General features: G+C 46.5%; 2 protein-coding genes across 2 annotated transcripts; both read left to right on the top strand.

The window, feature by feature from the left end:
- Window positions 1-25,761: 25,761 nt before the first annotated feature.
- LOC123095844 (probable transcription factor At3g04930) lies at window positions 25,762-27,347 on the top strand. Its single transcript, XM_044517415.1, has one exon. The coding sequence runs from the start codon at window positions 25,907-25,909 to the stop codon at window positions 27,143-27,145; it is 1,239 nt and encodes a 412-aa protein (XP_044373350.1). The 5' UTR covers window positions 25,762-25,906; the 3' UTR covers window positions 27,146-27,347.
- Window positions 27,348-43,492: 16,145 nt separating this feature from the next.
- Window positions 43,493-48,799, top strand: LOC123095843 (myosin-binding protein 3). The gene is made up of 4 exons (XM_044517414.1): window positions 43,493-44,990; window positions 45,897-46,424; window positions 46,540-47,899; window positions 48,184-48,799. Exons 1-3 carry the CDS (start codon window positions 44,174-44,176, stop codon window positions 47,895-47,897), a joined length of 2,703 nt encoding a protein of 900 aa, XP_044373349.1. The 5' UTR covers window positions 43,493-44,173; the 3' UTR covers window positions 47,898-47,899; window positions 48,184-48,799.
- The last annotated feature ends 23,290 nt before the right edge of the window (window positions 48,800-72,089 follow it).

Raw genomic sequence — 72,089 nt, 5'->3', positions numbered from 1 at the left:
AATCCTCGACATCGTGGTTCATCCGATGAGATCATCGTGGAACATGTGGGAGCCAACATGGGTATCCAGATCCCGCTGTTGGTTATTGGCTAGAGAGGTGTCTCGGTCATGTCTGCATGATTCCCGAACCCGTAGGGTCTACACACTTAAGGTTCGATGACGCTAGGGTTATAAGGAAGGTTTGTATGTGATTACCGAATGTTGTTCGGAGTCCTGGATGAGATCCCGGACGTCACGAGGAGTTCCGAAATGGTCCGGAGGTAAAGATTTATATATGGGAAGTCACCATACGCTCACCGGAAATATTCGGGGGTATACCGGTATTGTACCGGGACCACCGGAGGGGTTCCGGGGGTCCACCTGCCCCGGAGGGCCTTATGGGCTGTAGGTGGAAGGGAACCAGCCCTTAGTGGGCTGGGCGCCAACCCCCTAGGGCCCGTGCGCCTAGGGTTTGGGGGAAACCCTAAAGGGGGGCGCCCCCCCCCCCTTGCTTGGGGGGCAAGCCACCTCCCCCTTGGCCGCCGCCCCCCTCTAGATCCCATCTAGAGGGGCCGGCCCCCTTCCCCCTTCTCCCTATAAATAGAGGGGTGAGGGGAGGGCTACAGCACCACATCCAAGGCGCAGCCCCTCCCCTCCCCAACACCTCTCCTCCTCCGCGTGTGCTTGGCGAAGCCCTGCCGGAGAACTGTCACTCCACCACCACCACGCCGTCGTGCTGCTGTTGGAGCCTTCTTCCTCAACCTCTCCCTCCTCCTTGCTGGATCAAGGCATGGGAGACGTCACCGCTCCGTATGTGTGTTGAACGCGGAGGTGCCGTCCGTTCGGCGCTTGGATCATCGGTGATTTGGATCACGACGAGTACGACTCCATCAACCCCGTTCTCTTGAACGCTTCCGCTCGCGATCTACAAGGGTATGTAGATGCACTCCTCCCCTCTCATTGCTAGTAAACTCCATAGATTGATCTTGGTGATGTGTAGAAAATTTTAATTTCTGCTACGATCCCCAACACAAGCCACATTGCTCGAATCAATGATATTTAGCTCATGCCTTAACTCGCGAAATCTTGCTTCATCCAAGGGCTTCGTGAAGATATCTGCAAGGTTATTGATGTGGACCAGATCATGACCAAGGTATCCAAGAGTGAGGTTAATGCTATCACAAATGCTGAACCATTAGAGCATCCAAAGGAAGACAAGGGCAAAACATTATCTTAGTTGGGAAGCTTCCGGTGCCTATTTTGGGAGAAATGACACATCAGATTTCCAGCTGCAACTTCCCACCTAAACCTAAATAATTCTGGAAGTCTCTAGAACTTTATAGAGGCTAGAAAATATGGTCATTGAAGTCAGCTTTCATTCAAAAAAACGGTGCATCATTTGAGGTCTTGAGTCAAAAGTTGTGCAAGTTTCCAAGCAAGCTGTCCAGGAATTTATTACAACGCGAGGCTCAACAAGTTTGCTCCTGCTACAGCTTGGGGCTCACGAATTTACCCTTCATTTTGAGTTGTTTTCACACCTAACTAGTGGGTTCTTCTAGTATAAATACTCCCCAGTTGTTCCATGTGAAGGGGGGATGAGATTTCTGAGTTTATGTTTGTAGACAGCCGGTGAGGTTGTGTTGTGCTGTGAGCACTAGTATCGTTGAGTGTTAGCTCGTGTGTGGATTGGAGGGCTTGTCCTCAATTCATATAGGATCCTTGTGGTTCCCTCTTGTGATTCTTCATAGGTTCACAAGCTTCATGGTTTGGGTTGCATCCTTGTAAACCAAGCTAGTTATCCGCTGCAATTTATCTGAGAGTGTTTCCTCTTGTTTTGCCACTTGAGAGAAACAAAGTTTGTTGAAACAAGTTTCGAGTGAGTTTGTTGCTGCTCCTTGTGAGTTCTTTGGCACCGTGAAAGATCGTTTCCGAGGCGTCCCGTATCATCTTGGCATCAGAGCTTTAGGTTGTTCGCGGTGCTATTTTCTCTCTTGCTGATTTTGTTCTTGCGAAGCTTCCATGGGTTCGAGGAGATCCATCAGTGTTGATGGTGTGCATGGAGGTAGGCACCTCATGGAGGAGGAGCTGCCACTTCCCGTGTACGATCCAAGCTTGCAGCCCGCCTATGTGTTGGCATTGGAGGATACACGAGAATATGTGTTGAACAAGGTGGAGAGGCGCATATCGGCCGTGGAGACCAACCTTGGCCGGAGAATCGACTCCCTCACCGAGGAACTCCGTCGAGATAGGCTTGCTGCACGGGATCGACATCGACAAATCCCTGAACAGCAGGGCCAACGCCACCTTGAGGAGGGGCATGGAGAGCACAACCATGTCTACTCGGGTGATGCTCATAGCTACTACACTGCACCACCTCGGCGTGCTCGCTACGACCAGCGAGGTGCTGCTTGGGCACCACCGTCGCCACCACAAGATGGGCTTGCTGCACGGGGTCGACATCGACAACTCCCCATACAACAGGACCACCATGGTGAGCATTGGAGTGACCACTCCGATGATGCTCGAAACTACTACGAGCCTCGACCACGACGTGTTCATCATGATCATCGCGGAGAAGGCCGAGAAGGCCTTGCCATGGGAGGAAGAGGTCATGGGTGTGCTCATCGTGGCCATGAAGATGATGGGATTGGTAAATTCAAACTTACCATACCATCGTTCAATGGGAAAACCGAGCCCGATGATTATTTGGAGTGGGAGATGCGTGTGGATCAGATTTTTGACAGCCACCGCTATACGGAGGAGAAGAAGGTACGATATGCATCCATTGAGTTTACTGGATATGCTTTGATTTGGTGAAACCAATTGTGTCGTGCTGGAGGTCGTCCGGAGACATGGGTGCAAATGAAAAATATGTTGCGGAGACGGTTTGTTCCTGAACATTTCACAAGAACCTTGTACAATCGACTCCAACGGTTGTCCCAAGGTAATTCTAGTGTTGATGAGTACTATAAAGAGATGGAGATTTTGATGATTAGGACGGCAGTGAATGAGCCAGAGGAGGCCACAATGTCAAGATTCTTTCATGGACTGAATGAAGATGTGCAAGAAAGGATAGAGATGGTTACATATCAAGATTTGCAAGAACTTGTGCATCAAGCTATTCGTGGAGCAGCAGCTAAAGCATCGCCAAAATCGCAGCCAAACCTATACATCAAGCACTTGGAGAGGTTCAGTTCAGCGAGAAGTAGACGGAAGTGTTGCTGCAGATTTTTGCTCACACAACAAGATGACTACAAAAGAAGCTAATGCATCAAAAGTTGAATTTTCCAATACTCCTGCCACTCGCATTAGTAATATTCAGTGCCATACATGCAAGGGTAGAGGTCACTTCAAGAAGGATTGTCCTAATATGAAGAAGGTTTTACTCACAAATGATGGATATGTCACCGATGACTCAAGTGACAAATCTGAATCTGAGAAGATGCAAATTATTGTAGTTTTGAGACCGGAGCACCTCTGAGTTCAGATGGAGGAGATGGTGTTAATCTCATGGTTCGCAAAGTGGCTCATGATGATGCTCCTATTGTTGAGAAGGGCCAGCGAAAAAATGTGTTCCAATCCATTTGCAAGATCAAGGACAAAAACTGCAAGGTGGTCATCGATGGAGGCAGCTACAACAACATCATTAGTAGTGATCTTGTGCATGCTCTTGGGATATCAACATGGAGGCAGCTACAACAACATCATTAGTAGTGATCTTGTGCATGCTCTTGGGATATCAACATGGAGGCAGCCCCAGCCATATTATGTGAAATGGCTGAATGGTGTTGGTAAGCTGAACATTACGCATCGTGCTAGGGTGCAATTTTCAGTGGGAAGTTATGTGGACAAAGTGGTATGTGATGTGGTGCCAATGCAAGCTTGTCATCTTCTTTTTGGAAGACCGTGGCAGTTTTATCATGATGCTACTCACCATGGGAGGTCTAACAAGTATTCTTTCATGCATCAAGGAGTGAACCATGTCTTGGAATCTATGGTGGATCAAGTACTCAAGGTTGAGCAATTCCCACAAGTGAAGAAGCCCAAAAAGAATACCTCAAAACCGAGGACGGTTTTGTTTGAAGGAAGGGAGGATGATGTGGACCAGATCATGACCAAGGCATCCAAGAGTGAGGTTAATGCTAGCACAAATGCTGAACCATTAGAGCATCCAAAGGAAGACAAGGGCAAAACCATTATCTTAGTTGGGAAGCTTCCGGTGCCTATTTTGGGAGAAATGACACATCAGATTTCCAGCTGCAACTTCCCACCTAAACCTAAATAATTTTGGAAGTCTCTAGCACTTTATAGAGGCTGGAAAAGATGGTCATTGAAGTTAGCTTTCATTCAAAAAAATGGTGCATCATTTGAGGTCTTGAGTCAAAAGTTGTGCAAGTTTCCATGCAAGCTGTCCAGGAATTTATTACAGCGCGAGGCTCAACAAGTGTGCTCCTACTACAGCTTGGGGCTCACGAATTTACCCTTCATTTTGAGTTGTTTTCACACCTAACTAGTGGGTGATTCTAGTATAAATACTCCCCAGCTGTTCCATGTGAAGGGGGGATGAGATTTCTGAGTTTATGTTTGTAGACAGCCGGTGAGGTCGTGTTGTGCTGTGAGCACTAGTATCGTTGAGTGTTAGCTCGTGTGTGGATTGGAGGGCCTGTCCTCAATTCATATAGGATCCTTGTGGTTCCCTCTTGTGATTCTTCATAGGTTCACAAGCTTCATGGTTTGGGTTGCATCCTGGTAAACCAAGCTAGTTATCCGCTGCAATTTATCTGAGAGTGTTTCCTCTTGTTCTTGCCACTTGAGAGAAACAAAGTTTGTTGAAACAAGTTTCGAGTGAGTTTGTTGCTGCTCCTTGTGAGTTCTTTGGCACCGTGAAAGATCGTTTCCGAGGCGTCCCATATCAGTTATCATGAGTGTTGACATAGTTGAGCTCGATCTCCCCTCGCCCAATATGACCCCGGATGAAGTGATACCGAATCTCAATATGCTTCGTCTTGAAGTGTTGCACCGGGTTGAGAGAAATCTTGATGGCACTTTCATTGTCACACCAAAGAGGCACTTTGTCACAAATGACACCGTAATCCTATAAAGTTTGCCTCATCCATAGAAGTTGTGCACAACAACTACCGGCGGCCACATACTCCGCTTCGGTGGACGAGAGAGACACACAACTTTGCTTCTTAGAAGACCAACTCACCAAAGAGCAACCAAGGAATTGGCACCCTCCGGAAGTGGACTTCCTATCCACTTTGTCTCCCGCCCAATCAAAGTCCGAATAGCCTACAAGGTTGAAGTTTGCTCCTCTTGGGTACCATAAGCCAAAGTTCGGGGTAGAGCCAAATATCGAAAGATTTGCTTGACCGCTGCTACCTCTTGAGCATGCGTTGGTTTTCCCTTGAAGAGGAAAGGGTGATGCAGCAAAGTAGCATAAGTATTTCCCTCAGTTTTTGAGAACCAAGGTATGAATCCAGTAGGAGACTACACGCAAATCCCTCGTAACTGCACAAACAAATAAGAACCCTGCAACCAACGCGATAAAGGGGTTGTCAATCCCTTCACGGCCACTTGCAAAAGTGAGATCTGATAGAGATAAATAGATAAATATTTTTGGTATTTTTATGGTATAGATTGGAAAGTAAAGATTGCAAAATAAAATAGATCGGAAACTTATATGATGGAAAATAGACCCGGGGGCCATAGGTTTCACTAGTGGCTTCTCTCAGGATAGCAAATTCTACGGTGGGTGAACAAATTACTGTCGAGCAATTGATAGAAAAGTGCATAGTTATGAGAATATCTAGGCATGATCATGTATATGGGCATCACGTCCGTGACAAGTAGACTGAAACGATTCTGCATCTACTACTATTACTCCACACATCGACCGCTATCCAGCATGCATCTAGAGTATTAAGTTCATGAGAACAGGGTAACGCATTAAGTAAGATGACATGATGTAGAGGGATAAACTCAAGCAATATGATATAAACCCCATCTTTTTATCCTCGATGGCAACAATACAATATGTGCCTTGCTGCCCCTGCTATTACTGGGAAAGGACACCGCAAGATTGAACCCAAAGCTAAGCACTTCTCCCATTGCAAGAAAGATCAATCTAGTAGGCCAAACCAAACTGATAATTCGAAGAGACTTGCAAAGATATCAAATCATACATATAAGAATTCAGAGAAGAATCAAATATTGATCATAGATAATCTTGATCATAAACCCACAATTGATCGGATCTCGACAAACACACCGCAAAAATTATTACATCGAATAGACCTCCAAGAGAATCGAGGAGAACTTTGTATTGAGATCCAAAGAGAGAAAAGAAGCCATCTAGCTAATAACTATGGACCCGAGGGTCTGTGGTAAACTACTCACACATCATCGGAGAGGCTATGGTGTTGATGTAGAAGCCCTCTGTGATCGATTCCCCCTCCGGCGGAGCGCCGGAAAAGGCCCCAAGATGGGATCTCACGGGTACAGAAGGTTGCTGCGGCGGAAAAAGTGTTTCGTGGTGCTCCTCGATGTTTTTAGGGTATAAGAGTATATATAGGCGAAGAAAGTAGGTCGGTGGAGCCACGAGGGGCCCACGAGGGTGGGGGCGCGCCTAGCCCCCCCCGGGCGCGCCTCACTACCTCGTGGCCGCCTCATTGCTTCCTTGACGTCCACTCCAAGTCTCCTGGATTGTGTTTGTTCCAAAAACGATCCTCGCGAAGGTTTCATTCTGTTTGGACTCCGTTTGATATTCCTTTTCTGCGAAACACTGAAATAGGCAAAAAAAAAACAATTTGCACTGGGCCTCCGGTTAGTAGGTTAGTCCCAAAAATAATATAAAAGTGCATAATAAAGCCCATTAAACATCCAAAATAGATAATATAATAGCATGGAACAATCAAAAATTATAGATACGTTGGGGACGTATCAAGCATCCCCAAGCTTAATTCCTGCTCGTCCTCGAGTAGGTAAATGATAAAAACAAATTTTTTAATGTGGAATGCTACCTAGCATAATTCTCAATGTAATTTTCTTTATTGTGGCACGAATGTTCAGATCCGAAAGATTGAAGACAAAAGTTTAATATTGACATAAAAATAATAATACTTCAAGCATACTAACAAAGCAATCATGTCTTCTCAAAATAACATGGCCAAAGAAAGTTATCCCTACAAAATCATATAGTCTGGCTATGCTCTATCTTCATCACAGAAAATATTTAAATCATGCAAAATCCCGATGACAAGCCAAGCAATTGTTTCATACTTTTGATGTTCTCAAACTTTTTCAATCTTCACGCAATACATGAGCGTGAGCCATGGACATGGCACTATATGTGGAATAGAATGATGGTTGTGGAGAAGACAAAAAGGAGAAGATAGTCTCACATCAACTAGGCGTACGTATCAACGGGCTATGGAGATGCCCATCAATAGATATCAATGTGAGTAGTAGGGATTGCCATGCAACGGATGCACTAGAGCTATGAAAGTGCGTTATATCGACTAGAGGGGGGTGAATAGGCGATTTTTATGAATTTTTCACTGAGGAATTTGCGGGTGAGAAAATTCCTTAGCGAAGAACTACTTGCAGCGGAATAAGTACTCAAGAGTAAGCATAGCAGAACATAGGCATGGTCATCATGATGAAATGAAGACAAACACAGAGTACAGAAAGCGTAAACACAGGATAGCACAGGATGAAGACAAACACACTGAAGAAATTGAACTGAGGAAATTGACAAAGTCTTATGTCAAAGTCTTCAAACACAGATATGACAAGCACACAACACAGTAACGGGAAATGAAAGAGTTGAGGAAATAGAACCAGTAAGCTTGGTGAAGACAATGATTCGGTAGACCAGTTCCAACTGCTGTCTCAGTTGTACATCTGGTTGGAGCGGCTAGGTATTTAAACCTGAGGACACACAGTCCCGGACACACAGTCCTCACCGTATTCTACTTGAACTAAGGTCACACAGACCTCATCCAATCACTCGTGGTAAGTCTTCAGGTGACTTCCGAACCTTCACAAACTCAGTCACTCGGCGATCCAAAATTCCTCTTGGATGCTCTAGACCATGACGCCTAACCGTCTGGAAGAAGCACAGTCTTCAAAGGTAACAAGCGTCGGATCCACGCAGGATCAATCTCTTCAGTGATGCTCAATCACTTTGGGTTTGTAGGTGTTTGGGTTTGGGTTTTCCTCACTCGATGATTTTCACTCAAAGTCCTCGGAGGATGGGATGCTCTCAAATGACAAGTGTCAGTTTCTCTCAGAGCAGCCAACCAGCTAGTGGTTGTAGGGGGCGGCTATTTATAGCCTAAGGAGCAGCCCGACATGATAAGACATAAATGCCCTTCAATGATATGACCGTTAGGTGGGTAGATATTTTGGGACAGCTGGCGCATAGCACAGCAACGGTCGGAAATTTGAGTATCAAATTCCTCAGGGCTATCATGTTCCTCACTGTGTAGGCAATCCGCACTGGCGAATTCCTAACTCCTCAGTCAGAACAAATTCCTCAGAGACCAGAAGAACTTTGTCTCTGTCACTGAAGAATATGACTGAACTGTATGAGATTTCCAATGGCTTCACTCGAAGGGATTGGTAGGTGTAGGATTTTGAGTTGAGCATCACATGAAAAATTTTCCTTAGTATTTCCTCGACCCCCTTTAACACTACGGTGTTTCCTATGAGTGAAGAAAGAGAAAATGAAACTACGAAAACAAAAGTCTTCACGCTTCATGTTCCTCAAATGAATACCAAGTCTTCAAGGTCACACCAATTTCTTCATTTTCAAAGTCTTCAGAAAGTCTTCAGAAATCCAAAGTCTTCAGTCGAAGAACTTCATTTTTAGGGGTCGACTTTCTCTGTAAATATCAAACTCCTTATAGACTCATAGACCTGTGTACACTCATAAACACATTAGTCCCTTAACCTATAAGTCTTCAATACACCAAAATCACTAAGGGGCACTATATGCACTTACAAGCTATAAGTGTATGAAAGCTCAACAAAAGAAACTAAGTGGGTGTGCATCCAACTTGCTTGCTCACGAAGACCTAGGGCAATTTTGAGGAAGCCCATCATTGGAATATACAAGCCAAGTTCTATAATGTAAAATTCCCACTAGTATATGAAAGTGATAACATAGGAGACTCTCTATCATGAAGATCACGGTGCTACTTTGAAGCACAAGTGTGGTAAAAGGATAGTAACATTGTCCCTTCTCTCTTTTTCTCTCATTTTTTTCTCTTTTTTTGTTTGGGCCTTTCTCTTTTTTTTTATGGACTCTTTTATTTTTTTAGTCCGGAGTCTCATCCCGACTTGTGGGGGAATCATAGTCTCCATCATCCTTTTCTCACTTGGGACAATGCTCTAATAATGATGATCATCATACTTTCATTTACTTACAACTCAAAAATTACAACTCAATACTTAGAACAAAATATGACTCTATGTGAATGCCTCCGGCGGTGTACCGGGATATGCAATGAATCAAGAGTGACATGTATGAAAATCATGAACGGTGGCTTTGCCACAAATACGATGTCAACTACATGATCATGCAAAGCAATATGACAATGATGAAGCGTGTCATAATAAACGAAACGGTGGAAAGTTGCATGGCAATATATCTCGCAATGGCTATGGAAATGCCATAATAGGTAGGTATGGTGGCTGTTTTGAGGAAGGTATATGGTGGGTGTATCATACCGGCAAAAGGTGCGCGATATTAGAAAGGCTAGCAATGGTGGAAGGGTGAGAGTGCGTATAATCCATGGACTCAACATTAGTCATAAAGAACTCACATACTTATTGCAAAAATCTATTAGTTATCGAAACGAAGTATTACGCGCATGATCCTAGGGGGATAGATTGGTAGGAAAAGACCATCGCTCGTCCCCGACCGCCACTCATAAGGAAGACAATAAATAAATAAATCATGCTCCGACTTCATCACATAACGGTTCACCATACGTGCATGCTACGGGAATCACAAACTTTAACACAAGTATTTCTCAAATTAACAACTACTCAACTAGCATGACTCTAATATCACCATCTTCATATCTCAAAACAATCATAAAGAATCAAACTTCTCATAATATTCAATGCACTTTATATGATAGTTTTTATTATACCTATCTTGGATGCTCATCACATTAGGACTAATTTTTTAACCAAAGCAAATTACCATGCTGTTCTAAAAGACTCTCAAAATAATATAAGCGAAGCATGAGAGATCAATAATTTCTATAAAATAAACCACCACCGTGCTCTAAAAGATATAAGCGGAGCACTAGAGCAAAATTATCTAGCTCAAAAGATATAAGTGAAGCACATAGAGTATTCTAATAAATTCCGATTCATGTGTGTCTCTTCAAAAGGTGTGTACAGCAAGGATGATTGTGGTAAACTAAAAAGCAAAGACTCAAATCATACAAGACACTCCAAGCAAAACACATATCATGTGGTGAATAAAAATATTGCATCAAGTAAAGTTACCAATAGATGAAGACGAAAGAGGGGATGCCTTCCGGGGCATCCCCAAGCTTAGGCTTTTGGTTGTCCTTGAATTTTACCTTGGGGTGCCTTGGGCATCCCCAAGCTTACGCTCTTGCCACTCCTTGTTTCAAAATCCATCAAATCTTAACCCAAACACTTGAAAACTTCACAACCCAAAACTCAACAGAAAATCTCATGACCTCTGTTAGCGAAATAAAACAAACCACCACTTTAAGGTACTGTAATGAACTCATTCTTTATTTATATTGGTGTTAAACCTACTGTATTCCAACTTATCTATGGTTCATACCCCCCGATACTAGCCATAGATTTATCAAAATAAGCAAACAACACACGAAAAACAGAATCTGTCAAAAACAGAACAGTCTGTAGTAATCTGTATCAAACGCAAACTTCTGTAACTCAGAAAAATCTACCAAAATAGGACGACCTAAATAATTTGATTATTGATCTACTGCAATTGGAATCAGTATTTCTCACTTTATGGTGATTTTTAACAATTGTTTTCGTGAGCAGAAAGTTTCTGTCTTTTTCAGCAAGATCAAATAATTATCATCCAAGAAGATCCTATAGGTTTTACTTGGCACAAACACTAACTAAAACATAAAACCACATCTAACCAGAGTCTAGATGAATTAATTATTACTAAAAATGAACAAAAAGCAAGGAACAAAAATAAAATTGGGTTGCCTCCAAACAAGCGCTATCGTTTAACGCCCCTAGCTAGGCATAAAAACAAGAATAAATCTAGGTATTGTCATCTTTGGTATGTAAATCATAAGTGGCCCTCATAATAGATTCATAAGGTAATTTAATCTTATTCCTAGGAAAGTGCTCCATGCCCTTCGTTAACAGAAATTGGAATCTAATATTTTCTTCTTTCATATCAATAATTGCACCAATCGTTCTAAGGAAAGGTCTTCCAAGAATAATAGGACATGTAGGGTTGCACTCTATATCAAGAACAATGAAATCTACGGGCACATAATTCCTATTTGCAACAATAACAACATCATTAATCCTTCCCATAGGTTTCTTAATGGTGGAATCCGCAAGATGCAAATTTAAATAACAATCATCAAATTCATGGAAACCTAGCACATCACACAAAGTTTTTGGAATCGTGGAAACACTAGCACCCAAATCACACAAAGCATAGCATTCGTGATCTTTAATCTTAATTCTAATAGTAGGTTCCCACTCATCATAAAGTTTTCTAGGTATAGAAACTTCTAATTCAAGTTTTTCTTCATAGGATTGCATTAAAGCATCAACGATATGTTTAGTAAAGGCTTTATTTTGGCTATAAGCATGAGGAGAATTTAGCACGGATTGCAACAAGGAAACACAATCTATCAAAGAGCAATTATCATAATTAAATGCCTTGAAATCTAAAATAGTGGGTTCATTGCTATGTAAAGTTTTGACCTCTTTAATCCCACTTTTACCAATTTTTGCATCAAGATCTAAAAACTCCGAATCATTGGGACGCCATCTAACTAAAGTTGACTCATCTCCAGTCCCATCATTATCAAGATTCAAATTAGAAAACAAAGATTTAATAGGGGACACATCAATCACTTTTAGATCTTCATCATTATTACCATTTAGCTCTTCCGTTTGGCGGCCTTCTTATTAACTAAGGTGGCTTGCTTATCCGAAATTTGGCCTACTAAATTTTCAAGATGGGCAAACTGAGATTTCAATCCATAAAATTCCTTAGACATATCATCAAGCTCTTTATTCATGTACTCCATAAAACTTTTTGTTCTTTAAGCTCGTTTCTGAAGAAATTATTATGCTCAAATTGCAAAGTCATAAAGCTTCTAACGTTGTTTTCAATTTCTCCCAACCTTCTAAGGTGAGGATCAACGTTTCTAGGCAAGGCCATCAGGGCAAACAGGCACACAAGAAGCAAGCAAAAAGAGGCGAACGAAAAAGGGCAAATAAAACGGCAAGGGTGAAGTGGGGGAGAGGAAAACGAGAGGCAAATGGCAAATAATGTAATGTGAGGGATAAGAGTTTGTGATGGGTACTTTGTATGTCTTAACTTGTGCGTAGATCTCCCCGGCAACGGCGTCAGAAATCCTTCTTGCTACCTCTTGAGCATGCGTTGGTTTTCCCTTGAAGAGGAAAGGGTGATGCAGCAAAGTAGCGTAAGTATGTCCCTTAGTTTTTGAGAACCAAGGTATCAATCCAGTAGGAGACTACACGCAAATCCCTCGTACCTGCACAAACAAATAAGAACCTTGCAATCAACACGATAAAGGGGTTGTCAATCCCTTCACGGCCACTTGAAAAAGTGAGATCTGATAGAGATAAATAGATAAATATTTTTGGTATTTTTATGGTATAGATTGGAAAGTAAAGATTGCAAAATAAAATAGATCGGAAACTTATATGATGGAAAATAGACCCGGGGGCCATAGGTTTCACTAGTGGCTTCTCTCAAGATAGCAAATTCTACGGTGGGTGAACAAAATACTGTCGAACAATTGATAGAAAAGTGCATAGTTATGAGAATATCTAGGCATGATCATGTATATAGGCATCACGTCCGTGACAAGTAGACCGAAACGATTCTGCATCTACTACTATTACTCCACACATCGACCGCTATCCAGCATGCATCTAGAGTATTAAGTTCATGAGAACAGAGTAACGCGTTAAGCAAGATGACATGATGTAGAGGGATAAACTCAAGCAATACGATATAAACCCCATCTTTTTATCCTCGATGGCAACAATACAATACGTGCCTTGCTGCCCCTGCTGTCACTGGGAAAGGACACCGCAAGATTAAACCCAAAGCTAAGCACTTCTCCCATTGCAAGAAAGATCAATCTAGTAGGACAAACCAAACTGATAATTCGAAGAGACTTGTAAAGATATCAAATCATACATATAAGAATTTAGAGAAGAATCAAATATTGTTCATAGATAATCTTGATCATAAACCCACAATTCATCGGATCTCGACAAACACACCGCAAAAAGTATTACATCGAATAGATCTCCAAGAGAATCGAGGAGAACTTTGTATTGAGATCCAAAGAGAGAAAAGAAGCCATCTAGCTAATAACTATGGACCCGAAGGTCTGTGGGAAACTACTAACACATCATCGGAGAGGCTATGGTGTTGATGTAGAAGCCCTCCGTGATCGATTCCCCCTCCGGCGGAGCGCCGGGAAAGGCCCCAAGATGGGAGCTCATGGGTACAGAAGTTTGCGGCAGTCGAAAAGTGTTTCGTGGTGCTCCTCGATGTTTTTAGGGTATAAGAGTATATATAGGCGAAGGAAGTAGGTCGGTGGAGCCACGAGGGGCCCATGAGGGTGGGGGAGCGCCTACCCCCCTGGGCGCCTCGTTGCTTCCTTGACGTCCACTCCAAGTCTCCTGGATTGCGTTTGTTCCAAAAACGATCCTCGCGTAGGTTTCATTCCGTTTGGACTCCGTTTGATATTCCTTTTCTGTGAAACATTGAAATAGGCAAAAAAACAGCAATTTGCACTGGGCCTCCAGTTAGTAGGTTAGTCCGAAAAATAATATAAAAGTGCATAATAAAGCCCATTAAACATCCAAAACAGATAATATAATAGCATGGAACAATCAAACATTATAGATACGTTGGAGACGTATCAACAGCCACAAAGTGGCTTTCCTCAGGTGCGGCTTGAAACCGTGCACAAATTCCCACACTCAACATGATATCCGGTCTAGATGCACAAAGATAAAGCAAGGAGCCAATCATGGAGCGATATACCTTTTGATCCACCGCTTTACCATTGGGATCAATGTAAAGTTGGCATTTTACGGGCATTGGAGTGGAAGCCGGCTTGACATCACTTAGCTTGAATCTCTTGAGCAAGTCTTGAGTGTATTTGGCTTGGTTGATGAAGGTTCCTTCTCTTCTTTGTTTGACTTCGAACCCGAGAAAGAACTTCAACTCTCCCATCATGGACATCTTGAACTTTGAGGTCATGAGAGTGGCAAATTCCTCATCGAAAGCTTTGTTAGGGGAACCAAAGATAATATCATCAACATATAGTTGCCACACAAACAACTCCCCTTTGACCTTCTTAGTAAAAAGAGTGGGGTCAATTTTCCCAATTACAAACCCACGGTCTTGCAACAACTCGGTAAGTTGGTCATACCACGCACGTGGGGCTTGGTTAAGGCCATAGAGTGCCTTATCGAGTTGATACGCATGATCGGGGAAGTAGGGATCCTCGAACCCGGGGGGTTGTTTGACATACATCAACTCATTAATAGGACCATTAAGAAAAGCACTCTTCACATCCATTTGTTGCAACTTAAAGTTATGATGAGAAGCATAAGCAATCAACAAATGAATGGATTCAAGGCGAGCAACAGGAGCAAAGGTTTCGCCATAGTCGATACCCTCGACTTGGGAGTAGCCTTGAGCTACCAACCGAGCCTTGTTGCGAATGATAATCCCGTGAGCATCTTGCTTGTTCTTGAATATCCACTTGGTTCCAATGACATTATGGTTCCCCGTTGGCCTTGGCACCAATCTCCGCACCTTGTTGTGCTCGAAGTTATTGAGTTCTTCATGCATGACATTAAGCCAATCCGGATCCTCGAGCGCCACATAGACCTTTTGGGGTTCAACACAAGAGAAAACGCGTGATGTTCACAATAGTTTGCTAATTGTCTACGAGTGCTTACCCCCTTTCGAATGCTCCCAAGCACATTCGTCATGAGATGACCCTTGGTAGTGAGCTTGGATGCAATCTTAGCGGCACGACGCTCCAATTCCTCCTCTGAAGTGAGTTGAGGAGCGGAAACTTGATCATCTTGAGCGTCGTCTTGAGCTTGTTCTTGATCTTGAGCTTGCTCTTTATCTTGAACTTGCTCGGGGTGAGAACTTGACTTTGGGCATCACTTGGTGGTTCACCACCATCTTGAGGTTGATCTTGCCCTAGGTCTTGTCCAAATGGTGGAGGGCCTTCACTTTGTTCTTCGGAAGCGTGTGGGTCTTGGGTTGGTGATGGTTCCACTTGAGTGGAACATTGTCCTTCTCCTTCGGCCACAAGGGGTTCCTCAATGGGTAGGATATGACCAACACCATTCTTCTTATGGCTTGGGGAAGAATTTCATCACCTACATCACAAGTACCACTTTGCTCCACTTGGGAGCCGTTATTCTCATCAAACTCTACGTTACACGTCTCCTCAATAAGTCTCGTGGACTTATTGAGGACACGGTAAGCATGAGAGTTTGTAGCATAACCAACAAATATGCCCTCATGAGCTCTAGCCTCAAATTTAGACAACCGAACACCTTTCTTGAGAATGAAGCACTTAAACCCGAACACCCGGAAGTACTTGAGGTTGGGCTTGTTACCGGTGAGTATCTCATATGGAGTCTTGTTCAAGCCTTTGCAGAGATAGAGCTGATACGTCTCCGTCGTATCTACTTTTCCAAACACTTTTGCCCTTGTTTTGGACTCTAACTTGCATGATTTGAATGGAACTAACCCGGACTGACGATGTTTTCAGCAGAATTGCCATGGTGTTATTTCTGTGCAGAAATAAAAGTTCTCATAATGACCTGAAACTTCACGGAGATTATTTTTGGGAATAATAAAAAATACTAACGAAAGAATCAAGGCCAGGGGCCCACACCCTGTCCACGAGGGTGGGGGGCGCACCTACCCCCTGGGCGTGCCCCCCTGCCTCGTGGGCCCCCTGGTGCTCCACCGACCTCAACTCCAACTCTATATATTCACGTTCGGGGAGAAAAAATCAGAGAGAAGGATTCATCGCGTTTTACGATACGGAGCCGCCAACAAGCCCTAATCTCTCTCGGGAGGGCTGATCTGGAGTCCGTTCGGGGCTCCGGAGAGGGGAATCCGTCGCCATCGTCATCATCAACCATCCTCCATCACCAATTTCATGATGCTCACCGCCGTGCGCGAGTAATTCCATCGTAGGCTTGCTGGAGGTGATGGGTTGGATGAGATTTATCATGTAATCGAGTTAGTTTTGTTAGGGTTTGATCCCTAGTATCCACTATGTTCTAAGATTGATGTTGCTATGACTTTGCTATGCTTAATGCTTGTCACTAGGGCCCGAGTGCCATGATTTCAGATCTGAACCTATTATGTTTTCATGAATATATGTGAGTTCTTGATCCTATCTTGCAAGTCTATAGTCACCTATTATGTGTTATGATCCGACAACCCCGAAGTGACAATAATCGGGACCACTCCCGGTGATGACCGTAGTTTAAGGAGTTCATGTATTCACTATGTGTTAATGCTTTGGTCCGGTACTCTATTAAAAGGAGGCCTAAATATCCCTTAGTTTCCGCTAGGACCCCGCTGCCACGAGAGGGTAGGACAAAAGATTTCATGCAAGTTCTTTTCCATAAGCACGTATGACTATATTCGGAATACATGCCTACATTACATTGATGAACTGGAGCTAGTACTGTGTCACCCTATGTTATAACTATTGCATGAATAATCGCATCCGGCATAATTATCCATCACCGATCCAATGCCTACGAGCTTTTCACATATTGTTCTCTGCTTATTTACTTTTCCGTTGTTACTGTTACAATCACTACAAAACTATCACTGTTACTTTCGCCACTGTTACTGTTACTTCCATACAACTTTGCTACTAAATACTTTGTTGCAGATACTAAGTTATCCAGGTGTGGTTGAATTGACAACTCAGCTGCTAATACTTGAGAATATTCTTTGGCTCCCCTTGTGTCGAATCAATAAATTTGGGTTGAATACTCTACCCTCGAAAACTGTTGCGATCCCCTATACTTGTGGGTTATCAAGAGCCGATTGGTTGCATGACACGCGGTGTTGATGGCTTCAGCCCAAAAGTTGTATGGAGACTTGAACTCCGCCATCATGGTCCTTGCCGCATCCATCAACGTCTTCTTCCTCTCCGCTACACCATTTTGTTGAGGGATGTATGGTGCGGAATATTGATGCTTGATCCCCTCATCACTAAGAAACTCATCCAAGGTGTAGTTCTTGAACTCGGTGACATTGTCACTCCTTATCGTCAAGATCTTTGCATTGTGTTGGCGTTGAGCTTTATTTGCAAAGTCAATGACGGTTTGTTGGGTCTCACTCTTCCTCTTGAAGAAATATACCCAAGTGTATCTTGAATAATCATCCACAATCACCAAGCAATACTTTCTACCCCCAAGACTATGAAAGGATGGAGGCCCAAAGAGATCCAAGTGAAGGAGCTCCAAAGGCCTCTTCGAGTAGATGATAGTCGTGGGAGGGTGAGCCTTCTCATGTAGCTTTCCTTCGATACAAGCACTGCAAGCACGATCTTTGGCAAAACTAACATTTGTTAGTCCACGGACATGGTCCCCCTTGAGAAGACTTTGCAAAGATCTCATATTGACATGGGCTAAACAGCGATGCCACATCCATCCCACGTCAACTTTAGCCATTAGGCATGTCGCGGTCTTAGTGGGTCGCTCCGAGAACTTAATCACATAGAGACTGTTCTTGACATGCCCAACAAAGGCTACTTTAAGAGTCTTGCTCCACAAGAGGGCCACTATATCAATATCAAAGAAAGTGGCAAAGCCCATGAGTGCAAGTTGACGAACGGAAAGTAAATTGTATGCAAGGGACTCAACAAGCATGACCTTCTCGATCGTGAGATCATGAGAAATGACAACCTTGCCAAGTCCCAATACCTTAGATGACGAGGCATCACCCCACTCGACATTGGTGGGCATAGATGGAATCTTGTGCACGTCCACCACCAAGTCCTTGCTTCCGGTCATATGATTTGTGGCTCCACTATCGAGCAACCATGATCCCCCACCGGAAGCAAACACCTACAAGAGATCAATGCTTGGTTTTAGGTACCCATTTTGTAATGGGTCCTTTGATGTTAGTAACAAGGGTCTTAGGAACCCAAATAGACCATTCAATGTACTCATAAGGAGAACCAACAAATTTGGCATAAACATGCCCATCACTAGCACGGCATAGCACATTAGAAGGATTAAAGTCGCCGGCTTTGTTGGAAGGGGTGGTATTGCCCTTCTTGACACCACCACCCTTCACATTATTCTTCTTCTCCTTAGAGGCACCCTCTCCCTCCTTCACAAAAGTTTGCTTGAGAGGAGGAGGTCTTTTGGCCTTGTCATTCTTCTTCTTGTTCTTGGACTTGGGTGCGAAACCAATTCCCTCCTTGGCCACAACTTCCTTTTGATTGCTCAAAAGGTCGTTGAGGTTCTTCTCACCTTGTATGCAAGACACAATGCCTTTCTCAAGTTGCTCCTTCAAGTTTGCATTCTCCTCCACAAGATGCGCATGCTCACAACATGGGTTAGTAGCATTTGAATTATCAATTAATACCATGTGAGGAAAAGTGGCTTTCTCCTTGGTTAGCTTCACTTGGAGTTGATCATGAGACTCCTTAAGGTTAGCATGAGTACCCTTCAAGGCCTTGTGAGCCTTGTCAAGTATATCAAACTCCTCCTTGAGTCTAGCAAGATCAACTTCAAGTTTGGCCTTCTCGGAATTGAGCACACGAGAGCATGATCAAGATCTTTCTTTAATTTAGCATGATCATCGTTGTGTGACTCCTCAAGAGCCAAACGATGACCACACTCTTCCTCAAGTTCGTTAGAAAGACCCGATATCTCATCGGCATAGTCACGAGTATGCCCTTCCATCTTAGAGATGGTTTCTTCGTGAGCCTCGATCATGTCATTGGCTTCACCAAGTTGTTCCAAGAGAGCAACAAAGTGCTTCTTGGATTTACCCTTGAGCTTACTCATAAAAGACTCAAATTCATTTTCTTCCTCATTAGACCCCTCACTTTCATCAATGCAATCCATCAAGGAAGGATTAGTAATGATGGTAGTTTTGATGTTGGGGGTTACCTTGTTGGTGGCTTTAGCCGTGAGGCACTTGGCGGTGATGTTCTCATTGGGTGAGTCGAAGAGGGACACCCGTGGAGTTGTCGCAATGGCAACGGAGGCCATGGCAACCGACTCACCGTCTTAATCATCATCATCATCCTCATTGTACTCTTCTTGTGCCACCAACCCCTTGGGAGGAGTCTTCTTGGTGAAGTTGTTCTTGTTGGGGAAGGACTTGGCCTTGTCTTTTCGGATGAGCTTGCCACCATTGTCTTCCCTCTTCTCATATGGGCACTCCGCAACAAAATGTCTCACATTGCCACAATTATAGCAAGTCCTCACACGTTGCTTGCCCTTCGCGCCACTTGAGTTGTTCTTGTTGAAGTTGGGCCTTGTGCTCTTCTTGCTCCAAAATTGCCTTGAAGCGAGAGCCATGTGCTCATGATAAGCATATTTTGTATCTTCGGGGTTGCTCTCTTCTTCTTCCTCTTCATCCTCTTCTTCCACACTAGGGCCTTCAAGGCAAGGTTGGGCTTCTTTGCTCTTTGAGAACGCAACACCGCATTGTTGGCGATCTTGTCCAAGATCCTCATCGCCACAAACTCATCCAACACTTCACTTGAGGACAAGGTGTGGAAGTCCGGCCTTTGACAGACGACGGAGGACATGGCCTTGTGGTAAGGCATCATGGCCTTGAGGAACTTGCGCTTGATCAAAATTTTCATCCGTATCCTTGCTCCCATGATCTCGGAGTGAGACCGCGAGAGTGGTTAGTCTCCGATAAAGCTCACGGGGTTCTTCATCTTCATTCATTGCAAACTCATCGGCTTCATCTTGCACCACTTCATAGTTGGAGCGTTGAATGCTTGCGCCTCCCTTGTAAAGAGAAACAACATGATGCCATGCTTCCTTGGCCACGGTGAAAGGTCGTAGATGAGCAATATCTTCGGATGGAATTGCGTCTTGGATGATGAAGAGAGCATTCTCATTGAATTGATGATCTGCGGCTTCTCTAGGGGTGAAGTTGATTGGGTCATGCGGATAGAAACCTTGCTCAATGATTCTCCAGAGATTAGTATTAACATGATTTAAATGACGTTTAAACCGATAGACCCAAGAGTCAAAATCCTCATTTTTCACAATCTTAGGAGGAGAACCCGCATGATTTAAATGAGTGGAGGGAACCGGTCCTCCATAAGTAAGAGGTGGTTCAACATGGGCAAAGATGTCGTTACCATTTTTACCACTAGATGAAGGAGCTTTTTCACTAGTAGCTTCCCCCTTGTCGGAGTTAACATCCCTCACCTTGTTAGCAGGATCACCCACTTTCATTTGTGCAGTGGATAATTTAAGCCCTTCTAAGAACTTGTTAAACATGATTTCAACCTGGAGGTTTCCAATGTGTCCAAAGCCACATTGAATTCCTCACGAGAGACCGCAGTTCCCCCATCGGCCGTAGACGAGACCAGATTCACCCGGAGCGCTCCTCCCCACAGTCTATGGTGTCAACCATACTCTTCGGACAGCAAAATCCTTAATAAAGAGACGAGGCTCTGATACCAATTGAAAGGATCGATATAGTTGACTAGAGGGGGGTGAATAGGCAACTAACAATTTTTAGTTTTTCTTTACCAAATTAAACTTTGCATCAAATTAGGTTGTCTAGATATGCAACTAGGTGAGCAACCTATATGATGCAACAACAACAAGCACACAAGCAAGCTAGGAATACAAGTAAAGGTAAGAGATAACCAAGAGTGGAGCCGGTGGAGACGAGGATGTGTTACCGAAGTTCCTTCCCTTTGAGAGGAAGTACGTCTCCGTTGGAGCGGTGTGGAGGCACAATGCTCCCCAAGAAGCCACTAGGGCCACCGTATTCTCCTCACGCCCTCACACGATGCGAGATGCAGTGATTCCACTATTGGTGCCCTTGGAGGCGGCGACCGAACCTTTACAAACAAGGTTGGGGCAATCTCCACGACTTAATTGGAGGCTCCCAACGACACCACGAAGCTTCACCACAATGGACTATGGCTCCACGGTGACCTCAACCGTCTAGGGTGCTCAAACACCCAAGAGTAACAAGATCCGCAAGGGATTAGTGGGGGGATCAAATTTCTCTTGGTGGAAGTGTAGATCGGGGCCTTCTCAACCAATCCCTAGAAAATCAACAAGTTTGATTGGCTAGGGAGAGAGATCGGGCGAAAATGGAGCTTAAAGAAACAATGGAGCTTGGGGATGGAAGAGGTGGTCGACTCGGAGAAGAAGACCTCTCTTTTATAGTGATAGGACAAATCCAACCGTTATCCACTTACTCAGCCCGCGACTTGTGGTACTACTGTACCAGACACGCGGTACTATCGCAAGGGCCTGATGCGCTGAAGCAAAGAGCGGTAGTACCGCTCCGGCGGTACTACCGCTCCCCTTGCGGTACTACCGCAAGGCAGGATTGGTCTAGGCTGGGAAGGCACGGACATAAAAAAATTACATCCGTGACTACTTCCGCTGAGTTTCGATCTGTGCAAAAATCCGATGCGGTACTACCGCAAACCTGGAGCGGTACTACCGCGTAGGGCGCGGATGTAAAAAATTACATCTGCCCCTACATCCGCTCGTGCTGCTGTGCCCGGCCTGAGGCCAAGGTACTACCGCGCCCGTGGAACGGTACTACCGCAAGGGCCTGCGGTACTACCGCGTCCCTGGCCAGTACTACCGCATGCCCCAGCACAACAACACTAGGAGTCCTTCATTATGCAGAGACACGGAAAACCGGAGGATGCTCCAAAGAGCCAAAGGAAAGGTGGTGCAAAAGGAACAGATGTGTACGTGATGATTTCACCCAAACCTTTCCAAAGCAGACCCCCTCTTAATAGTACGGCTTTCCTACGACTCAAATCCACCGAAAAGAAACGTAGGGAAAACTCCGTCTTCACTAGACTCCGAGGGGCAACGAATCGTCTTGTGCCTAAACATGAGATATCTGAAATGTTCAATGCACACGATTAGTCCGCAAATGCATTGTCATCAATCACCAAAACCACTTAGGGATAAATATGCCCTTACACAATCTATAACACAGACCTTCACCAACAGAATAATATCTTACTAATCTTTCTTATTCCCATAAACACATATAGGTCACCACCATACAATACAAGGGTTGCTCATTTAGACTGGAGGCCGAGGCACACACCTGTACTCAATCAAGGAGACTGTTGGTCCTAGATTACTGCCATGATAGAGAGCTCCTTTAGGTAGCTGAAGAAAACAACCTGAATGGGAATAGAGGCCGAATTAATACAAATGAAGAAGCTCCACCGTACAATTGTTATATTTCACATTGTGGTCATCATGGCAAGTCTCTTCCTCTATATGCAAGTGTAACCGTAGGAAGAAATTTCCTTGCTCATCCTTGTTAGCAGGGAAATACTTAAAATATCAAGAAGGCTGGTAATGTAGTTATATACCACATATACGATAGAGGTCTAATAGTATACAGGACATAGCACAAGGGCAACAGATTTCTTTGCTCAGATGACTAACACAAATTAAATACTCCCTCCGTCCCATAATGTAGGTCAAAAAACGTCTTACATTATGGGACGGAGGGAGTAGAAGATAGCGGAAGGGCAAGAATTTGGAATACATTGAAGGAAATATGCACTAGAGGCAATAATAAAGTATTATATATTTCCTTATATCATGATAAATGTTTATTATTCATGCTAGAATTGTATTAACCGGAAACATAATACATGTGTGAATACATAGACAAACAGAGTGTCACTAGTATGCCTCTACTTGACTAGCTCGTTAATCAAAGATGGTTATGTTTCCTAGCCATAGACATGAGTTGTCATTTGATTAACGGGATCACCTCATTAGGAGAATGACGTGATTGACATGACCCATTCCGTTAGCTTAGCACCCGATCATTTAGTATGTTGCTATTGCTTTCTTCATGACTTATACATGTTCCTATGACTATGAGATTATGCAACTCCCGTTTACCGGAGGAACACTTTGTGTGCTACCAAACGTCACAACGTAAATGGGTGATTATAAAGGTGCTCTACAGGTGTCTCCAAAGGTACTTGTTGGGTTGGCGTATTTCGAGATTAGGATTTGTCACTCCAATTGTCGGAGAGGTATCTCTGGGCCCACTCGGTAATGCACATCACTATAAGCCTTGCAAGCATTGTGACTAATGAGTTAGTTGCGGGATGATGTGTTACGGAACGAGTAAAGAGACTTGCCGGTAACGAGATTGAACTAGGTATCGAGATACCGACGATCAAATCTCGGGCAAGTAACATACCGGTGACAAAGGGAACAACGTATGTTGTTATGCGGTCTGACCGATAAAGATCTTCGTAGAATATGTGGGAGCCAATATGGGCATCCAGGTCCCGCTATTGGTTATTGACCGGAGACGTGTCTCGGTCATGTCTACATAGTTCTCGAACCCGTAGGGTCCGCACGCTTAACGTTACGATGACAGTTTTATTGAGTTTTAATGTACTGAAGGAGTTCGGAGTCCCGGATGAGATCGGGGATATGACGAGGAGTCTCGAAATGGTCGAGACGTAAAAATCGATATATTGGACGACTATATTCAGACTTCGGAAAGGTTCCGAGTGATTCGGCTATTTTTCGGAGTACCGGAGAGTTACGGGAATACGTATTAGGCCTTATTGGGCCATACGGGAAAGAAGGAAAAGGGCCTCAAGGGTGGCCGCACCCCTCCCCTTGGTCTGGTCCGAATTGGAGTAGGGAAGGGGGGCGCCCCCTTCCTTCCTTCTCTTTTTCCCTTCCTCTTTTCCTATTCCATATGGGAGGTGGAATCCTACTAGGACTAGGGAGTCCTAGTAGGACTCCACACTTGGTGCGCCCCCTCCTAGGGCCGGCCTCCTCCTCCCTTGCTCCTTTATATACGGGGGCAGGGGGCACCCCAGAGACACAACAATTGATCCTTGAGATCTCTTAGCCGTGTGCGGTGCCCCCCTCCATCATATTACACCTCGATAATACCGTTGCGGAGCTTAGGCGAAGCCCTGCGTCGGTGGAACATCATCATCGTCACCACGCCGTCGTGCTGACGAAACTCTCCCTCAACACTCGGCTGGATCGGAGTTCGAGGGACGTCATCGAGCTGAACGTGTGTAGAACTCGGAGGTGCCGTACGTTCGGTACTTGATCGGTCGGATTGTGAAGACGTACGACTACATCAACCGCGTTGTGATAACGCTTCCGCTGTCGGTCTACGAGGGTACGTGGACAACACTCTCCCCTCTCGTTGCTATGCATCACCATGATCTTGCGTGTGCGTAGGAAATTTTTTGAAATTACTACGTTCCCCAACAGTGGCATCCGAGCCTGGTTTTATGCGTTGATGCTATGCACGAGTAGAACACAAGTGAGTTGTGGGCGATATAAGTCATACTGCTTACAAGCATGTCATACTTTGGTTCAGCGGTATTGTCAGATGAAGCGGCCCGGACCGACATTACGCGTACGCTTACGCGAGACTGGTTTCACCGTTGCGAGCACTCGTTGCTTAAAGGTGACCGGCGGGTGTCTGTCTCTCTCACTTTAGTTGAACCGAGTGTGGCTACGCCCGGTCCTTGCGAAGGTTAAAACAGCACCAACTTGACAAACTATCGTTGTGGTTTTGATGCGTAGGTAAGAACGGTTCTTGCTAAGCCCGTAGCAGCCACGTAAAACTTGCAACAACAAAGTAGAGGACGTCTAACTTGTTTTTGCAGGGCATGTTGTGATGTGATATGGTCAAGACATGATGTGATATAATTTATTGTATGAGATGATCATGTTTTGTAACCGAGTTATCGGCAACTGGCAGGAGCCATATGGTTGTCGCTTTATTGTATGAGATGCAATCGCCATGTAATAGTTTTACTTTATCATTAAGCGGTAGCGATAGTCGTAAAAGCAATAAGTTGGCGAGACGACAACAATACTACGATGGAGATCAAAGTGTCGCGCCGGTGACGATGGTGATCATGACGGTGCTTCGGAGATGGAGATCACGAGCACGTCAAATGTGCCGGCCCAACTTGGTTGCGCTTCAGCAAAATGTCCTTGTATGATGCACGTGGGCGTAATATAGGGTTTGCCGAGGGTTGGTGGGAGTGACCCTCGGCAAACCCTATATCTAGTTTTTGTTGGGGTCACGAGCAACCCAGCGTCGGCCCACGCGTCGGTGCACATACCCGTGCCCAGCCACCCCCACCGGTCACCACACAAACGCGCACCCAAGCTAAGCCAAGCCAAGCGATCGACCTTTACCCCGTCCCGTCCCGTCTACTACTACTCGTCTAGGTCTAGCCGTCTCCATCCTCGCACCCCCAACCCAATCAATCCATCCACCCCCCGTCCGGCCGCGCCGCGACCCAATCCACCCACCACAGATCGACCCCCCCGCCACGTCTCGCCCCGTGCTCGCCTCGCCTCCCAGAGAGAGGTCGGGGCTCGATCCATGGCCTCGGACCAAACCCTCCCACTCCCACCCCCACCGCTACTCCCGTCCAACCCCAACCAGATCCCCACCCCGACCCCGACCGCACCGCACCCGACCCCGTCCCCGTCCCCGCCCCCCGCCTCCGCCGCGCGGAAGCTCCCCATCAAGCGCCGCTCCCCGCCGCGCCCCTCCTCCTCGCCCTCCTCCTCCTCCGGCCAGAACCAGAACCCGCCCTTCAAGTTCCAGCGCATCTGGTCCGAGTCCGACGAGCTGCGCTTCCTGCAGGGCCTCCTCGGCTGCGGCGCGCAGGGCCTCGTCTTCCCGCGCGACCTCAACGTCTTCTACGACCGCTTCTCCGAGTCCATGCCGCAGCCCTACACCCGCTCCCAGCTCTCCGAGAAGCTCCGCCGCCTCAAGAACAAGCACCGCAACGTCTCCTCCCGCGTCGCCAGGGGCCTCGACCCCGCCCGCCTCGCCCCGCACGACCGCGACGTCCTCCACCTCTGCTCCCGCCTCTGGGACCCCGCCAACGCCGCCACCTCGCCCTTCGCCGCCCCCGCCGCGCCCGCAGGCTCCTCGGGGAACAAGCGCCGCCGCTCCAACCCTGCTGCGCCGCCGCCGCTCGACGTCCCGGCCCCCTCGGGGGACAGCAACTCCCATGGCTACAATGGGATCGGTTCCTCCACCCCCGGCGCCGCCTTCCCCGACGAGAACGGCGCCGAGGATGTGATGTATCTCGAGCAGGAGAGCGGCCACCACCTCTATTTTGACGAGGGTGCTGCTTTTGTTGCCGACGGCAACCTTGATGGCATTACCTTGGACGGGATTGCGCCGGACCAGGCTGAGACCATGGCTGTTCTCACCGATGTCGGTGACAATGGAGTTGTTGCCGGTGACAATGGAGTTGTTGGCAACGACGCAGCTCCCCAAAATGCTGTGAACAATGGAGGTAATCCCCAAAATGCTGTGAACAATGGAGGTAATCCACAAAATGCTGTGAACAATGGAGGTAACAGTCAGAACGGTAACTGCAATGTATTGCTGCCGCGTAGCAGCGAGCATCGCATGGCAAGTGCCGTGCTGGATGTATTTGAGGAGTGTTTGAGAGAGGCAAAGGCCGATGGGATAGTCAACGGTGGCAATGCCGAGGAAAGCGAACTCGCCAGGCGATGGAGGGCGCAGAGGATTGATGAGCTTGATGTGTTGAGCCGAAGGCTCAGGTTGATCATTGAGGATGCTACTGCCGCTGGGCACTAAATGAGATGTATCCGATGACGTGCTTCCATCCTTTGCCGCCATGTATAGAAGAAATCAGGTTATTATGCATGCTATGTTTTTGTAGCGCATCGCTCAGCTTGAGCCTTGCTTTAGCCGCTCTAGTTACAATTTATGCCTATGTGACATTGCTATGGATATTGTTGTTTCGTTTAATAATTTAATCACTCGATCGTCTTAATAATGCCTTATGATTCCAGCATTGTTGTTTATAGAGCGTGCTTCTGCCACTATCATTTTCAGTTGATGCTAATGAGTAATCAGTAGTTCATGTAGCTTCAGCCCTCCACTATTAAATGTTGTTCTAACTGTGCAAATAGCCTAGGGTTCAACCACTGTGGGTCAGATTAAATCTCATCGATTTATTTTGCGGGGCAAATAAACCATTGTATCTTGTTTTCTTCTTAATTATGTGCTGGGGGTTGCTTGTACCCTTGGTCTCGTTATTTTGAACCTACAAACTGTGAAAGATGAATATTCTGTTTCCCCATGGACCAATTTTATTCTGGTTGCTTTTTGTTGACTCATTTCCATGCTATTGCAAACATTGTAATTCAAACAATGATTTAGGTTGTCACGAGGTGCCACGTTATAGGAAATATCAACCCTATGTATGGACTAGGTATCCTGCTTTAGACTCAGCAGATTTATCCCAGCTGTATGTTGTTTGCTTATGTTGCCATCTTCTCATAACGAGCTTATTTATAGAAGTAAATTGTATTTTTCAGTGAGAGCATTATGTCTCTATGCCCTGGTGCTTGGTGATATAATGCTGGTGGTGATTCTCTGCATACCTGATAGGGTTCTAGATCTCCTTGAATTAGTTGCATTGCTGCCGAGACTATTTTGCTCAACAAAATATCTGGTCAACATAACCAAATAATATAAGTGATGTATATTGATGTCTGTGAATCCCATTAAGATTTACATCCAACATCGGGATGCCTGTTTATTAGTTGTTACACTGTCTAACATAGTTACGTTTTCTCTCAAATAAAAGAATGGCTACTGTTTTGAATTATCTTTTTAAGCTGAAGTATATGACATAGCACATAAGAAGCCTCAATCTGATTTTTTTTGTTTCATTTGAGGACATATGTTAGATAATGTTGTCCTCATTTGCATATAGAGGAATGCTGGAGCAAACATGATGTCTGTTTGTGTGAGAATATTTTTTTTGTAATTTTATTGTGGAATGTAATGTTTTGTATCGATTCTTCCATTTAACTTGTGCTCAGTGATAGCCAAATTTTCCAGGGGACTAGTGTAGTGCATGTACGGTTTTTCTGGAGATCTCTTAACCATTCATTTTTTTCAGAGGACCATTTATTCATTTAACTGTTCGGATTGCATGAGGATTGTGCATCTCCACATTCTCAACCGAATGTTTTTCCTTTGTTTCTTCATAACGTGTTTCTGTTTCGGCATTTTTCTTGGATTCCTCTATAGATATAGCCAGTGGTAGGTGCCTGGTCATGACTTTTCTTCAGGTCCAAATTCAACTTGTTGCTCTACTACCTACTGATTATCTTTCACTGATGCATATGGGTCTCCATTCTGATAAGGAATCACCAGTTTGCAGCTTTCGCTTGCTGATCTTTTCAATGCACGATATCACCAGCTTGCGAGCTCATCGATCGGGTTGATCCGTGAATTTTGAACCCTGCTGATCTTGTCACATCTGTTTTTCTGCTGTCTGTAATCTTTGGCCGTGACACAAATCAAACGAGTAGATTTCTCTACCTTTTGCAGCTGGTGTACCTTTGGCCAGACCACTTCATATCAAATGAGTGGAATAACTGACTTGTTTTCTGCCTGCCATGAGAGTTGCCCCCAAACATGCACATAATGAGTTGCTGGTAAATTGCTAATAACTTGGCGTCCATGAGCAGGATGCAGACGACACTGGTCTTGGTTGTCTCTTTCGGTTTTGCTAAAAGTCAGGGCCCAAAATCCGACTAAATCTAATTTTGTTTTTCGGTTAACCGATGAAAACTGTTTTGCGCTGTACATGGTCGTAGCCTTAACCGATGAATAGGGGGTCCCCTTGCTGCTGACGGTGGCTTGACGGCAGCTGGGCACGTCAATTGATACACTAGACCTGAAGAAAAAAAACAGACTATCATGAAGATTAGGTATGAACCAAAAGAAAGAGCTCCAACGGGCTAGAAGATTTTAGCTCCTTGTACGTACCGTTCAAGCTCTCCGACATGCAAGACATGGTGCAACCTTAGTTCCGATTATGAAGCACCAAACACCGGAAATTCAGGAGCTGGATCATGCATGCCTCTTTGTCGATTGGCACAATTGCTTGCTTGGGTTTTTTGATACGTACGTACGTACTGGATATCTTTTCTCTGCCTGGGCTTACACGTGCATGCACTGTGGTCGTGATCTCCATTCTGATCAGTGGAATCACCAGCTTGCAGCCTTTGCTCGCTGATCTTTTCAAGGCACGAGATAACAGAAAAGAAAGGGGGGGAAATTAAGCAAAAATAAATAAATAGTGTCTGATCGAGCTGATACGTGTATTTTGAACCCTGCTGATCTGATCATATCTGTTTTTCTGCTGTTTGTAATCTTTGGCCGTGCCACAAATCAAACAGAGTAGATCTCTCTACTTTTCGCAGCTGGTGTATCTTTGGCCATATACCACTTATGTAGTATATCAAATGAGTGGATTGCTTTAGTCTCCGTGGTTCGTATCATCTTGGGAATCATTGACTTGTTTTCTGCCCGCCAGTTATGAGTGAATTGCCCCCACAAGACGTACATACATGTCAGAGTTGCTGCTAATAACTTGGCTTCATGAGCAGAACGCAGACAACACTGGTCCTGTTTTGCTAAATGTCAGGTGGGCGGGCCAACGAGGTGGCCGCGGGTGGCGGAGGCTGACGGTCAGGGCTGGGCTGGGAGGTGGTGCGGGAGGAAGAAGATGAACAGTAGCGGCGCGATCCTGGCCGTTGGATGGAGACTTGACGGCCCGAAAATTTGTTGTTTTTCAGTTAACTGATGAATAGGCGGTCCCTATCTTTATCTCAAACTGTTTTGCGATGTACATGCACCATAGCCTCACCCCTTGCTGCTGACAATGGCTTGACGGCAGCTGACCCACATCCGTTTAAGCTTTCCGACATTGAAAGGTGGAAGCGGAATCATGTGTGTTAGAGAGACAGCACAACCTTAGTTCCAATTATTATGAAGCACTAAACACCGGAAATTCATGGGCATAATTGCTTGCTTGGGTTCCCTGGCTGATTTTTTATGAAAACAGCCTGTCGAAATTCTAATCATTCCTTCCGCAGGCTAGAACAAACAATGCGGCTTCTTCACTTGTCGTCGGACATGATGCCTTGAGGAATTTCTTAGTGGGCGTACGTACGTGCGAGCAAAGTGAAGGGAAGCTTTAGAGAGTTATAATCAACGTTCGAGGGTCTAGTAGAGCCGAAAGCAAAAGTCATTCCGTCACGCTCCACTTCCATTGGGTTCAAGCCAGACCGGCAGAATCTCCATCGAGGCTATTTTTCTTTCCTTTTTGACCGACTATTTGTTAGTCGCATGGAAAAAGTATGCTTTTCTGTCCATCATCGTCCGCCCGCCGTTGCCCTTCGATGTTGCGTCCACCTATCCGTTGAACCATAACCCGTGGTCCATGTTTCTTTTTCGGCAAATGATGAATTTATTGGCTCAAAATGAAGCATCGTGGTCGATGTTTCTGCCGTGCCGCCTCGCTCGCCCGTCCTATTTAAGTCCTCCCCACCTCGGCGCTGCGGCTCCGGCCGTCCCTCTAAAGTTATTGTCCCCTTCTTTAGGGTCGGCGAGCCTCCTCTCCCCTCTTCCCGCACACCTCTGCACCTGCATCCATCAACATTCGTCATTGCCCTTCGTCAAACCGCCCACCGCCACCGGCCGAACTACCACCCATGGTGGGCGTTGCTACTACGATGTCGCCTCGTCGTCCCACCCTGTCCGAGGTGTTGCCTCCACCTTGCCGTTGTGGCCGCGAGCCCCCAACCATCCCTCAAAACCCTCACCCCCTTCATCAGGGCCGGCGAGCTCCCTCCACCCTCGCACCCCACATGTCAACCTGCGCCTCGCCTCTGCTGGCGACGCAACGGTGTCCCACCTCTGGCTCATTGCCTGCCCACCCTCAGTCGGTCGTTGCATGCCAAAAATCAATTGAAACCGAATACTAGCAAATGTGCTATTTTTTAAAAAATCCACTTCTTGTGAGGATATCATATTGGACCTATTACTTTAGCGGGATTATTCGTGACTGCGTATTTGCAATACAGGCGTGGGGATCAGTTGGATCTTTGATTGAGTCTTTTTTTTTGATTGACCTCCTCCAGACCAGAGAGGAGGTCAAATTGAAATTGGAGTTACAATTCAATCCATTGAAGACAATAAGAACAACACTAAGAAAATACTCGCTTCGTTCCTAAATATAAGTCCTTTTAGAGATTCCAATGAGGGACTACATACGGAGCAAAATGACTGAATCTACACTCTAAAATATGTATATATACATCCGTATATAGTTTGTATTGAAATCTTTAAAAAAAAGTTATATTTAAAAACGAAGGGAGTATCATATTGTATTAAACACTTCACTTCTCTCCCAACCACTATTCTTATACCTTCTTCATTTATGTGTACTTCCCCCTTTCCTCCATATACGTCGCCTTGATCCAATGAACCCAAACTCCCGTCCCCCGCCATTGATCTGTCGTCATTGGCTCGTTGCATGACGTGCATTTCCATTGAACGTGCGCTTGAATAGCTGGCTCGGTTACATGAATATCATCATCTTCATATATGATGTACGATGGACGATGCCATGCCTCAGCCTCACTTGTTGTCTACATGAATAGTGTCACATACGTACGTAGCTGTACTGCAAACTAATAGAGCTAGTGTACTGATCGGTGACAACAGCGATGAGCCTGAAAATGATGTACCAGCAGCAGCAGATATATATAGGGCATCGTGATCACACGGTTCAAACGAGTTGGCAGGTCGGTGGTACAGCTACAGACACCATGCTGCATTTGTAATTACCAGAGCATCTCTGTTTCTCTAAGCCGTGCCGCCGTTACTCGGCGACCGCGCGTGCGAGGATTTTTTTTGTAAAGAGTATCTACGATCAAACTTGACAAATCCCATCCTTCAAATGCCCGTAGATACCTCAATTAGAATACCTCAAAATCCATACAAACTCATACAACTATGTAAACGATGCATTACATAAATCGTCCGGTTACTACACGGGCCGGGCCGGCGAAATTCAGGGCCCCGTGCCAAACTCTAAAATGAGGCCCATTTTCTTAGAAAAATAAAACTATAATCAATCTATCTATAACTCCTTTACGATATTGAATTAAATCCTCTAATTCTTTTTTTCTTTTTCTTTTCTTATGTTTCTGGTAACCAGAGTCGTATTCCCTAGATAGATTTTTAGAGGATATAACTTGGCTTTTGAAACGCAAGACGGCTAGACCAATTAATATAAAACTATCCAAATGATGGAAAAAACTAAAGGGATACACATCAAACAGTTAGCAGCAAACTATTTTTTTGAGATCTAGCAGCAAACTATTCGTTGAACTGAGACAGCAGAATTCACAGACGTGAAACTTGCCTGGTTGAATTGTTCCTGGACGAGGCAAGAGGGGCTCAAGGAGTGGCGACCAGCCTGGAGCCGTGTGCCTGTCCTACTCACCTGCTGTTGTTGTTGCCATGCCTCCCAGCGTTGCGGGCCTTGCCGCCGGTCCTGTGCTGCGTCGTTAGCCTGCAGCTGCGATCTGGCTACTGCACCGTTAGGGTTAGTATCGTAGATCGGGGTTCTGCTCCTACGCTCACGGCTGTAGATCGTGCGAACGAACGGGATTCTTTCAGGCCATCGGTATCCCGGCCTTTCGGCCTGCTGGCTTAACTAGGCCTATAGAAAAAAATTGGGCCCCCAAAATTCATGGGCCCTGTGCGGGCCGCACGGTGTGCACAACCATGGGCCCGGCCCTGTTACTACATCACTAATATGTCATCAGGCTACCAAAATTTGACATGTTTGGCTATGATGAAGAAGATCATCCACAGCTGCCCTTGCCGTTCTTCTTGTGGAAGTACCAATCGAAAACGCAGTAGGGATCGAGTCGGATCTGCTCGTCGTCGGAGTTGTCCGACCCGTGGCTGTCATACTTCTTCTCCTTGGGTGGCAGTTCGGTCATGGCACAAACCGCCCGATTATGCTCCCGGGCGAGGACGCGGGTGTTCCTTCACTGACGCTTCTTTACAATGCGGTCGTGGATGGCTTCCTCCTCTTCGGTCGGCCGCGCCGCCGCATCAGTCACCTCCGTCGTCGCCCTGTCGGCAGTGAGGCATGCCTCGCCGCCCTTATCCTCTCCTTCCCACGGCGGGCACACCGGTCCCCGTGGGACTCATACTCCATAGGAGCGGTGATGGGAATTGGGAGATTTGAATGCTCCTGGGACCGCGATGATACAATCCCGGAGGATAGAATACCCAATGCGCCGACGCTATGGAGTCGTGCCGGACAGATCCTGTCGTCGGCCAGGCGCTGTCCTCCCAGGAGCGTCAGAGTGCAATGCGGACGGCCATTGCCTCCTTCAACCCACACGGGATGACAACTCAGTCGATGGATTCAGACTGGCCCGAGTCAGATCCGCTGCCCGCCATGCCGGAGAAGGTCGGAGATTGCCGGACGAAAGATTGGGTGGCGGAGAGAAGTGAAGTCAAGTGGCTAGGGTTTTATCCGGCAAGCGGATGTGGAAAAATATATATGGGATTGGGTGGGCCAGCATGAGCCAGGTCCGACGTGACGGACACATTCAAGCACCCAGAGGCGGAGCACGAAAAAAATTTAAGGTGTGGCGAAGTCTCACTAAGATTTATTTTTTATGCGAATCAAAGAGTCAATACACACTAACAAGTAACAACACTGACTAACAATACACACTACGAATGAATAACCAAATACAATGGAAATGTAGACATGTCTCAATAGGAAACAACCTAAAACATACCGATAATGAAGCTTTTAATGGCGTGTAGAAGACCCAGGCAATGGCAGTGCCCTACCTTCCTTCTGAAAATCTTCCTTAATTTTATCAAGATCAATACTTTTGAAGATCACTCGCTCAATGTAACACACCATCAAGTCATTAAGCCAGCCATCAGACATCTTGCTGCGCAACTCAGTCTTGATGATTTTCATTGATGAGAAGGCTCTTTCAACTGTTGCCGTCGCTACCGGTAGTAGCAATGCCAACTCAATGAGGCGATAAACAGCAGGAAACATGACATGCCTTTCAAGTTCAACCATCTTTCTAGCTAGGCTTGCAATATTATGACAAGCTCTAAATTCTTCAATTCTTCTCATATGGATAATGAATAGCTCGAGGTTATCAACTATATGTTCACGTTCATAATCTGAGAAATCCTCACAATAAATCTCTGTGAGTCTAGCAAGCTTATTCACATTGAACCTAGAAAAGGAGTTTCTTGGGTCAAGACAAGAGAAGTTCTGGAGCAGCTCTGAAGATACCTCATTGAAACGATGATCAAACTCTGTGGTGATGAAGTCTATGGCAGCATAGAAGGTGTCCACACGAAAAAAATGATCAGCTGTGACATTGTTTCGTCCACCTTTTCTTGATTTTCCCCACTTTGTAAACATGTCATCCATATTTGGTATTGGAATGTCGTTTTTGGTGCAAAAGGCTTTGACATCTTCCAAGAGTGGCTCCCAACCATCATTTCTCCAATTGATTAAACGTGTTCTCACATCCGTAACCAATGACATTGCCTGAAATGAGACAATTACAATTTTAGATGCATGTATGTTTTCATGAACAAAATATATCAAGCAGAGTAGATACATATAACATGATCGATCACATACCTGAACAACATTTTGATCCTTCTTTTGCAATAGAAGAGACAAATCATTTGTCATACGAAGGATCTTTAGCATCATCTTCAGGATGAACACAAAGCTAAAAGTCTCCATTTGATGAACCAAACCTCCTGCTCTACATGGAACACGCACATCATCCTCAACAATGCCCAAAACTTCTATGACTGCATCCCACATTGATTCAATGCGAGATAAGGTTGTGTAATGAGAGCCCCATCTTGTATCTCCAGGTCTGACCAAGGATGTTTCTTGATTTTTGCCTCTTCCTGTGGGCATCTCACCTCCCCTAATCTTATCCAAAAGAACCTGTTTTTGCTTGTCAAGCAATTTATCCTTCCTCTTGCAAGATGACGTACTGAGATTAGATATCATGGTCACATATTCAAAAAAAATCCTCAACACCCTTGCAGCATCTCGAAACAGCAACAACTACCAACTGCAGTTGGTGGGCAAAGCAATGGATATAGAAAGCATATGGGTTCTCATCTCGAATTAACTTCTGAAGGCCATTGAATTCTCCTCTCATATTAGATGCCCCATCATACCCTTGCCCTCGTAGTCGTGCAACAACTAGACCGTGTTTAGCAAAAACCTCCAACAATGCCTTCTTTAAAGAAGCAGATGTTGTGTCCGGGACATGCTTAATACCTAAAAAACGTTCAATAGTCTCTCCTTGTTTGCTCAAGTACCTACAAAATGTCATATAGTTAGTTGACCACTCCACATAGAACAAAATGATCAAAAAGCACATAGACACTTCAAAAGCTTAAACACGTACCTAATAACCACGGCCATTTGTTCTTTCACCGATATATCACGGCACTCATCAATAAGAACGGAGAAAAGACAATCACCCATCTCTTCTTTGATTGCTTTGGTGACCGCATTTGCACAATGAGAAACAAGGATTTTTTGAATTTTTCCGGAAGTCATTTGGGCATTCTTAGGGCATAGCTCATCAAATGCAACCTTCACTTCTGGAATTCTTTCTTTCACCCAATCAAGTAGCTCCAAAAAATTCCCCTTGTTCAAAGAAGAAGTGGATTCATCGTGTCCACGAAATGGTTCACCTTGCAATGCTAGATAACTTACAATGGCCAAAGATGTATCCACATGAGTTTCATACTTGACTAGTGAACCTTTGCTGTAAGTTGTAACTTTACTTTTCACACTTGCCCTTTGATTTTTAAAATCATCACATGCTGTTTTTGAAATATTGTGGATGCTACATGGCCCACCAACATGTTTACGGAATGTTGCAACCGCATTTTTCCAACAGTCAAAACCCAATTTGGAGAAAACATCATGCCCAAATTTATCATCCATTCGGTCATGCTTAAAAAGATAACAATAGAAGCAATATGCCTTATGCTTATCCACACTATATTCCAACCACTCAAAATCCTTATACCATTGTGGCCGGAAGCATCTTCCATCTCTATTTGGGAGGAAAGTGCAACTAGTTGGTTGAGTTGCACCCATTCGGATATAAGTAAATCTAACATCATCTCTAATGTTGGGGGCAAAACTATCAAGTGGAATGCGAAGGCCTGGATCACCATTTATGTAATCTTCACTAAAAATAGTTATACCTTCAACCCCGTGAACTTCAACATTCTCTTCCACTATAGCTTCGACGGAATCGGTAGTTTGTTCTTCCACTTGTTCGGTTGGCATCAAATTTTCATGCTCTTCTTCCATGGAAGTCACTTGATCTTGATGATTGACATTTGCTGAAATATTGACACTTTCGCGGGTGCTTGGATTTGTTTGTGAGCTGCTGCCACTACCAAGCACTTCAAAATACTTTTTCAAATCTGCAATGAGAAGATTAATATATCACTAAAACATGGTTGAATTTAAGGCTTCAAGCTGCTGTTCAAAATTGCTACAAAATTTCAGAAAAATGAGATATTACCTCTTCCTCTTTTCTTTGGATTTACTAGTCCCTTTCCCTTTCCTTCCATCTTCTAGCAATCTAGACAAAAATGAGCCGGTTGGGCATCTTATTAGGTCTAAACAATTACCATCTTCTAGCAATCTAAACAATTGACACTTTGACAGAACAAAAAAGCCACTGCCATCAAAGTTCAGACTTCAGAGTTCGGTCATGGGCAGAGCCGCAGAGGAGTGGACATGGGGATTACCTGCTGGAGCCGCCGTTGAAGCCGCCGCGCCGCTGGAGTCGCCGCCGGAGCTGCTGCTGAAGCCGCCGCCGGAGCCGCCGCTTGCTGCTGCCGTCGCTTGCTGCGCCATTGGAGCCGCCGCCCCCAACTTTCCGCGGTTCCGCCGCCCGCGCCCGCTTGGTCCTCGCGCCAGGTAAGCCGCCGCCGCCGGCCCGCCGCGCTAGCTAGGTTTGGGTCTCGGGCAGGGACAGAGTGGGCAGGGACGGAGCATGGACTGCGTGGTCGCGGCTGGGTCGTTGGTTTTCTTTTTTTTAGGTGGGTGGGACCAGAGGGGACGTGGGGTCGTGGGCAGAGGGCGCTGGAGCCGGCTGCGTTCGAGGGCTCGAGGCCACCGCTGGCTGCATGGCTCCTGCGAGCGGAGACAGAGAGCGGCCGAGTGATAGATACATACGTATAAATTTTTTTTTGCCAATAATCAAGGTATGGCAGGCGCCATACCTCGCCCACCGGAGCGCTCCGCCAGTGCAAGCACCTCATATCTATTACATATTTGGGTTGAATATGAGTGATGCCGATCTGCCCAAACGTTTAAGGCGGGCTCCGTTCCCACGGATGACCACACGTCCATATCTTGTTGCGCCGACCATGTGTGTACGTACGTCTGCGTAGGTCGTTTGCGTAGGTACCAGATTATAGAATCCCAAGGGCGTATGTAGGCTTTCCAAGAATCAAGACGAATGGTATCCATGCACTGCTCTGCTCTCAGGCAAGATTTGAATATTAAAAAAGACTAAAAAACACCCGTGCGTTGCAACGTGGCCATATAACTTTAAAAGTTCAATATTACGACATTGACGACCTTTTTTACCATCAAATCCTCACACACATACTTCCTCTCTCCCTCTTTCTCACTCTCTCTCCTCCTCTCCCTCTCTCTCTAACACACACATATTCATCTTATTGGGTACGGGACCATAATCCATCTATTTCACACACACACGCTAGTGCATAACAATATGGATTATGTGTATTATATTTGCCACCACAACTGAGGGAATTAATTTCATGTAGATCGGCCAGCCACAGCTCCAAGAATACGTGGAGGAGGTGGCCCGGGTTGACGTCGGCGCGGGCCACGGGCCCGCTTCCAAGTGTGTCTGCGCGCCGGCCACCCACGCCGGGTCTTTCAAGTGCCGCTTCCACCGCACCAACTCCCAGGGCCACGGCCATGGCCAGGGCCAGGGAAGCCACCCTTCTTCGCCCCCTTCACCGGCCGCGGCCAACGCGGTGCCGCGGCACCCGGCCTCGCCGTCCTCGTCCTCCGGCACCGTCGCGACCCAGTGACGTAGCCCAAGCATCGGCCTCGAGAATCAAGAACGCTCGACAACGGAGAGGGAAGAGAAGATCATATACATGTATTCTGCTCTGGTTGTGAGTTGGTAATATATATGCAGTAGGAGCCTTTCCTACTGTTTCAACCCTAAAAAAAGATCATATACATGTCATAAGAAATGAAGTTTATTTACTGCTCCCTCGATGTATTGTTTCCTTTGTTTGGAGATTGATTACCATCCGTGAGTTAAGGTAAGGTTAATGTGATTGAGCCATTTTTCTGAAAATCAATTATTTGTTTTTTAATTAATGTGATTGAGTGATTTAAGGTAAGGTTAATTAATTTAGATTTGATCTTTAGAGATTGTTTGTGATTGATTCTACATTACTAAATAACTTGCGCCAGTATGGAAACTTCTGATTTGTTCAGATTTCTTTCGTTGTGTGAAAGGGTGACGCGAAAATAAACCGATGAAGTGGGGGGAGGGGACGAAAAAAATATACGAAAAAAATCCAGCGAAGGTGGGAGGAGGTACCAAAAAAACCATGAGAGGTGGGACGAAAAAAACCTGGAAACGAGACTACCAACTGCTCCATTAAAAATAGAGATTCATGATAGACACGTATAAGAAAGAAAAGTCACGCTTGTCAGTTCTGTAATTGAGGACCAACTGTGCTTCGAAAGTGAGAGAAGACATCTGGCTCACGAGCATCAACATCAAGAAAAGCAGACAAATCAGAGCTAGAAACTGTAAGTTTTAACTTACAAAAAAATCTAAAAAAATACACACATCTATTTATTAATAATATACTACTCGTCGTCCGAGGTGTCAGTGACCTTCATGCTGGCAGTGTTGGACGGCCCTACCTCCGGATGGATGGCCGCTTGCCGCACCTCCGGCTCCTCATCGGAGTCAATATCGGCGAAGATCTCGTCGAACTCCACGTACCGCTGGCGGAGGAAGTGACGGTTGGCCTCCACCTTCGCCTCTGGCTCGATGGAGTCGAGGATGGTTTGCTGCTCCGTCACCTCCTCTGCTTGGGCCACCTCAAACCCGTCAGCACCTCGGGCATGGTGAAGCTTGCAGCCAGAGGCGCCGGATACGCCTCTTCCTTCTCCGGCTCCACGCCGCACCATGGCCTCGTCTTGCTTCTGCTCCTCCTCCACCACCACCACGTCCTCCTCTGGATCCGGCGAGTCCGGAGGTAGGCCGGCTGCGATCCTGGCTTCGTGCCTAGCCCGGATCTGCTCAAGGAGCTGGAGCTCCCACCCAGGCGTGAGCATGGCGTAGGTCGTGACCCGGTGTCGGGGCATGGCTAGCGGCGGACGACAAGTGGAATGTGGTGGCGGCAGATGGGAGGGGAGGGAAATGTGGACGGGGTAGGGTTTGGGTGCCGGCGTCCGGCTTAACTAGCCGGACTAGGGCTCTTGGGCGGCGCCGTCGAGAATAAGAGAAGACACCCGCCAGACCGAAGGGTTTCAGAGTGTTTTCGCGTGGGTCCCAGCGATTAGTCCGACGTGTAACACGCCTGGGCCTCCCCGTATGATGGGCGCCGGTCAGGCCGGACGTATAGCGTCGGTACGAGGGGCCCATCTAGGACATTTTTTCGACCGAGTCATCCTCCCGAGCGTATAGGGGTGGGGTGGGGAGCCTGGCTGTAGATGCTCTAAGCTCCTTAGGTTTGGAGCCTCCTAGTGCGTAGGGGGTGTTGGGGTCGCTTGAGGCCTCACCTTTAAGGGTGTGTGCATGATTTTTGTTTGTTTATTCTATTTCTTTTTCAGTCTTTCCTCTCTTGTCTTGTCTTTCTATTTTTTCACATTTTAATTCATGAATATTTTAAATTTTGTGAACATTTTTAAAAATTATAAAAAGATAAGTTTGTAAATATTTTAAAATTTGTGAAATTTATTTCAAGTTTGCGAATATTTTTAAAGCTCATGTTTTTTAATGTGCAACATTTTCAAAATTTTAAGATTTTTTTAAAAATGCATGAACATCTTTTGATTAAACGAACTTTTTTGAATGAAAAAAGATAGTTGGCTTTTTATAAGGTAGCAATGGAGCGAGTGAAAAAAAAAGCTAAGCGAGCGGATGGATCAGGTAGTCGAGCTGAGCGGGCGAGAGCTTCGTGGGCCGGTCCATGTAACTTTATATCAACAATTTCATGGTTTTAGCATGAAACAGAAGCTCCCAGGAGGCTCGCACGACGACCGTGAAATGTGAGGCGGTGTCAATAAAAAATGTTGTGCTCGAAAATGTCGTATTAAATTGACAATGTTTCAAAGAGGAAAGGATCGACAGTTCCGGAACATAATGAATTGCGGTTCCGAACTTTTGAAAGTTTGATCTATGAGTATGAATAACCCAAAGTGGTTGAATAGTACCAGAAGGAAATCTTCGATACTAAGGCTTAGAGAAACTCATACAAAGGGAATGGATATGGAGTGGATTTTGGAGTCTTTGGATTAGGATCCATTCTTGGAGTTCAAACCAAAGTGCTTGTTTGTGCCCCTCATCATATTATGGTTGTCTCATACTCAATGTTAATTTTGGATGCACTAAAAGCCTAGAAAATATATACTAAGAGCTTGATGGGGACAACAACTAGAAATGTTCTTCGTGGGGTCACCAATGATCTTCCACTTAGCCACATCCATATGAAAAATAGCCCTTAATCCTTGAAATAAACTCATTGAGTTCATTAGTTCTCTCAAATGGTTTTGTCATAAATCATGAAAACAACTAAGATATGGTACGAAGATGCACCTTTAGCCTAGAACATGCGGTGGAGGCATGTGCGCACAACTACTGATCAAGTAAGTCATAAATCAGTGTTATGTTTTTCAATAGTATTTCACAATCTTCTCCATATGGTTGTTAATAATTTATTTTCCCATCTTTTGTGGTAAGACCTTTATGTACTCTTATCTTGAGATGCCAGGTTTTTTATTTGCGCGTTTTTTTAGGGGGAAGGGGGGCTGTTATTTCGTGCTCTTTCTTTTTAATTGCTGAAACAAACAAATCATTAGTGTCGACAAAGAAATTACGATGGCATTAATGCCACATGAACTAAATTCCCGCGCTCCATATGAGTGCGTGTGCGTGCGAGCGGGCGAGGTTGGGTGAGGGGAGGGGTGCTTTTGATATTTCCAACTCTTTGGTTTTAGTCGATTAAATAAGCAAACCGCTAGTCTTAGAAAAAGATAACACAACACATTAATTCCAAGTGACATATATATTCCCGCGCTCCATGGGCATTGGGAGGAGGGAGGCTTTGAATATTTCCCGCTCTTTCTTTTAGGTGATGAAATAGGCAAATCGCTTGTTTTGATAAAAACAATAAATGCATCAATTCCATGCGACGTAAATTCCCGTGCTCCATGCACCAACTATTGCAATTGACAAAATCCTAGCCACCAAGGTCCTTCGTCATCGTTTCCCCTAGTTCCCGCCATCTCCGTTGGCCTATTCGATGATAAGAGGCAGGGGCTGCTAAATCTTTGGTTGGTATATAGCATAGGAGTCTCGGCGGTGGAGGCTGCGTCATTTGGAATGAACATCTACCGGCTTCGTCCCCATCTTTGGTTGGCGTTCGACCTTTTATAGCCGATGTCAGGGAGGTAGTGGTGTTTTGGTTTCGTCTGCTTTGTCCTATGGTAATCACCATTGTCTTCTCCCTCGCACTTTTGGCAATGAAGCATGGTTTTGATGATTTGCCGTGCAAGCAGGTGGTAACCACAATGCGTCAATGATTCAAGTTCTTCACCTCTTTTGGCGGGCGACTCATGTAGGTATTCAAGATCTTTGGGGTTAGTACGAGGTATAAACTTTTCTGTTTTTTTTTCTTTTGACTTGATGTAGCATTCTGCTTCTAATCTATTAAAGTCAAATGGCTTGTCTAAAAAATCCCAGTGTTTCGAACAAGACCACCGGTCCACTATTAGGGCTCCTTTGATTCAAAAGAATTCCATATGATTTCTGGAGGATTTGGATCGTTAGGAACTTTTTTTCTACGGTGGTCGTTTGATTCGCGGGATTGAAACCCTTATGATTTTTTCCTATAGGATTCATTCATACTACATGCCGGATGGAGTTTTTTTTTTCATCCATTCAAACTTCTCGATAGAATTCTGTTGTTTTTTCTATGCTATGAAACACTCTTGCATCCAAATTCCTATAGTTTCGAATTCATATAGAATACAGGAGGACATGACACTCTATTCTTGCGTTTCTTTTTTCTACTCCGGAGTTTTGAGAATCCTACGAATCAAAAGAGGACCTCAAGGTTTGGGCAGACACACACATACACACGGTTGGAGTTTTCTGAAATGTTAAATCGTCCCAGTACTAGAGCAGGTGACGGGGCGACCCTCACTTGTCCACACCCCAACAAGTGGCGTTGGCATCCAGGACAAGAAAAGAAGAGCAAAAAAATAAATAAATAAAACACTTTGAGCCTCAGCTGGCTTAAAATTAGTAGCAGTACCCAGTGCAGGTCAAAGACGCCAAGAAGAATCCCAGAGGTGCCACCACGTTGTTCCCTGCCCTTCCCTTCCACATCGCAGCAGTGCATGTCTCTCTGATCCGGTCGTCTTCGGTTTACGGGATAGATAAACTAGTACTACTCCGTGCTAGCAGGTCCAATCTGCCGTGCCATTTTCTCCCCGGTGCCGTCGCGGGTCTGAAAACGAGCAAGCCGTGCGCCCGACGCGACTGACGGCCAGCAGCTGCATCTCGCCGTCCGACCGGGAAAAGCCATCCGTGGGCACCAGAATCTACCACTGCTTGCTACAAACGGAACGGGAAATCTACACGGAGATCTATCGACCCACACCGTCCCTGGGAACCTGCGACGCGGTCAGAGAAGGAGCGACGCCGCCGTCGCTACCACCCGGAGGAGAAGAGCTCGCGCTGCGCTGCGCGTCGTCGCCCCCAACGTTCACCTCCGCTCGTTGCTACACCGAATTACTGATTAATTACGGCCATTATACGCCTTTAATGGCGAGGATTTACCAGCAGCCAGCCCAGCCCAGCATCGCCACCACTGACGGACCCCAGCCAGGCACCCTTCCTCCTTCCTTTTTATTCTCCCTCTCGATATTTCGCTCGTCTCCTCCGCCTCCGGTTCGTCCTTTCCACCAAACTCCTCTCCCCTTCGCCCTCCCCCTCCTCCCCCTCCTCCTAGACCCCTCCTCCCTCTTCCTCTGAAAACCGGCGCTCGCAATCCTGTCACCATCCTCCTGGTCGACAGATTCCATCCCGGTGTTCGTTCTTGGTCACCCTCGCTCGCCGCCCGGATTCCCGTTCCCGTCGCAATCTGCTGGAGTTGATGAGAGTTGTTCTCTTTTGTTCTTTTCCGTTCTTGTTCTTTTCCTCCATGAAACCGGCTCCTTCTTCTTCCTCTTCCTCCTCTTCGTGAGAGTGGTTCGGTTGGTTGGTCGGTCGTTCCACCAGAAATCGCATTGCCCTGTTTCCCGATACTTTCTCAGTCAAAGAGGAATTTTTGTTGCGCTTTCTTTGATTCCACGGCGAGTTCTGGCGGCGGGGCCGGCGCGTCTTTCTATCGATCGGTTGCATTCCCTCCGTCGCCGGGAAGCAGAGCCGGGGAGATTCGATGGCCTCGGAGGCGGCCGTGGCGTCGGGCGTGTGCGGGAGGAGCGGCCGGGCCGCGCGGCTGCTCGCCGGCGCGCTCCTCGAGTGGATCCTCATCGCGCTGCTCCTCGCCAACGGCGTCTTCTCCTACCTCATCGCCCGCTTCGCCGCCTTCTTCGGCCTGCCGCCGCCGTGCGCGCTCTGCTCCCGCCTCGCCGTCGACAGCCTCTTCGCCCCGCCCAGCCAACGCCCCTGCGCCGAGCCCCTGCGCCGCGTGCTCTGCGACGGGCACGCCGCCGAGGTGTCGCGCCTCGGCTACTGCCGCGCGCACCGCCGCCTCGCCGACGCCGCCGACATGTGCGAGGACTGCGGGGCCGCGTCCGGGAAGGCGCTGCTGTCGTGGATGCGGCGGAGCGAGCTCGGCGAGCGGGACCTCGCCTGCGCCTGCTGCGGCGTCGCGCTCGAGAGCGGCTTCTACTCGCCGCCCTTCCTGCTCCCCACGCCGTCGGCCGCGGCTCACGACCCGGGCCGCGGCTGCGACCAGGACGGCCACGGAGACGTGGTCTTTGTGTCCGAGGACGGCCCTGTGATCGAGCTCTTCGACGAGAAGCCATTGGTGGAGGATGATTCCATCGGTGTCATTTCAGCTCACCGCGCTGGCATTGCCGGCAGCGTTGAGCGACTGGTGCCGCTTGAATCCATCGACTCCTTGGCCGTCGGTGTGCCCGAGCTGTCATCTGAGCCCAGTGGTGAAGAGAAGGAATCAGATGATCATTTGCCGGAGAGGAAGGTTGATGCCAACGAGGAGAAATTTGTGGTGGCCTCTGATGTTCAGCACTGTAAGTCAATTTTCTTCCTTTGATAAACTTATTACTCCATTCTTTGTATCCAATCTATCCACGCTATGGCTGCATATTTATCTACTGTACCAAACATGTCCACTGCATATCTGTTTGTTATGCCAATCATTTCAGCAAAGTAGAATAGACAGTATTATTTCTTGCAAATTGTTTTGTGACTATTCTTGAGATGATCTTTAAGTGCTCCTACAAAGACTTCTTATTTTAGCTGATCCATCCCATGTGATATGCTAGATTTTAGCATCTGTATTGATGAACCTTTAATGAAACTAAAGAATAACTGGAAGTGTCCTTGGTAGCATGAAATGGACCTCTTATACACATGTTCTTGCTAATTGCAAGAATAACTGGAAGAATAACCTTATGTCCTTTTTTTATCCAATTTATACATGCTCTCGCTATAGTAATTACTCCCTCCGTAAAGAAATATAAGAATGTTTAGATCACTATTTTAGTGATCTAAACGCTCTTATATTTGTTTACAGAGGGAGTACCTATCTTTTGAATTGCTCCACGCACATTTATTTACTGTATACCTGTTTGTTATATATGTCATTTTAGCAAAGTACAATAGACAGTATTATTTCTTGCAAATTGTTGTGTGACTATTCTGGAGATGGTCTTTAAGTGTTCCTACACAGACTTCTTATTTTAGCTTTTAGCCGATCCATTCCATGAGATATGCTAGATTTTAGCATCTGTATTGATGAACCTTTAATGAAACAAAAGAAAAACTGGCAGTGTCCTTGATAGCACAAAATGGACGTCTTAACTAAATAGAAGCCATTTCTTGTCATCTACAGTCCTTTAAGTTGTTCCGTGCTGATAGTTCTGCTTATTTAACGTTGATAAGAAAACCATATTGATTTTAAATTTTACACGCAGCTCCTCATCAGATGAATAATGGATTGAAAGAGATGTCATCAGAGGATGAGCAAGTTGAACAGGGCACTGTAGAACATGAATTGTTTTCCATGCCATCAGATACCATGGAGCATGGATTTGTTGTTGGCAAATCTGATGAAAATACTGAAGAGGTGCTGGTTCAACAAGCTGGCATAAAGGATGAGTGTGACGCTATGCCAGTGGAAGGTGGGCCACATGAGTTGGAGGTTTCGAACGAGAACACTGAGGAGAACCAGGTTCAACAAGCTGAGCTGAGTCAGGAATTGGATTCGGTAATGATACATCCCAGGGAGCATGTCGATGAAGAATGTGAAGAGGAGAAAATATCACTTGCTGAGTTGAAACAAGAATCGGACTCTGCGGCACTTGCTTCTTTGGAACAAGTTACAGAGATTTCAAGTGAGAACACTGAAAACCATGTTGAACAGCCTGAGCTGATGCATCTGTCCACTTTTATGGCAGCAGGTGTTCTTGAGTCTCCCGGTGTTAACGCCACCGCAGACCAAGGTAAAATGTTAAGGCTATAAGAGTTTTTTGTTTGTTTCAAGCTGTTTGCTGCATTTTGATTTACTTGTTTAATACGATTGGCTACATTTTAAACAATCCTTATTATTTTGAACAGATGATATTGAAGTTGATCCAACTGAGTCTCTTCTACCAAGCTTGCACCAACTTTCTGATGGGCATTCAATAAGTTCAGATAAATCATCTTCTGACTGCAGTGATGTTGAAGATAAGAGAGTTTCTGATACACCAACTGATATTGAAGATATCAGTTATTTACAGGAATTACCAGACCCTAAAGCAGTGACTGCTGATACCAGGTCTGTTGATTCAAGTGTGGCTAATATGTTTACTGATCTGGAAAGTGTTGAACTGGTGAGTGTTGATCAACTCAAGTCTGCTTTGGGAGCTGCCCACAAGTCATTGAGTACACTATACGCAGAGCTTGAAAACGAGAGGAGTGCAGCAGCTATAGCTGCTGATGAGACCATGGCAATGATAAATCGCTTGCAAGAACAGAAAGCTGCAATGCAGATGGAGGCGATGCAGTACCAGCGGCTTATGGAAGAGCAGTCGGAGTATGACCAAGAAGCGCTGCAGAGGCTGAATGATCTAGTTGTGAAGAGAGATAAGGAGAGACAAGATATGGAGAGAGAGCTCGAGTTGTATCGCCACAAGATTCATCTCTATGAGGCGAAGGAGAGGAGGAAAATGTCCAGGCACAAGGCCGATGACCAGAATGGATCATCGTCAGCTTCATCAAGTGCTGAGGACAGTGATGACCTTTCCCAAAGTTTCTATGAGGGCGATGAGTCTGCCCATGGTCTTAATGGAAGCAATGGCAGTAGTCCCACTGATGTTGTTTTACATGAAACTGCTAGTCATATTGTTACGCTTGATGGCTCGCTAGCTGATTGTGAGGAAGAGAGGCTCTCCATATTGGAACAGCTGAAAGTGCTGGAGGAGAGGCTTTTTGACCTCGAAGATGAAGAATCCGATAACTTGAGGATGGACAAGCATTTCACAGAAGATAACCATTTAAACGGTGCCTCAAATGGTTTCTCTGATGAGGACATCAGCTTCAAGCTTCAGGATAGTAGAAAAGGCGTGAGCTATGGAGGAAAGAAGCTCCTCCCTCTGTTTGATGATACTACCATGAGAAATGGGAATGGCCTCCTAGCAAAGCAAGGTACCGAGGCAGACCCTTCAGCAGAAGTCGTGTTGGAACTTGCCAAGGAGCAAGATAAGCTTGCAATTGCCAGTGAGATCGGTCAAGTCCATGAGCGCTTGCAAGCTCTCGAGGCGGACAAGGAGTTCATAAAGCAGTGCGTGAGGTCCTTGAACAAAGGAGGCAAGGGCTTTGTTCTTCTTCAGGAGATCTTGCAGCATCTTCGGGACCTCAGAAGGATCGAGCAGCGTGCAAGGACCAACTCTGGAGAAATCTCGCCCCACTACGTGCATCCTTACACGGATTGAAGGTAAAAAAAAGGCGCGCACTTTTTGTTTATGATTTGCTGAATATTCTATTGCACATGGAGTATGGTACAATCATTGTTTCTTTGTTTAGACCATAAGAGGATTAGTTTAGTTCAACTTTTGCAAGTTCATTAATTCCATGCTCAATGGATAGATAGAACACTAACACTTTCCGAAAGGAAGCTATGCACTCCACATTCCCTTTGTATTCAATATACTTAAAATTTTCACCAAACTTTCCCGCCTAACACGAGCACATTCTGGCCTGATTTCTTGCTGCTTACAGATAAGCGCCGAGCCCCGCGATCGTGTTCATCAGCGCCAACGGATCAAGATGAAGACACCAACACTCCGAAAAAGAAAGTTTGCACACCACCAACAACAACAACAGCCAGAAAAGAGAGAGTTTGCCGACTAGCTAGTTAGCATAGTCAGGCGAGAAGAAGCTGGGCTCTGTCATCTCGGGAGGAGAAGGAGCTCCCCCTTGGGTAGGTCGGGTTCGGCATCGCCATCGGAATTCGGACGGCGGATCGTGCCGCAACCCTGCCTTGTAAGGTTTTTTTGGTGGACCGCTTCCCCCACGTTGTGTCGTTTAATTTGCATCTTGTGGGGTTTGTGTTCCGAACTTTTGCTCAAGGGCGAGACGGTTGGTGAGCCGCCCACCCCCCATGAGGTGTGTTTCGTGGCAGAAATCATGGCTTTGCGAGACTGAGAGAGAGAGAGCTTTTGGGAATGGTTCCATTAATTAAACCTGAAACAGGCCACCCCCAGCTCTGGTTGCCAGGTAGTATAGGATGAATGAATTATAAAAAAAATAGAGAGAGAGAGAGAGAGAGCATTTTTAAACTTTGGCTGGCCTCAGTGGGCTTTTTCGCTGTATAAATCTCATAGTTTTTATTTGAGTGCTTGGCATGATTGTGTGATGAGGAAGAAGCATTTGCTGTGGGCTGTGGATCGGGCTTCCCTTTCACTTTTCTCCTTTGATTTTGGGTTTGGGTACTATCTAGTCTGCTACTAGAGCTCCCTTTTCACCTTTTGATGATGAGATCCATGGGATGGACGCTGAAAGCAACGGGCCTGCGTTCCATGATTGGTTTTAGCTGTCCGAGATCATCATCATGGACGCGGCTCCGCTCACCGAACAATCTGTTGGTTGGAGTGGACCGGCCTGCACCAGCCCTACCATGTTGTGATGCAGCTCTGCAATGCAGTGCATGCATGAACCTTCTGTTCTGTGCAGTGCATCGTATCTTCTTTTGCAGTGGCACTGCTGCGGGCTGAGCACCGGACAAGAGGAGCCTCTTCTCCCCTTGGATCCATCGAACGCGAGCCTTGTTTGCCGCCGCAATCATCCAAGGTGTTTCGTCACGTACAGCCAGCTGGTGTCGGGGGCTGCTGGATGTGTCGCAATCGCAACTCGTACCGTTGTTCCTGTCGATCGAGGGCCCACGTGTAAGCGGGAGTGACACGTCATGCATTGTGAAAGCAATCCAGTGAAGAAAAAAAAACTACAGCAAATCACCGAAAGGAAGCTGTAGTTTTTTCTTCTTCTTCTTCGAAATCAAAATTATGACCTACTAAACGTCAGGTACCTGAATATATATCCAGGGCCGGTTGTCCATCGGGTCTTCATCCAACGGCTCACACGTTCTCTTCTCCCTCCCATGATTTGATCCGCTTCTTTTCTGTAGCGGCCGGCCTACCCCGCCCCATCCGCCTGCCCCCACTCCCCGCGCACCGCCTCGCCGTCCCCCTGCCTCAACCTCCACCCACCGCCGTTGCTACCCACCGTCCCCGCCATCCCTCTAGCCTTACCAACGATGAACAATTCCGACGGTCCCCTGCATCCCTCGCGCCTGAGATAGATACTTGGGTTGAGGCTTCCCTCTAAGATAGATGGTGGGGCTGGTTCTTCTCCGACAAGGACATGAGGTTGCTTCTTCTCCAACGAGGTACAAGGAAGAAGGAAAAGGTAAATGTCAGGTACCTGATAATTAGCAAAACCGATAAAAGTTCATCAAAATTACAAAAGCAACTCAAACACTACACAACTTACATCGATGGACCACCGAACGGTCACTATCGTCGTCAAAATGAGTCACCGGCGCGTCACTGCCGCCACTCCCATACCGAAGCCTTTGATTGCGAAGGGTCGAGCAGTGAGGTTCGCGAGCTAGGTCGCATCCGCCGATCACGAGCTGATGCGAGGGGGACACTTGCTTTGGCTTAAAGCATGGGACTGATGGAACAGGCCACAGCTCGTTCCTGCCTCCTACTGTACGTGAAGACGTGAGGTGGAGCTGGTTGATGGTTCGTTTTGTTCCCGGCGGGACGACACGGGGTGAGGTGATGGAGATGAAGTTTGAACGTGACACTGCGAAGCAAGACTGTTGCAGGCGTGCAACAGTTTAGGTGGCGTGTCCAGGATGTAAACGGTACTGTTGCTAGAGCCTAGCGTGTGAGAGCAGGTGTGGTGTATAGCATTTGCATGCACGCGGGATATCTTGCATTAACAAAAAATATGGTACTCCCTCCTGTACGATGTTGTAATTGCACCATGTATTGATTCGGTGCAATGTGCACGGTATATATAAGTACAAGGTGGGGCCTCTACCTCAATCTATACAATAAACTAGAGAGGTGGGCCTAGTCAATATACATGCACAAATAACATAATCAACACCCCCCCCCCCCCCCGCCGCAGTCGAAGCGGCACCGCGGCTGACGCAAAGACTGGACCGGAACTCCTCAAAAGACGCCGTAGGCAAGCCCTTGGTCATGATATCTGCAAATTGTTGGGAAGTAGGGACGTGTAAAACACGAATATGGCCAAGAGCCACATGTTCCCGAACAAAGTGAATATCTAACTCAATATGCTTGGTCCGGCGATGATGTACCGGGTTAGCAGAGAGGTAGACCGCCGAGACGTTGTCGCAGTAGACCACCGTGGCACGGTCAACATGGCAAGAAAGCTCCTGAAGCAGCTGGCAAAGCCACGAACACTCGGCGACGGCGTTGGCCACCGCACGATACTCAGCCTCAGCACTGGAACGAGAGACCGTAGGCTGCCGCTTGGACGACCACGAGATAAGTGAGGGTCCAAGGTAGACACAATAGCCCGAAGTGGAACGACGAGTGTCAGGACAGCCTGTTGGGGAACGTAGTAATTTAAAAAAAAATCCTACGCACACGCAAGATCATGGTGATGCATAGCAACGAGAGGGGAGAGTGTTGTCTACGTACCCTCGTAGACCGACAGCGGAAGCGTTATCACAACGCGTTTGATGTAGTCGTACGTCTTCACGATCTGACCGATCAAGTACCGAACGTACGGCACCTCCAAGTTCTACACACGTTCAGCTTGATGACGTCCCTCGAACTCCGATCCAGCCGAGTGTTGAGGGAGAGTTTCGTCAGCACGACGGCGTGGTGACGATGATGATGTTCCACCGACGCAGGGCTTCGCCTAAGCTCCGCGACAGTATTATCGAGGTGTAATCTGGTGGAGGGGGGCACCGCACACGGCTAAAATATCGTATATCCAGTGTGTATAGAGGTGCCCCCCTGCCCCCGTATATAAAGGAGCAAGGGGGAGGCCGGCTGCCTATGGGCGCGCCAAGGAGAGGGGGGAGTCCTCCTCCTAGTAGGAGTAGGACTCCCCTTTCCTAGTCCTACTAGGAAAAGAAGGGGGGAAGGAAAGAGAGGGAGAGGGAGAGGGAAAGGGGGCTGCGCCCCCCTCTCCTAGTCCAACTAGGATTCCTCCTGGGAGGGGGCGCACCACCTCCTGGCTGCTGCCCTCTCTCTCCCCTCAAGGCCCACTAAGGCCCAATACTTCCCCGGGGGTTCCGGTAACCCTCCGGCACTCCGGTTTAATCCGAAACTTCTCCGGAACACTTCCGGTGTCCGAATATAGCCGTCCAATATATCAATCTTTACGTCTCGACCATTTCGAGACTCCTCGTCATGTCCGTGATCACATCCGGGACTCCGAACAACCTTCGGTACATCAAAACATATAAACTCATAATAAAACTGTCATCGTAACTTTAAGCGTGCGGACCCTTTGGGTTCGAGAACTATGTAGACATGACCGAGACACCTCTCCGGTCAATAACCAATAGCGGGACCTGGATGCCCATATTGGCTCCCACATATTCTACGAAGATCTTTATCGGTCAGACCGCATAACAACATACGTTGTTCCCTTTGTCATCGGTATGTTACTTGCCCGAGATTCGATCGTCGGTATCTCGATACCTAGTTCAATCTCGTTACCGGCAAGTCTCTTTACTCGTTCCGTAATACATCATCCCGCAACTAACTCATTAGTCACAATGCTTGCAAGGCTTATAGTGATGTGCATTACCGAGTGGGCCCAGAGATACCTCTCCGACAATCGGAGTGACAAATCCTAATCTCGAAATACGCCAACCCAACAAGTACCTTTGGAGACACCTGTAGAGCACCTTTATAATCACCCAGTTACGTTGTGACGTTTGGTAGCACACAAAGTGTTCCTCCGGTAAACGGGAGTTGCATAATCTCATAGTCATAGGAACATGTATAAGTCATGAAGAAAGCAATAGCAACATACTAAACGATCGGGTGCTAAGCTAACGTAATGGGTCATGTCAATCACGTCATTCTCCTAATGAGGTGATCCCGTTAATCAAATGACAACTCATGTCTATGGCTAGGAAACATAACCATCTTTGATTAACGAGCTAGTCAAGCAGAGGCATACTAGTGACACTCTGTTTGTCTATGTATTCACACATGTATTATGTTTCCGGTTAATACAATTCTAGCATGAATAATAAACATTTATCATGATATAAGGAAATATATAATACTTTATTATTGCCTCTAGGGCATATTTCCTTCAGTCTCCCACTTGCACTAGAGTCAATAATCTAGATTACATAGTAATGATTCTTACACCCATGGAGTCTTGGTGCTGATCATGTTTTGCTCGTGGAAGAGGCTTAGTCAACGGGTCTGCTACATTCAGATCCGTATGTATCTTGCAAATTTCTATGTCTCCCACCTGGACTAAATCCCGGATGGAATTGAAGCGTCTTCTGATGTGCTTGGTTCTCTTGTGAAATCTGGATTCCTTTGCTAAGGCAATTGCACCAGTATTATCACAAAAGATTTTCATTGGTCCCGATGTACTAGGTATGACACCTAGATCGGATATGAACTCCTTCATCCAGACTCCTTCATTCGCTGCTTCCGAAGCAGCTATGTATTCCGCTTCACACGTAGATCCCGCCACGACACTTTGCTTGGAACTGCACCAACTGACAGCTCCACCGTTCAATGTAAATACGTATCCGGTTTGCGATTTCGAATCGTCCGGATCAGTGTCAAAGCTTGCATCAACGTAACCCCTTACGATGAGCTCTTTGTCACCTCCATATACGAGAAACATATCCTTAGTCCTTTTCAGGTATTTCAGGATGTTCTTGACCGCTGTCCAGTGATCCACTCCTGGATTACTTTGGTACCTCCCTGCTAAACTTATAGCTAGGGACACATCAGGTCTGGTACACAGCATTGCATACATGATAGAGCCTATGGCTGAAGCATAGGGAACATCTTTCATCTTCTCTCTATCTTCTGCAGTGGTCGGGCATTGAGTCTTACTCAATCTCACACCTTGTAGTACAGGCAAGAACCCTTTCTTTGCTTGATCCATTTTGAACTTCTTCAAAACTTTGTCAAGGTATGTGCTTTGTGAAAGTCCAATTAAGCGTCTTGATCTATCTCTATAGATCTTAATGCCTAATATATATGCAGCTTCACCGAGGTCTTTCATTGAAAAACTCTTATTCAAGTATCCCTTTATGCTATCCAGAAATTCTATATCATTTCCAATCAGTAATATGTCATCCACATATAATATCAGAAATGCTATCGAGCTCCCACTCACTTTCTTGTAAATACAGGCTTCTCCAAAAGTCTGTATAAAACCAAATGCTTTGATCACACTATCAAAGCGTTTATTCCAACTCCGAGAGGCTTGCACCAGTCCATAAATGGATCGCTGGAGCTTGCACACTTTGTTAGCTCCCTTTGGATCGACAAAACCTTCCGGTTGCATCATATACAACTCTTCTTCCAGAAATCCATTCAGGAACGCAGTTTTGACATCCATTTGCCAAATTTCATAATCATAAAATGCGGCAATTGCTAACATGATTCGGACAGACTTAAGCATCGCTACGGGTGAGAAGGTCTCATCGTAGTCAATTCCTTGAACTTGTCGAAAACCTTTCGCAACAAGTCGAGCTTTATAGACAGTAACATTACCATCAGCGTCAGTCTTCTTCTTGAAGATCCATTTATTTTCAATGGCTTGCCGACCATCGGGCAAGTCAACCAAAGTCCATACTTTGTTCTCATACATGGATCCCATCTCGGATTTCATGGCTTCAAGCCATTTTGCGGAATCTGGGCTCACCATCGCTTCTTCATAGTTCGTAGGTTCGCCATGGTCTAGTAACATGACCTCCAGAACAGGATTACCGTACCACTCTGGTGCGGATCTTGATCTAGTTGACCTACGAAGTTCAGTAATAACTTGATCTGAAGTTTCATGATCATTATCATTAACTTCCTCACTACTTGGTGTAGGTGTCGCAGAAACTGATTTCTGCGATGATCTACTTTCCAATAAGGGAGCAGGTACAGTTACCTCATCAAGTTCTACTTTCCTCCCACTCACATCTTTCGAGAGAAACTCCTTCTCTAGAAAGGATCCATTTCTAGCAACAAATATCTTGCCTTCGGATCTGTGATAGAAGGTGTACCCAACGGTCTCCTTTGGGTATCCTATGAAGACACATTTCTCCGATTTAGGCTCGAGCTTATCAGGTTGAAGTTTCTTCACATAAGCATCGCAACCCCAAACTTTAAGATACGACAACTTTGGTTTCTTGCCAAACCATAGTTCAAAAGGCGTCGTCTCAACGGATTTCGATGGTGTCCTATTTAGAGTGAATGCAGCCGTCTCTAAAGCATAACCCCAAAACGATAGCGGTAAATCAGTAAGAGACATCATAGTTCGCACCATATCTAATAAAGTACGATTACGACGTTCAGACACACCATTACGCTGTGGTGTTCCGGGTGGCGTGAGTTGCGAAACTATTCCGCATTGTTTCAAATGTAGACCAAACTCGTAACTCAAATATTCTCCTCCACGATCAGATCGTAGGAATTTTATTTTCTTGTTACGATGATTTTCAACTTCACTCTGAAATTCTTTGAACTTTTCAAATGTTTCAGACTTATGTTTCATTAAGTAGATATACCCATATCTGCTCAAATCATCTGTGAAGGTGAGAAAATAACGATATCCGCCACGAGCTTCAATATTCATCGGACCACATACATCTGTATGTATGATTTCCAACAAATCTGTTGCTCTCTCCATAGTTCCGGAGAACGGTGTTTTGGTCATCTTGCCCATAAGGCACGGTTCGCAAGTACCAAGTGATTCAAAATCAAGTGATTCCAAAATTCCATCAGTATGGAGTTTCTTCATGCGCTTTACACCGATATGACCCAAACGGCAGTGCCACAAATAAGTTGCACTGTCATTATTAACTCTGCATCTTTTGGCTTCAACATTATGAATATGTGTATCACTACTATCGAGATTCATTAAAAATAGACCACTCTTCAAGGGTGCATGACCATAAAAGATATTATTCATATAAATAGAACAACCATTATTCTCTGATTTAAATGAATAACCGTCTCGCATTAAACAAGATCCAGATATAATGTTCATGCTCAACGCTGGCACCAAATAACAATTATTTAGGTCTAAAACTAATCCCGAAGGTAGATGTAGAGGTAGCGTGCCGACGGCGATCACATCGACTTTGGAACCATTTCCCACGCGCATCGTCACCTCGTCCTTAGCCAAACTTCGCTTAATCCGTAGCCCCTGTTTCGAGTTGCAAATATTAGCAACAGAACCAGTATCAAATACCCAGGTGCTACTGCGAGTATTAGTAAGGTACACATCAATAACATGTATATCACATATACCTTTGTTAACCTTGCCATCCTTCTTATCCGCCAAATACTTGGGGCAGTTCCGCTTCCAGTGGCCAGTCTGCTTACAGTAGAAGCACTCAGTTTCAGGCTTAGGTCCAGACTTGGATTTCTTCTCCTGAACAGCAACTTGCTTGCTGTTCTTCTTGAAGTTCCCTTTCTTCTTCCCTTTGCCCTTTTTCTTGAAACTAGTGGTTTTACTGACCATCAACACTTGATGCTCCTTTTTGATTTCTACCTCCGCTGCCTTTAGCATTGCGAAGAGCTCGGGAATCGTCTTATCCATCCCTTGCATGTTATAGTTCATCACGAAGCTCTTGTAGCTTGGTGGCAGTGATTGAAGAATTCTGTCAATGACGCAATCATCCGGAAGTTGAACTCCCAGTTGAATCAAGTGATTATTATACCCAGACATTCTGAGTATATGCTCACTGACAGAACTATTCTCTTCCATCTTGCAGCTATAGAACTTATTGGAGACTTCATATCTCTCAATCCGGGCATTTGCTTGAAATATTAACTTCAACTCCTGGAACATCTCATATGCTCCATGACGTTCAAAACGTCGTTGAAGTCCCGGTTCTAAGCCGTAAAGCATGGCACACTGAACTATTGAGTAGTCATCAGCTTTGCTTTGCCAGACGTTCATAACTTCTGGCGTAGCTCTTGCAGGAGGCCTGGCACCTAGCGGTGCTTCCAGGACGTAATTCTTCTGTGCAGCAATGAGGATAATCCTCAAGTTACGGACCCAGTCCGTGTAATTGCTACCATCATCTTTCAACTTAGCTTTCTCAAGGAACGCATTAAAATTCAACGGAACAACAGCACGGGCCATATATCTACAATTAACATAGACAAGCAAGATACTATCAGGTACTAAGTTCATGATAAATTTAAGTTCAATTAATCATATTACTTAAGAACTCCCACTTAGATAGACATCTCTCTAATCATCTAAGTGATTACGTGATCCAAAGCAACTAAACCATGTCCGATTAACACGTGAGATGGAGTAGTTTCAATGGTGAACATCACTATGTTGATCATATCTACTATATGATTCACGCTCGACCTTTCGGTCTCTGTGTTCCGAGGCCATATCTGTACATATGCTAGGCTCGTCAAGTTTAACCTGAGTATTCCGCGTGTGCAACTGTTTTGCACCCGTTGTATTTGAACGTAGAGCCTATCACACCCGATTAACACGTGGTGTCTCAGCACGAAGAACTTTCGCAACGGTGCATACTCAGGGAGAACACTTTTGTCTTGAAATTTTAGTGAGAGATCATCTTATAATGCTACCGTCAATCAAAGCAAGATAAGATGCATAAAGGATTAACATCACATGCAATCAATATAAGTGATATGATATGGCCATCATCATCTTGTGCTTGTGATCTCCATCTCCGAAGCACCGTGCTCGTGATCTCCATCTCCGAAGCACCGTCATGATCACCATCGTCACCGGCTCGACACCTTGATCTCCATCGTAGTATCGTTGTCGTCTCGCCAACTTATTGCTTTTACGACTATCGCTACCGCTTAGTGATAAAGTAAAACTATTACATGGCGATTGCATCTCATACAATAAAGCGACAACCATATGGCTCCTGCCAGTTGCCGATAACTCGGTTACAAAACATGATCATCTCATACAACACATTATATCACATCATGTCTTGACCATATCACATCACAACATGCCCTGCAAAAACAAGTTAGACGTCCTCTACTTTGTTGTTGCATGTTTTACGTGGCTGCTACGGGCTTAGCAAGAACCGTTCTTACCTACGCATCAAAACCACAACGATAGTTTGTCAAGTTGGTGCTGTTTTAACCTTCGCAAGGACCGGGCGTAGCCACACTCGGTTCAACTAAAGTGAGAGAGACAGACACCCGCCAGTCACCTTTAAGCAACGAGTGCTCCGAACGGTGAAACCAGTCTCGCGTAAGCGTACGCGTAATGTCGGTCCGGGCCGCTTCATCTCACAATACCGCTGAACCAAAGTATGACATGCTGGGAAGCAGTATGACTTATATCGCCCACAACTCACTTGTGTTCTACTCGTGCATAGCATCAACGCATAAAACCAGGCTCGGATGCCACTGTTGGGGAACGTAGTAATTTCAAAAAAATTCCTACGCACACGCAAGATCATGGTGATGCATAGCAACGAGAGGGGAGAGTGTTGTCCACGTACCCTCGTAGACCGACAGCGGAAGCGTTATCACAACGCGGTTGATGTAGTCGTACGTCTTCACGATCTGGCCGATCAAGTACCGAACGTACGGCACCTCCAAGTTCTACACACGTTCAGCTCGATGACGTCCCTCGAACTCCGATCCAGCCGAGTGTTGAGGGAGAGTTTCGTCAGCACGACGGCGTGGTGACGATGATGATGTTCCACCGACGCAGGGCTTCGCCTAAGCTCCGCGACGGTATTATCGAGGTGTAATCTGGTGGAGGGGGGCACCGCACACGGCTAAAATATCGTATATCAAGTGTGTTAGAGGTGCCCCCCTGCCCCCGTATATAAAGGAGCAAGGGGGAGGCCGGCTGCCTATGGGCGCGCCAAGGAGAGGGGGGAGTCCTCCTCCTAGTAGGAGTAGGACTCCCCTTTCCTAGTCCTACTAGGAAAAGAAGGGGGGAAGGAAAGAGAGGGAGAGGGAGAGGGAAAGGGGGCTGCGCCCCCCTCTCCTAGTCCAACTAGGACTCCTCCTGGGAGGGGGCGCACCACCTCCTGGCTGCTGCCCTCTCTCTCCCCTCAAGGCCCACTAAGGCCCAATACTTCCCCGGGGGGTTCCGGTAACCCTCCGGCACTCCGGTTTAATCCGAAACTTCTCCGGAACACTTCCGGTGTCCGAATATAGTCGTCCAATATATCAATCTTTACGTCTCGACCATTTCGAGACTCCTCGTCATGTCCGTGATCACATCCGGGACTCCGAACAACCTTCGGTACATCAAAACATATAAACTCATAATAAAACTGTCATCGTAACTTTAAGCGTGCGGACCCTTTGGGTTCGAGAACTATGTAGACATGACCGAGACACCTCTCCGGTCAATAACCAATAGCGGGACCTGGATGCCCATATTGGCTCCCACATATTCTACGAAGATCTTTATCGGTCAGACCGCATAACAACATACGTTGTTCCCTTTGTCATCGGTATGTTACTTGCCCGAGATTCGATCGTCGGTATCTCGATACCTAGTTCAATCTCGTTATCGGCAAGTCTCTTTACTCGTTCCGTAATACATCATCCCGCAACTAACTCATTAGTCACAATGCTTGCAAGGCTTATAGTGATGTGCATTACCGAGTGGGCCCAGAGATACCTCTCCGACAATCGGAGTGACAAATCCTAATCTCGAAATACGCCAACCCAACAAGTACCTTTGGAGACACCTGTAGAGCACCTTTATAATCACCCAGTCACGTTGTGACGTTTGGTAACACACAAAGTGTTCCTCCGGTAAACGGGAGTTGCATAATCTCATAGTCATAGGAACATGTATAAGTCATGAAGAAAGCAATAGCAATATACTAAACGATCGGGTGCTAAGCTAACGTAATGGGTCATGTCAATCACGTCATTCTCCTAATGAGGTGATCCCGTTAATCAAATGACAACTCATGTCTATGGCTAGGAAACATAACCATCTTTGATTAACGAGCTAGTCAAGCAGAGGCATACTAGTGACACTCTGTTTGTCTATGTATTCACACATGTATTATGTTTCCGGTTAATACAATTCTAGCATGAATAATAAACATTTATCATGATATAAGGAAATATATAATACTTTATTATTGCCTCTAGGGCATATTTCCTTCACAGCCCGCCCAGTCTGCATCGGAGTAGGCGTGCTCCAAGAGCTCATGAGCGTACTTCCGCTGATGAAGGAAGAAGCCATCTGGATGGCGCACCACCTCGACACCGAGGAAGTAGTGCAAAGGGCCCAAGTCGTTGATGGCGAACTCAGCGCGAAGACGAGCCGTGAGCTGACTGAGGAGACCAGCCGTACATGCCGTCAGGATTATGTCGTCGACATAGAGCAGCAAGTAGGCCGTGTCGGAGCCCTGATGATAGACGAAGAGCGAGGCGTCCGAGCGGGTAGAGCGAAACCCAAGCTGGTGGAGAAACGCCGCGATGCACTGGTACCAAGCGCGCGGAGCCTGCTTGAGTCCATACAAGGACCGCGAGAGCAGGCACACGTCGGGAAGCGCCGGGTCAACAAACCCGGTGGGCTGCTGGCAGAAGACCTGCTCCTCGAGGTGACCATGGAGGAAAGCGTTGGAGACGTCCATCTGGTGCACCGGCCAAGCACAGGAGACCGCAAGGTGAAGAACCGTGCGAATCGTGCCGGGCTTGACGACCGGAGCGAAGGTGTCGGTGAAGTCGATGCCAGCACGCTGTCTGAAGCCCCGAACGACCCAGCGTGCTTTATAGCGATCAAGAGTACCATCAGGACGAATCTTGTGTTTGAAGACCAACTTCCCGGTAATCACGTTGGCGTGCCGGGGACGGGGAACAAGCTGCCACGTCCGGTTGCGCAACAGGGCGTCAAACTCCTCTTGCATCGCAGCCATCCAGAGCGGGTCACGAAGAGCGGCTCGGACGAAGGGTGGCAAGGGCGACGACTCAGAGGTGGACGCCGCATGGACGTAGTCATCCGCGGCGTAGCGCGAGCTCGGGCGAAAAACGCTCGTACGGGCGCGGGTGACCAGACCGGCCACAGGTGCCGGAGGCGCGGGGGGCGGGGGCGTCGAGGCGGCCGGGGGCGCCGACGAGGCCGTGGGCGCCAGGGGCGCCGAGGAGGCCGGGGGTGTTGGGGATCGTAGCAGAAATTAAAATTTTCTACGCATCACCAAGATCAATCTATGGAGTTTACTAGCAACGAGAGAGGAGGAGTGCATCTACATACCCTTGTAGATCGCGAGCGGAAGCGTTCAAGAGAACGGGGTTGATGGAGTCGTACTCGTCGTGATCCAAATCACCGATGATCCAAACGCCGAACGGACGGCACCTCCGCGTTCAACACACGTACGGAGCGGTGACGTCTCCCACGCCTTGATCCAGCAAGGAGGAGGGAGAGGTTGAGGAAGAAGGCTCCAACAGCAGCACGACGGCGTGGTGGTGGTGGAGTGACAGTTCTCCGGCAGGGCTTCGCCAAGCACACGCGGAGGAGGAGAGGTGTTGGGGAGGGGAGGGGCTGCGCCTTGGATGTGGTGCTTCATGAAGTTGTCTCGCCAATTATTACTTCTACTACTATGGCTAACGGTTAGCAATAAAGTAAAGTAATTACATGATGTTCCAGTTGACACGTAGGTCATAAATAAATTAAGACAACTCCTAGGCTCCTGCCGGTTGTCATACTCATCGACATGCAAGTCGTGATTCCTATTACAAGAACATGATCAATCTCATACATCACATATATCATTCATCACATCCTTCTGGCCATATCACATCACATGACACTTGCTGCAAAAACAAGTTAGACGTCCTCTAATTGTTGTTGCAAACTTTTACGTGGCTGCTATAGGTTTCTAGCAAGAACGATTCTTACCTACGCCAAAACCACAACGTGATATGCCAATTTCTATTTACCCTTCAGAAGGACCCTTTTCATCGAATCCGATCCGACTAAAGTGGGAGAGACAGACACCCGCTAGCCACCTTATGCAACTAGTGCATGTCAGTCGGTGGAACCTGTCTCACGTAGGCGTACGTGTAAGGTCGGTCCGGGCCGCTTCATCCCACGATGCCGCCGAATCAAGATAAGACTAGTAACGGCAAGTAAATTGACAAAATCGACGCCCACAACAACTTGTGTTCTACTCGTGCATAGAAACTACGCATAGACCTAGCTCATGATGCCACTGTTGGGGATCGTAGCAGAAATTAAAATTTTCTACGCATCACCAAGATCAATCTATGGAGTTACTAGCAATGAGAGGGGAGGAGTGCATCTACATACCCTTGTAGATCGCGAGCGGAAGCGTTCAAGAGAACGGGGTTGATGGAGTCGTACTCGTCGTGATCCAAATCACCGATGATCCAAGCACCGAACGGACGGCACCTCCGCGTTCAACACACGTACGGAGCGGTGACGTCTCCCACGCCTTGATCCAGCAAGGAGGAGGGAGAGGTTGAGGAAGAAGGCTCCAATAGCAGCACGACGGCGTGGTGGTGGTGGAGTGACAGTTCTCCGGCAGGGCTTCGCCAAGCACACGCGGAGGAGGAGAGGTGTTGGGGAGGGGAGGGGCTGCGCCTTGGGAAAGGTGTGGCTGCCCTCCCACCCCTCCACTATATATAGGGGCAAGGGAGAGGGGGCCGGCCCCCTCAGATCCCATCTGGTGGGAGGGGCGGCGGCCAGGGGGAGGTGACTTGCCCCCCTTTAGGGTTCCCCCCAAACCCTAGGCGCATGGGCCCTAGGGGGGTTGGCGCCCGGCCCACTTAGGGCTGGTTCCCTTCCACCTACAGCCCATAAGGCCCTCCGGGGCAGGTGGACCCTCCCGGTGGATCCCCGGAACCCCTCCGGTGGTCCCGGTACAATACTAGTATACCCCCGAATATTTCCGGTGACCGTATGGTGACTTCCCATATATAAATCTTTACCTCCGGACCATTCCGGAACTCCTCGTGATGTCCGGGATCTCATCCGGGACTCCGAACAACATTCAGTAATCACATACAAACCTTCCTTATAACCCTAGCGTCATCGAGCCTTAAGTGTGTAGACCCTACGGGTTCGGGAATCATGCAGACATGACCGAGACACTTCTCTAGCCAATAACCAACAGCGGGATCTGGATACCCATGTTGGCTCCCACATGTTCCACGATGATCTCATCGGATGAACCACGATGTCGAGTATTCAAGCAATCCCGTATACAATTCCCTTTGTCAATCGGTACTTTACTTGCCCGAGATTCGATCGTCGGTATCCCAATACCTCGTTCAATCTCGTTACCGGCAAGTCACTTTACTCGTTCCGTAATGCATGATCCCGTGACTAACTACTTAGTCACATTGAGCTCATTATGATGATGCAATACCGAGTGGGCCCAGAGATACCTCTCCGTCATACGGAGTGACAAATCCCAGTCTCGATCCGAGCCAACCCAACAGACACTTTCGGAGATACCTGTAGTGCACCTTTATAGCCACCCAGTTACGTTGTGACGTTTGGTACACCCAAAGCATTCCTACGGTATCCGGGAGTTGCACGATCTCATGGTCTAAGGAAATGATACTTGACATTAGAAAAGCTTTAGCAAACGAACTACACGATCTAGTGCTATGCTTAGGATTGGGTCTTGTCCATCACATCATTCTCCTAATGATGTGATCCTGTTATCAATGACATCCAATGTCCATGGTCAGGAAACCGTAACCATCTATTGATCAACGAGCTAGTCAACTAGAGGCTCACTAGGGACATGTTATGGTCTATGTATTCACACATGTATTACGATTTCCGGATAACACAATTAAAGCATGAACAATAGACAATTATCATGAACAAGGAAACATAATAATAACCATTTTATTATTGCCTCTAGGGCATATTTCCAACAGTCTCCCACTTGCACTAGAGTCAATAATCTAGTTACATTGTGATGAATCGTACGCCCATAGAGTTCTGGTGTTGATCATGTTTCGCTCGTGGAAGAGGTTTAGTCAACGGATTTGCGACATTCAAATCCGTATGCACTTTACAAATATCTATGTCTCCATTTTGAATATTTTCACGAATGGAGTTGAAGCGACGCTTGATGTGCCTGGTCTTCTTGTGAAACCCGGGCTCCTTGGCAAGGGCAATAGCTCCAGTGTTGTCACAGAAGAGAGTCATTGGCCCCGATGCATTGGGAATAACTCCTAGGTCGGCAATGAACTCCTTCATCCAGATTGCTTCATGTGCTGCCTCCGAGGCTGCCATGTATTATGCTTCACATGTAGATCCCGCCATGACGCTTTGCTTGCAACTGCACCAGCTGACTGCCCCACCATTCAAAATGTACACGTATCCGGTTTGTGACTTAGAGTCATCCAGATCTGTGTCGAAGCTAGCATCGACGTAACCCTTTACGACGAGCTCTTTGTCACCTCCATAAACGAGAAACATATCCTTAGTCCTTTTCAGGTACTTCAGGATGTTCTTGACCGCTGTCCAGTGTTCCATACCGGGATTACTTTGGTACCTTCCTACCAAACTTACGGCAAGGTTTACATCAGGTCTGGTACACAGCATGGCATACATAATAGACCCTATGGCCGAGGCATAGGGGACGACACTCATCTTTTCTCTATCTTCTGCCGTGGTCGGGCATTGAGCCGTGCTCAATCTCACACCTTGCAATACAGGCAAGAACCCCTTCTTGGACTGATCCATATTGAACTTCTTCAATATCTTGTCAAGGTATGTGCTTTGTGAAAGACCTATGAGGCGTCTCAATCTATCTCTATAGATCTTGATGCCTAATATGTAAGCAGCTTCTCCAAGGTCCTTCATTGAAAAACACTTATTCAAGTGGGCCTTTATACTTTCCAAGAATTCTATATCATTTCCCATCAATAGTATGTCATCCACATATAATATGAGAAATGCTACAGAGCTCCCACTCACTTTCTTGTAAACACAGGCTTCTCCATAAGTCTGTGTAAACCCAAACGCTTTGATCATCTCATCAAAGCGAATGTTCCAACTCCGAGATGCCTGCACCAGCCCATAGATTGATCGCTGGAGCTTGCATACTTTGTCAGCATTCTTAGGATCGACAAAACCTTCCGGCTGCATCATATACAATTCTTCCTTAAGGAAACCGTTAAGGAATGCCGTTTTGACGTCCATTTGCCATATTTCATAATCGTAGAATGCGACAATTGCTAACATGATTCAGACGGACTTCAGCTTCCCTACGGGTGAGAAGGTCTCATCGTAGTCAACTCCTTGAACTTGTCGATAACCCTTAGCGACAAGTCGAGCTTTATAGATGGTAACATTTCCATCGCGTCCATCTTCTTCTTAAAGATCCATTTATTTTCTATCGCTCGCCGATCATCGGGCAAGTCTGTCAAAGTCCATACTTTGTTTTCATACATGGATCCTATCTCGGATTGCATGGCTTCAAGCCATTTGTTGGAATCTGGACCCGCCATTGCTTCTTCATAGTTCGAAGGTTCACCGTTGTCCAACAACATGATTTCCAGGACAGGGTTGCCGTACCACTCTGGTGCGGAACGTGTCCTTGTGGACCTACGAAGTTCAGTGGTAACTTGATCATGATCGTCATCATTAACTTCCTCTCTAGTCGGTGAAGGCACCACAGAAACATTTTCTTGTGCTGCGCTACTTTCTGGTTCGAGAGGGGTCATCTCATCAAGTTCCACTTTCCTCCCACTTACTTCTTTCGAGAGAAACTCTTTCTCCAGAAAGGACCCGTTCTTGGCAACGAAGATCTTGCCTTCGGATCTGAGGTAGAAGCTATACCCAATGGTTTCCTTAGGGTATCCTATGAAGACGCATTTTTCCGACTTGGGTTCGAGCTTTTCAGGTTGAAGTTTCTTGACATAAGCATCGCATCCCCAAACTTTAAGAAACGACAGCTTAGGTTTCTTTCCAAACCATAATTCATACGGTGTCGTCTCAACGGATTTCGACGGAGCCCTATTTAAAGTGAATGCGGCAGTCTCTAAAGCATAACCCCAGAATGATAGCGGTAGATCGGTAAGACACATCATAGATCGCACCATATCCAATAGAGTGCGATTACAACGTTCGGACACACCATTACGCTGAGGTGTTCCAGGCGGCGTGAGTTGTGAAACAATTCCACATTTCCTCAAGTGTGTGCCAAATTCGTGACTCAAATATTCCCCTATACGATCTGATCGTAAGAACTTTATTTTCCTGTCACGTTGATTCTCAACCTCACTCTGAAATTCCTTTAACTTTTCAAAGGTCTCAGACTTGTGTTTCATTAAGTAGACATACCCATATCTACTCAAGTCATCAGTGAGGGTGAGAACATAACGATAGCCACCGCGAGCCTCAACGCTCATTGGACTGCACACATCAGTATGTATGATTTCCAATAAGTTGGTTGCTCGCTCCATTGTTCCGGAGAACGGAGTCTTCGTCATTTTGCCCATGAGGCATGGTTCGCACGTGTCAAATGATTCATAATCAAGAGACTCCAAAAGTCCATCTGCATGGAGTTTCTTCATGCGTTTGACACCAATGTGACCAAGGCGGCAGTGCCACAAGTATGTGGGACTATCATTATCAACCTTACATTTCTTGGCATTCACACTATGAACATGTGTAACATCACGTTCGAGATTCATTAAGAATAAACCATTGACCAGCGGGGCATGACCATAAAACATATCTCTCATATAAATAGAACAACCATTATTCTCGGATTTAAATGAGTAGCCATCTCGCATTAAACGAGATCCAGATACAATGTTCATGCTCAAAGCTGGCACTAAATAACAATTATTGAGGTTTAAAACTAATCCTAGGTAAATGTAGAGGTAGCGTGCCGACGGCGATCACATCGACCTTGGAACCATTCCCGACGCGCATCGTCACCTCGTCCTTTGCCAGTCTCCGCTTATTTCGCAGCTCCTGCTTTGAGTTAGTAATATGAGCAACTGCACCGGTATCAAATACCCAGGAGCTACTACGAGCGCTGGTTAGGTATACATCAATAACATGTATATCACATATACCTTTGGTATTGCCTGTCTTCTTATCCGCTAAGTACTTGGGGCAGTTCCGCTTCCAGTGACCGTTTCCCTTGCAATAAAAGCACTCAGTCTCAGGCTTGGGTCCATTCTTTATCTTCTTCCCGGCAGCTTGCTTACCGGGCGCGGCAACTCCCTTGCCGTCTTTCTTGAAGTTCTTCTTACCCTTGCCTTTCTTGAACTTAGTGGTTTTATTCACCATCAACACTTGATGTTCCTTTTTGATCTCCACCTCCGCTGATTTCAGCATTGAATATACCTCAGGAATGGTCTTTTCCATCCCCTGCATATTGAAGTTCATCACAAAGCTCTTGTAGCTAGGTGGGAGCGACTGAAGGATTCTGTCAACGACCGCGTCATCCGGGAGATTAACTCCCAGCTGAGACAAGCGGTTGTGCAACCCAGACATTTTGAGTATGTGTTCGCTGAAGGAACTATTCTCCTCCATCTTACAACTGTAGAACTTGTCGGAGACTTCATATCTCTCGACCCGGGCATGAGCTTGGAAAACCATTTTCAGCTCTTGGAACATCTCATATGCTCCGTGCTGCTCGAAACGCTTTTGGAGCCCCGGTTCTAAGCTGTAAAGTATGCCGCACTGGACCAGGGAGTAATCATCAACACGTGTTTGCCAGGCGTTCATAACGTCTTGGTTCGCTGGGATGGGTGCTTCACCTAGCGGTGCTTCAAGGACATATGCTTTCTTGGCAGCTATGAGGATGATCCTCAAGTTCCGGACCCAGTCCGTATAGTTGCTACCATCGTCTTTCAGCTTGGTTTTCTCTAGGAACGCGTTGAAGTTGAGGTTGACATTAGCGTGGGCCATTTGATCTACAAGACATATTGTAAAGATTTTAGACTAAGTTCATGATAATTAAGTTCATCTAATCAAATTATTAATGAACTCCCACTCAGACATACATCCCTCTAGTCATCTAAGTGATACATGATCCGAGTCAACTAGGCCGTGTCCGATCATCACGTGAGACGGACTAGTCATCATCGGTGAACATCTTCATGTTGATCGTATCTGCTATACGACTCATGCTTGACCTTTTGGTCTCTTGTGTTCCGAGGCCATGTCTGTACATGCTAGGCTCGTCAAGTCAACCTAAGTGTATTGCGTGTGTAAATCTGGCTTACACCCGTTGTATACGAACGTTAGAACCTATCACACCCGATCATCACATGGTGCTTCGGAACAACGAACCTTCGCAACGGTGCACAGTTAGGGGGAACACTTTCTTGAAATTTTAGCGAGGGATCATCTTATTTATGCTACCGTCGTTCTAAGCAAATAAGATATAAAACATGATAAACATCACATGCAATCAAATAGTGACATGATATGGCCAATATCATTTTGCTCCTTTTGATCTCCATCTTCGGGGCGCCATGTTCATCATCATCACCGGCATGACACCATGATCTCCATCATCATGATCTCCATCATCGTGTCTTCATGAAGTTGTCTCGCCAATTATTACTTCTACTACTATGGCTAACGGTTAGCAATAAAGTAAAGTAATTACATGATGTTCCAGTTGACACGTAGGTCATAAATAAATTAAGACAACTCCTATGGCTCCTGCCGGTTGTCATACTCATCGACATGCAAGTCGTGATTCCTATTACAAGAACATGATCAATCTCATACATCACATATATCATTCATCACATCCTTCTGGCCATATCACATCACATGACACTTGCTGCAAAAACAAGTTAGACGTCCTCTAATTGTTGTTGCAAACTTTTACGTGGCTGCTATAGGTTTCTAGCAAGAACGATTCTTACCTACGCCAAAACCACAACGTGATATGCCAATTTCTATTTACCCTTCAGAAGGACCCTTTTCATCGAATCCGATCCGACTAAAGTGGGAGAGACAGACACCCGCTAGCCACCTTATGCAACTAGTGCATGTCAGTCGGTGGAACCTGTCTCACGTAGGCGTACGTGTAAGGTCGGTCCGGGCCGCTTCATCCCACGATGCCGCCGAATCAAGATAAGGCTAGTAACGGCAAGTAAATTGACAAAATCGACGCCCACAACAACTTGTGTTCTACTCGTGCATAGAAACTACGCATAGACCTAGCTCATGATGCCACTGTTGGGGATCGTAGCAGAAATTAAAATTTTCTACGCATCACCAAGATCAATCTATGGAGTTTACTAGCAACGAGAGGGGAGGAGTGCATCTACATACCCTTGTAGATCGTGAGCGGAAGCGTTCAAGAGAACGGGGTTGATGGAATCGTACTCGTCGTGATCCAAATCACCGATGATCCAAGCGCCGAACGGACGGCACCTCCGCGTTCAACACACGTACCCAGCGGTGACGTCTCCCACGCCTTGATCCAGCAAGGAGGAGGGAGAGGTTGAGGAAGAAGGCTCCAACAGCAGCACGACGGCGTGGTGGTGGTGGAGTGACAGTTCTCTGGCAGGGCTTCGCCAAGCACACGCGGATGAGGAGAGGTGTTGGGGAGGGGAGGGGCTGCGCCTTGGGAAAGGTGTGGATGCCCTCCCACCCCTCCACTATATATAGGGGCAAGGGAGAGGGGGCCGGCCCCCTCAGATCCCATCTGGTGGGAGGGGCGGCGGCCAGGGGGAGGTGACATGCCCCCCAAGCAAGGGGTGCGCCCCCCTTTAGGGTTCCCCCCAAACCCTAGGCGCATGGGCCCTAGGGGGGGTTGGCGCCCAGCCCACTTAGGGCTGGTTTCCTTCCACCTACAGCCCATAAGGCCCTCCGGGGCAGGTGGACCCCCGGAACCCCTCCGGTGGTCCCGGTACAATACCGGTATACCCCCGAATATTTCCGGTGACCGTATGGTGACTTCCCATATATAAATATTTACCTCCGGACCATTCCGGAACTCCTCGTGACGTCCGGGATCTCATCCGGGACTCCGAACAACATTCGGTAATCACATACAAACCTTCCTTATAACCCTAGCGTCATCGAACCTTAAGTGTGTAGACCCTACGGGTTCGGGAATCATGCAGACATGACCGAGACACCTCTCTAGCCAATATCCAACAGCGGGATCTGGATACCCATGTTGGCTCCCACATGTTCCACGATGATCTCATCGGATGAACCACGATGTCGAGGATTCAAGCAATCCTGTATACAATTCCCTTTGTCAATCGGTACTTTACTTGCCCGAGATTCGATCGTCGGTATCCCAATACCTCGTTCAATCTCGTTACCGGCAAGTCACTTTACTCGTTCCGTAATGCATGTTCCCGTGACTAACTACTTAGTCACATTGAGCTCATTATGATGATGCAATACCGAGTGGGCCCAGAGATACCTCTCCGTCATACGGAGTGAGAAATCCCAGTCTCGATCCGAGCCAACCCAACAGACACTTTCGGAGATACCTGTAGTGCACCTTTATAGCCACCCAGTTACGTTGTGACGTTTGGTACACCCAAAGCATTCCTACGGTATCCGGGAGTTGCACGATCTCATGGTCTAAGGAAATGATACTTGACATTAGAAAAGCTTTAGCAAACGAACTACACGATCTAGTGCTATGCTTAGGATTGGGTCTTGTCCATCACATCATTCTCCTAATGATGTGATCCCGTTATGAATGACATCCAATGTCCATGGTCAGGAAACCGTAACCATCTATTGATCAACGAGCTAGTCAACTAGAGGCTCACTAGAGACATGTTATGGTCTATGTATTCACACATGTATTACGATTTCCGGATAACACAATTAAAGCATGAACAATAGACAATTATCATGAACAAGGAAACATAATAATAACCATTTTATTATTGCCTCTAGGGCATATTTCCAACAGGGGGCGCCGAGGAGGCCGCGGGCGCCGGGGGGGCCACGGGGGCCGCGGGCGCCGGTGGGGCGCCGCATGTGGGGCGCGCGCCTCAAAGCCAGTGGCGGGCCAAGAGAGGCCCGTGAGCGCCCTCGGAACGGCGTCGAGGAGCCCGCGTCACCGGTGGCGGGAGGAACAGCCGGAGGTACCTACTGAAACAGAAACACATGCTCATCAAAGTAAACGTGCCGAGAAGTAAACACACGATGGGAGACGGGATCGTAGCACCGATATCCCTTGGAGTTGGAAGGGTAGCCGATGAAGATGCAAGCGACAGAACGAGGTGCGAGTTTGTGAGGAGCGGAGTCCGCAGTGCTAGGATAGCAAAGGCACCCGAAAATACGCAAGTCATCATAAGATGGGGGCGTACCAAAAAAAGATGGTGAGGTGCATAGTTCCACCGTGGGCGGCAAGGGCGAAGGTTAAGGAGAAGTGAAGCAGTAGCGAGTGCATCCGGCCAGAAACGAGGCGGCACATTAGCGTGGAACAGGAGCGTCCGAACGCAGTCGTTCAGAGTGTGAAGGACACGTTCGGCTCGACCGTTCTGCTGTGAAGTGTATGGGCATGTGAGACGAAAAACGGTGTCGTGGTGCGACAGAAAAGTGCGGAAAGCAAGATTATCGAACTCTTTTCCATTGTCAGTCTGAAGAGCAAGGATGGGACGCCCAAACTGCGTGCTGACATAGGAGTAAAAAGCCGACAAAGTGGAGAGTGCATCCGACTTTCGTCGTAAAGGAAACGTCCACACATAGTGAGAATAATCATCAAGAATAACCAGATAATATAAATAGCCCGAATTACTAGGAACCGGAGAGGTCCACACATCGCTATGAATCAACTGAAACGGAAAAGAAGTTATGGTGGTGGAGGTATTAAACGGAAGGCGAACATGTTTGCCGACACGACAAGCATGATAGGTGTGATCCTCTATCTTATTACAACTGAAATTGAAACTCTTAAGAATATGACGAAGTGTGACGGGGTTGGGATGACCCAAACGAGCGTGCCAGAGATCGACGCCAGCGGAGAGAGCAACCGGTGCGGTGGTGGAGGTGGACGGCGGATGCACCGGATAGAGCTCGTCGAGGCTGTCACATCGGTGAAGTACCATCCTGGTTCGAGCGTCCTTGACACAAAAACCAAGCTCGTCAAATTCAACAGTAACAGGATTTTCACGAGTTAAACAACAAAAGGAAACAAGATTCTTAATAAGATGAGGTGACACAAGTATGTTAGACAAAGTAATAGGCATAGAAGTAGAAGGAAAAGAAGTGTGCCCGACATGTGTGATAGGTAGTGTGGAACCGTCGCCGACAATGATGCGGCGGTCGGTGGTGACAGGAGTGAAGGAGGCAAGATTACCAGGATGAGCAAACATGTGAGCCGTAGCCCCGGTGTCCATGTACCAATCACCGCCTCCAGTGTAGTTGGTCGGCGTAGGCGCAGCGTGCAGTGCGGCGAGGAGCGTCGGATCCCAAGGTGCCGGCGGCAGGGCCGGCGAGGG

Source organism: Triticum aestivum, chromosome 4D (genome assembly GCF_018294505.1).
Source record: "Triticum aestivum cultivar Chinese Spring chromosome 4D, IWGSC CS RefSeq v2.1, whole genome shotgun sequence".
Lineage (NCBI taxonomy): Eukaryota > Viridiplantae > Streptophyta > Magnoliopsida > Poales > Poaceae > Triticum > Triticum aestivum.
This window is presented reverse-complemented; position numbering and strand designations above follow the sequence as displayed.

Excerpts from the sequence above, each read along its gene's own strand:
- LOC123095844 (XM_044517415.1), top strand. The coding sequence starts at position 25,907 with ATGGCCTCGGACCAAACCCTCCCACTCCCACCCCCACCGCTACTCCCG.
- LOC123095843 (XM_044517414.1), top strand. The coding sequence starts at position 44,174 with ATGGCCTCGGAGGCGGCCGTGGCGTCGGGCGTGTGCGGGAGGAGCGGC. Across the intron at positions 44,991-45,896 it reads GGCCTCTGATGTTCAGCACT|CTCCTCATCAGATGAATAAT; the intron begins GTAAGTCAATTT and ends TTTTACACGCAG. Across the intron at positions 46,425-46,539 it reads TAACGCCACCGCAGACCAAG|ATGATATTGAAGTTGATCCA; the intron begins GTAAAATGTTAA and ends TATTTTGAACAG.